Consider the following 72,089-nt stretch of genomic DNA (forward strand, 5'->3'; position numbering starts at 1 on the left):
TTGTTTCGATTTTTACTATATTTATATATACATATAATTGAGTATTATATCACTATATTGAACAGTTATTAAAGTAGGTATGGGTGTTTTATAAGTAAGTTTATTGAAACTCTTGTTATATGTAACAATGTATGTAAGATAAGATAAGATAAGATAAGATAATCCTTTATTACTCCCTCAATGGGGAAACTCACATGTTAGCAGCAGTACACACACACACACACACACATGCAGGGAAGGGGGTAAAAAAGTAAAAAGTAAAAAATATATATAAGTACAAGATATAGACAGTATATAAATTGTGGTGGAAATAAAAAATAGTGCGAAGGAAAAAAAAAAAGTAAGATTCAGGGGTAGGACTGGATAAGTGTTTACTTCAAACCTACTCCGTTTGGAACATGTTGGTGGATCTATGATCCGTGATATATATATATATATATATATATATATATATATATATATATACAGTATATATATTTGTATTCTGTTTTTTGTACTCTTTTTTTAACATGTATGTTCGAAATAAAATCTTCACATCAAAAAAAATCAAATCAAAATCAGTTGAGCTTGTGTAATTTTACATTGCAAAAATGAAAGTGCATTGCTAGAGCAATGTCGTTGCGTCTGAGCGTTCCATATCCTTTTAGGATAAGTGGCTGCGCCTCGATATCAAGATTGATGCAACAAGTAAGCATCAACTTTAGGAATAAGGCCGTCTCTGTCCACAAGGCTCCATCATTTCCCCTCTGAGAGCAATCTCACGTCCCTCCTCAGTCTCCCCGTGTCCTCCTTTATTCTGATCATACCATCTCATGATGATGACTAAATTATGATGAGATTTGAGGATGTGCAGGGCTTTCATCTCTCTCTCAGAGCGTTGTTGAATACTGCACCCCCTAAACACACTCTAGCCGGCACCCTGACCCCCCAAACACACACGGCACAATAGACGACGTCCACCACCACTCACGCGGACTATTGAAAAGAAGAGTGGCTGCTTGGTCGCCATGGAAACGTCTGTGTGTGTGTTCAGGAAATGTTTCTCTCTCACTGAGATTAGACAGAGACAGAGAAAAACACAATGGCTAATGTTTTACATGCAAATCAATTGCTTTCCACTGTAGTACGCTGCAACATTATCATCTTTATATAAATGAAACTGTTAATATGAGGAGAAGATAGATAGATAGATACAGATATGTAAATGTGGGAGAAAAGGTGCTTCTTAATTCGGCTAGATCAGGGGTCGGCAACCCAAAATGTTTTAGAGCCATATTGGACCAAAAACACAAAAACTAATATGTCTGGAGCCGCAAAAAATGAAAAGTCTTGTATAAGCCTTAGAATGGAGGAGGCAGGAGATACCACGTCTCTCCAGTGTTAGCGTCGCTCCATTGGCTACCTGTAAAATTCTGAATCCAATTTATAATTTTATTACTTGCGTATAAAGCCCAAAACGGCTCAGCTCCGCGATATTTGCAAGACCTGATAGTACCTTATGTTCCTGGCAGAGTTCTCCGCTCTCAGAGTGCAAGTTTAGTCGTAGTTCCTAGAGTATCTAAATGTAGATTTGGAGGACGGGCGTTCAGGCACCATTACTTTGGAACCAACTTCCAATCTGAGTTAAGGAGGCTGACACCACCTCCACCTTTAAAACTAAACTTAAAACCTTTCTGCTTAAGGTTTTTCTCCCACTAGGGGAGTTTTTACCTTACATTGTTTATGTAATAATTGCTCGGGGGATTATATTTATATTTATAATTATATTTTTGTTTATGTTCATGTTCTGGATCTCTGTCTCTTGTCTAGAGACAACATCTGTTGTATTAGATGCAATATAAATAAAATTGAATTGAAATTGAATTGAATGAAGACAACACATGCTGCATGTTTCTATATTAGTTAGAACTGGGGGAAGATTTATTTTTTTCACTATGCACTTCGAGAAAAAAGTTGAAATTTCGAGAAAAAAGTTGAAATGTGTAGATTAATATTGAAGTACAATCTTGAGAAAAAAGTCTAAATGCCAAGAAAAAAGTCGAAATGTTGAGAAAAGAGTCGAAATGACGAGATTAAAAAGGAAACGAAAAAGAAAGAAAAAAGTTAAAAAAAAGAAGAAAAAAAGGACAAAAACGAGAAAAAAAGGAAAAAAAAGAAGAAAAAAAGGAAAAAAAAGGTCAAACATTTTTGAAAAAGATCCAGAAGCCACAAAGGCGGCGCTAAAGAGCCGCATGCGGCTCTAGAGCCGCGGGTTGCCGACCCCTGGGCTAGTATCACATTGAGAGGCTGTATTCAGGGCCGCCGCAAGGGGTGTACGAACCGTGCGTCCGCACGGGGCCTCGCGCCCCAAGGGGCCTCGCGCTATGGGCCGTTTTTTTTTTTTTTTTTCAATTTTTTTTTTTTTTCAAAAATTTTTTTTTTTTCGTTTTTGTTTTTCGTTTTTTCCCTTATAAATATCAACAGACACGTTCCATTACATACCTAAATGTGTACTAGTCTGTGCATATCAATAAATATGTGCAATGATGCGCGTGTCTGTTGTTCAATACAACTGATCAGACCAAGCGCAGACACAAGCTGCTCTGATCCAGACGGTGGAGTTGGAACAAACAGATGATGATGAGGCAGGGGAAGGTATCCAGTATTTTGCTAATTGGAGAGTTAAAATTGCACATATAGACACTCAATCCGGCCCGAAAAACCCAAAAATTTTGCGTGAGGGCCCCCCCCGCCATTTCGCACAGAGCCTCGCAAATCTCCCAGGCGGCTCTGGCTGTATTGATTATAATGCTTTCATTGTTTCAATGTAGCTGACCATAGTCTGTTTTTCAGTTGCATTAAAAAAAAACCCCACCAGAAAAACAATCCGACATATATCATTTAATTTCACCAGATAGGATGCATAACATCAAGCTTCTGAGCTTCTGAGTTTTTCTGCTTAACGGTTCATCGCCAGTGAAATCAGCAAAACTATGTTTTTTGTTATCTTGAGTGATTTAAGCTGCTTCTCTAACGAGGAAGAGCCGCTTCAAATCATCTCCATCATAGCAAAGATGTCAGATAATGGAAGAAATCAGCAAATGTGGAAAAACAAGTCTAAATTGTGGCTTAACCATATTTTTACTTTTGTTTTGACTTAAGTTGATTTAAGGTTGCTAATCTTTTGCAAGCGTTTACGTGACATTTCAGCAGTTTGTTTTTCTATCTTTCAATCTGTTTGTGTTGCATTTGAAGTTCTTTGACGATGACTTTTTTCTCCCCATTTCTCAGTTTCTCTCAGAATCCTTGATCTTGTGCCGACACTGAGTCAACAATTAACACTATTTCATCAGAACTGTCTCGCCTGATCGTTTTTTGATTACATTTTAGTTTGCATTACTGACTAGAAAGCCTCTGAGAAGAAAAATTATGTAGGCTATATATGGTCACCAATAAAGATAGAATAAGTTTCTTTTCAGAAAAGTTCCTCTCTTTCGTTCCTCTTCTTTTTTTTTTTTTTAAATGTATTCAGCACAGTATAAAAAACAGAACAAATAACATACAAACGTAAAAGAGAGATTGGTAATGTGCTAGGCTGAGGCAAAAAGCCCAACGAGGCGTCTACCTGTAAAATACAGCAAAAGATTGTACAAAGATGTGCAGAATACATGATTGCAGTCTAAAAACAAAAACAAATAAACAGCAGTATGAATAGAATACATGGATCTACATGATTTAAGGAAAAAATAACAAATCTAGAAATATCATTAGGTAATCTGATCAATTAAATGTGTCCTGAGCTGATGTTTAAAATAATTGAATGAAGTTATTTCATAACTGGAATAACTGTTATAGTACCAGTAGTACCAGTAGTACCAGTTGTAGTACCAGTTATTGCTGTATAACTGTTCCATAACTGGTCTCCTGCATCTGATGGAGAACTGACACAAACCAGTACGGAACTTCAGGAGATTTAAATGATCAATCTGTCTTGTATTAAAATGGTGCATATCACTATTGAACTGAAACAAATCTTTACATGGCAAAGAAAATGAAAATTCTTTTCATTTATAATCATTTAATGAAAAAAGGTTAAAAAAAAATTGGATTCCAACTCAATGTGGGGCTGTGTAGTAGGTGTCTTTTCAAAGGAGGCTGTATCTAAATTTAAAAAAATAACTGTGTTATCACTTTCCTGTGATAGAGCAATGGCTTCAATGCGTAGTTTAGGTGATGACCGAGAGGACAAGATCACGGATACAAGTGGCCGAGATGAGTTTCCTCCGCAGGCTGGACGCTCCCTTAGAGATAGTGAGGAGTTCAGTCACTTGGTTCTCCCAAGGAGAGAAGCTGCTGTCACGTATTTGATTGTGTATCTAAATGAAGAAGACAACAACACTAAAGATGTAGAACCTGGAGGAGATGATAGATGTGCTGCTGGATCTGTGGCTTGTGTTTGATATTAAGTTAAAAAATGAGAGTGAGAGAAGATTCAAGCGGCGACGCTTTTTAATTTTTTATAGTTTGTCTCGGCGCTGCTGAAAGGTCAGCTGGAGCCGTGAGCAGCTATGAAGAGACAGAGCTCCTGGTAGATCTGGTCGTTCCTTATCTCCGTCTAGATCTTTTTAATTCTCTCCTCAGCACCAGGTTTATGAACATCTGACCCTCAGAGTTGGATCATGAAACAGACTTTTGCTGCCATTGCTGGTTGAATAAAATGAACCAGAATCCGTCAGAGTCTCTTTCTCTGATTTCCTCCTCCTGACTCAGACGTCTGACTCCAACCCCCCGACCAATCGGTGGTCTGTAGTGTGATGATGTCAGATACAGCCGACTCAGCAGCTTAGAACCTCAGCAGAATAGATACAGAAAAGTATCTACAAAACGCTAGACCCCTAGTGGAGAAGAACCAAACTGAGGAGAGTCAGGCTGAGTAAGTGAGCCTGGTCTCCCCATCAGTCCCCAGGAGAAAAGGGCCTTCATCTCCACCGGTACAGAATGGACCGGGCCAATGGCAGCAGGGCAGGGGACGGACTTTATGCGATAAATCCCACAGGATTGGCCAACAACCAGTATAAAACCACCCAGACGGCTGCAGAATCGCTGATATTACATTGATACGACATTGACGAATGTAGTGGTCTGGAAGTCTCCTGATGACACCGATCTGGTCGTCACTCTGCCTACGTTCTGTTGACTGTCCGATCGTATCCACAGGCCGACTTTTCTCCATGTGTTGGTACTTAGATCCAGAGGAAGCAGAATGTGGAAGAGGACACATGGATGGCGGACCGGGCCAGACGGGCCGAGCAGCTCTCATCTCCACGAACAGTTGGTCAAAACCAGGGGTCAAAACACAAACTGTTGAAAGAGCCATATTGGACCAAAAACACAAAAAACTACATCAGATAAAAGCCAGTAAATTAGAATATTTTGAAAAAAGGTGTAACTACATTATATGTACTGTATTCATTGCACACAGACTGATGCATTCAAATGTTTATTTCATTTAATTTTGATGATTAAAAGTGGCAACAAATGAAAATCCAAAATTCTGTCCGTCACAAAATTAGAATATTGTGTAAGGGTTACATTTTGAAGACACTTGACCTGGTGCCACAAACTAATCAGCTGATTAACTCAAAACACCTGCAAAGGGCTTTAAATGGTCTCTCAGTCCAGTTCTGAAGCCTACACAAACATGGGGAAGACTTCAGAGTTGACAGCTGTCCAAAAGGCGACCATCGACACATTGCACAAGGAGGGCAAGACACAAAAGGTTATTGCTGAAGAGGCTGGCTGTTCTCAGAGCCCTGTGTCCAAACACATTAATGGAGAGGCAAAGGGAAGGAAAAACTGGTCCCTGGTCAAGATTGTGAAAAAAAGCCCATTCAAAAATGTGGGGGAGATTCACAAGGAGTGGACGGCTGCTGGAGTCAGTGCTTCAAGATCCACCACCAAGAGATGCTTGAAAGACACGGGTTTCAACTGCTGCATACCTCGTGTCAAGCCACTGTTGACCAAGAAACGGCGCAAAAGCGTCTCACCTGGGCTAAGGAAAAAAAGAGCTGGACTGCTGCTGAGTGGTCCAAAGTCATGTTTTCTGACGAAAGCAAATTTAGCATTTCCTTTGGAAATGGAGGTCCCAGAGTCTGGAGGAGGACAGGAGAGGCACAGGATCCACGTTGCCTGAAGTCTAGTGTAAAGTTTCCACCATCAGTGAGGGTTTGGGGTGCCATGTCATCTGCTGGTGTCGGTCCACTCTGTTTCCTGAGATCCAGGGTCAACGCAGCAGTCTACCAGCAGGTTTTAGAGCACTTCATGCTTCCTGCTGCAGACCTGCTCTATGGAGATGGAGATTTCAAGTTCCAACAGGACTTGGCGCCTGCACACAGCGCAAAATCTACCCGTGCCTGGTTTACGGACCATGGTATTTCTGTTCTAAATTGGCCAGCCATCTCCCCTGACCTTAGCCCCATAGAAAATCTGTGGGGTATTGTGAAAAGGAAGATGCAGAATGCCAGACCCAAGAACCCAGAAGAGTTGAAGGCCACTATCAGAGCAACCTGGGCTCTCATAACACCTGAGCAGTGCCAGAAACTCATCGACTCCATGCCACGCCGCATTAATGCAGTCATTGAGGCAAAAGGAGCTCCAACCAAGTATTGAGTATTATACATGCTCATATTTTTCATTTTCATACTTTTCAGTTGGCCAACATTTCTAAAAATCCCTTTTTTGTATTTGCCTTATGTAATGTTCTAATTTTGTGACACACGGAATTTTGGATTTTCATTTGTTGCCACTTCAAATCATCACAATTAAATGAAATAAACATTTGAATGCATCAGTCTGTGTGCAATGAATACATATAATGTACAAGTTACACCTTTTGAGTGCAATTACTGAAATAAATCAAGTTTTTCAAAATATTCTAATTTACTGGCTTTTACCTGTACGTCTGGAGCTGCAAAAAATGAAAAGTCTTGTATCAGCCTTAGAATGAAGGCAACACATGCTGCATGTTTCTATATTAGTTAGAACTGGGGGAGATTTATTTTTCATTATGCACTTCGAGAAAAAAGTCGAAATGTCGAGATTAATGTTGAAGTACAATCTTGAGAAAAAAGTCAAAATGTTGAGAAAAAAGTCAAATTCAAGAAAAAAGTCAAAATGTTGAGAAAAAAGTCGAAATGTCGAGATAAATGTTGAAGTACAATTTTGAGAAAAAAGTCAAAATGTTGAGAAAATAGTAAAGGTTGAGAAAAAAAAGTCAAAATGTTGAGAAAAAAGTCAAAATATCGAGATTAAAAAAGGAAGGAAAAAAGAGAAAAAAAAGGAAAAAATGAAAGAAAAAAAGGGGAAAAAACGGTTGAACATTTTTGAAAAAGCTTCAGGAGCCACTAAGGCGGCGCTAAAGAGCTGCATGCGACTCTAGAGCCGCGGGTTTCCGACCGCCGGTCAAAACACATCAGCACACAACTCAACAGAAAACTGCTGCAACAAATCCTCATTATATGATTAGTGTTTATTTAAAATACTGCATTTGCAAATTATTTTTTCTTTCAATTAAAAAGAAGATACAGTTCACAGCTAGAAGCCTACATAGTAAGCAAAAACCAGGGGCGTGTGCATCGTCTCTCCATAGACGCTCTGAGCATCGTATGTGCAGGGCCGGGGCCCCCCGGGGTAAGGACAGGAAAGGTCATCACCCCCAGCTCTTTGAGGCAAGGTCAGGATGCGAGGGCTCAGCAGTGTGGACCCCCCCCCCCACTTTACACCACCATCCATCGTCCCCTACACATTTAATGTCACACCAATCCCACAGGCAGCGCTCCCGTTCCTGGTGCTTAAACAACAGTTGAATGATGGTTTATTTTAGAGATGCACCGAATGTTCGGCCAAAAATAGCAAAAAAAACTTTCAGTGTTCTGTGGAATAAGTGGGGAAAAAACCGAACAATTAATTAATGATACAAGAATGGCTGTTTGCACTGCAAAAACTCAAATCTTACCAGGAATATCTGTCTTATTTCTAGTTAAAATGTCTCTAAAAAAATCTCATTACACTTAAAACAAGTCATTACCAGAAAAATAACTTGTTATTTGACAATTTTCACCTGTTTCAAGTAAATTTTCACTTGAAATAAGTAGAAAGATCTGCCAGTGGGACAAGATTTATCTTCTCATTACAAGCAAAAAAATCTTGTTCCACTGGCAGATTTTTCTACTTATTTTAAGTGAAAATCAACTTGAAACAGGTGAAAATTGTTGTTTTTTCCAGTGATGACTCTTGTTTTAAGTGTAATGAGATTTTTTTGACTAGAAATTAGACATTTTAACTAGAAATAAGTCAAATATTCTTGATTTTTTGCAGTTTGCAATCAATGCCTAGGACAATTATTAATTTGTTGTGGGTTTATCCACTACTTTTGCACTTTTTTTTTTTTTTTTTACAATGCACTTTAATGCATTCAATGCATTTTTTTTTGTTTTAAGGCCTGTGTTACAATTTTTCAGCAGTCAGTTATAGGCTTAAGCTAAAACATGGCCAAATAATTTATTTTGCTAATTTATTTATTTTAAGTTATTGTGCTTTGTTGGTATAATGTCTGCTGAAATATTTAAAAACATGCTGGGAAGTTAAAAAATGTTCAGTTGTTCATGTTCAATAAATATTTCTACCTTGGAATTTTGTAAAAGATTTGTTTTCTTTGAAAAGCATGTCTAAAGCACATTTATTTGATTTATGCAATGTTGAAAAAATTGGCAAAATAAATGAAAAACTGCTGAGCACCATGTTCGGTTTGTTATCCGGTATTCGGCCAAGTGTTTATTATTATCGGTTTTGGCCACAAACTTTAATTTCGGTGCATCACTAGTTTATTTACTCCAACCAACTGCTGTGTTCTAGTATTTATCCTTAAATACCTAATTGTAGGACACATGCTGTGTGCTCCGTCCAGAACCGTAGAAAATCAAACTAAATCAGACATTACTGGTGTTGATGGTGAAGAAACATGATTTACGCCCTCAAAAGGAACCTTTGGTATTCAGACTAATTCAGACACAACATTGTTTTACTTTCATTCCAATTAAAATAAACAGAACAGGAGGATAAGACTGGTGATGTCTCGTACTGTTAAACTGAAGCCCTGGAAAAGACCAAACCAACATTAGACTGAGGGGTTTTGTGTGGAAACAGGAAGACACTCGCTCCTCTGAGATACTACCGTTTAATGTAAATACTCTTGATCATTCAGAATTAGTTTTTATTTTAAGATTTAATTCCTCTTTCCACAGGAAAACTAAGGTTTATAGTTTACAACTTGTATCCACTTCTAGAGAGTGGCGTGTCTGCTGTTGTCTGTGTTGGTCACATGTTGTACATCATTATTACTACAGGAAAACTGAAGCTTAAACTACACTTACTCTTTGTAACTGAGTCTAAATCGTCTCTAGAGTGAAATATTATTTTATTATTATTATTATTATTATTATATAGACGTAAAACAGAGGCCGAATCAACATGCGGAACAAGATCCACTCTGACGATTCCTAAAAAGGGGAAAAAAGTCACTTTATCTGCCAGTTTCATGTTTTTTAGCCATAAAACCAAACGTTCCCCGTGAACACATGCACAGACTTAACCAAGCTCACGTTTTGCTCTCCAACGTAATGGTGTAACGTAAAGAGGCCGAGTCCATCTTCAGTAAAACAATGTTGGTTTGGATCTTTTTTACGCTCGGGCCAAAGAAAAAGAACACAAACACCACCAACCTTGTTCCGGGCTAGAGGGGCTCATTTAAACATGTATTACAGTTCAAAGTCTATCCCACATTCATTAATTTCTTCCCTATTTAACACTTTTTTCTTGAAAGTAAAAGGACAAGTAAGAAATAAATAAGTGATGTGTAAAAACGACAGTTGCGTGCTGTATTTCAGCTGTCAGCCCAGTGTGAGAGCCGACCGTGACGGAGCTGCAGCGTTATAGAAATAACCCAGGGAGCGGGTCGGAGCTGCCGGGACTTCTGAGTGTCTGTCCGGGGCTGGCCGTGGGCTAGCGGGCCTGCAGAGGTCAGAGGTCGCCGGGCCGGCCTAGGAGAGCACTGCGTTGGAGCGTCGTATACCGATGAGGTTGTCTGCGCTGAGGGATCGTCTCATGGCTGCTCGACTCAGCTCCTTGTATCTGTCTTCACACAGTCTGGAAATGGCCTGAAAACAAGGAGCAGAAACTGAGAAGCTGCTTTTAAAATCCTCAACCTGTCAAAGGGCCAATCCCAATGTTCACCCTACTTTCTACCACTAGCCCTAAAAATTAAGCCACAGACTTTAGGGCCCTTGTAATGTTCCCTAGGGATTGGGACACCACTTGCTACGTCACTGCGTGGTTTACGTTCGGGTACGTAAGCGACTGCGTAGTTACGTTTGCACAAACGTCACACCATATCAGGAAGCCCAGAGCTAAAAGCTGTTTTAATTTCAGCTGTAGCGCTGCTAATATGCCACTTTATTAAGTTTTAATATGTTTTCAGGCGTAAAAGTAACCGTTAAGATCCCCAACCTGGGCTCAGTTTATCCAAATAACGCCTGTTAAGAAATTTGATCCGATGTTTTCAGAGATGAGAAGAGGTTCGGGAGCGGCTCGGGAGCTGATTTATGATTTATGGTTCCGCGTTAAACCGATGCGTAACCTACGCTGTAGGCTCTGCATTGGTGTAACGCGGAACCTTAAATCAGCCTTTATTCTGGCGAGATCTAAAGATACAACTCAACAACGACCAAGCGAGTGATTATATACATTCACTGAGTGAATATTATGAAAGTAAAATATATATTTCTGGCTAGAAATGTAATCAAAACGTATTTTTATGCAGAAACCAACTCAAAATATTGATTTTATTCACTAAAAATTAAAAATGTCCGCCATGTTTTTTTGTTTGATTCAGTCTGCAAATAATGACATAAGCATTCTGGGAAATTTTCTCTGGCCCTCGGTCGCGAAGTCAGTATCTGAAATCCCTCGTTGTGAAGGGTTAGATTCAGACTCCTTACAGCCTGTCCTAACTGCATGCAAGCGTCCGACTATCGCGTCGCACTGTGTGGCATCTCTGTCCACACTGAAAGCGTTAAAATGGGCCCCCCATGTTCTTTTGACTGACAGCTGAAACTCGCTTTTTAAAAGGCTGATTTATGGTTCCGCGTTACACCAACGCAGAGCCTACGCCGTAGGGTATGCGGCGACACGCACCGAACTGTGCGCGTCGCCGCATACCCTACGGCGTAGGCTAAGCCGTTGATTTCACGCGGAACCATAAATCAGCCTTTATTCACCGCACCACCCGCCCGTGCGCTCCTGAAAGAAACTCCTAAAAGAGTAAAGAGACAAGTAAAAGATGGGTGATTACTTGTAATTTTCCTACGTTTGTACTTTCTAAACAGAAAACAAGCTTGATATTGTTATATTTAAATGTTCTTCTATTTTCTTCCTGTCGCTCGTGTTGAAAGCCGGTTGAAAGCGCTGCAGGAAACAGTCATGATGAGGAACGGTTGATCCAGTTAGTTGAAATGAGAAGTTATCTCTATGATTCCTCCTCATTTCACTACAAAAACCTCAATAAAGTGGCAGAAAGAAATATTATCCTATTATTATATATTATCTTATTATTATATCTTATTATCTTATCAGAAACTTCCAGCTCTCTGTCCATCTCTCTCCAGCAGCGGCCACTTTATTATATTATATTATATTATATCCTCTGAGGCGTGACGCGGCAGCTTACCTCCAGTTTCTGTGCTCGTTGGTTGTTGAGCGGCTCCAGAGGGAAACTGATGTTGTTGTCGTCAGCCAGCTGCCGCAGGTCAAAGTAGTACTTGGCGTAAACGCTGGCCGGCACGTTGATGTTGAACTGCAGGAGTTCCAGGAAGTGGCGCTCCATCTCATTCCTGCGGTGCAGGGAGACACGGGGGCATTATTCCCTTCACTTCCTACCAACTACTCTCCTGAACAAGAGCCCAGTTTAAGTCCTACAACCTTGGTACCAAAAATACAAGTAAAGACGTGGATTATTGTTTAAAGGGGACCTATTATGAAAAACAGGTTTTTTCTTGCTTTAACATATATAAAGTGGTCTCCCCTCAACCTGCCAACTCAGAGAAGGAGGAAAGCAACCAAATTCTGAGCGATTTACACAGGATGGTTTGATTTGGAAAGGAATTGCTGCAATAAATTGGCTTAGAATGGCCTATTTTACTGTCAAATCAAATCAAAATAAATTTGATTTAGGCATGCTTTTCAAAGAAAAAAATCTTTTACAAAATTACAAGGTAGAACATATTTATTGAAGATAAAAAACTGAACATGTTTTAATTTCCCAGCATTATGTTGTTTTGGTTCCACCTCCTGGTGAATGTTAGGTCAAATCTTATGTGGTTACTTTTTGGTTGGCCAACGATTTATGTTTGTGGTGCAACCGGTACGGGAGCGGCCAGTCTATTTCCTTATATTACAACCTACAACGCCGTTATTAATTTTTCGGTTTTTTCCCCACTTATTCCACCGAACACCGAAAGTGTTTTTTTGCCATTTTCGGGGTAATAATTTGGGTTACCGAACAATCGTGCATCACTGCTGCTAAACAGTCCCCTCACAAACAGTGTCCAGCGGCGCTACGTTCCGCTCGCGGCGCGGCAGAACGTGGCGCGGCTTTCCCAACGTTGTGTACGTTACTGTACATACTCACCGGTACTACGGTATATGAAACATTCATATCATAAGAAAAATAAACACCGGTATTCGGTATGAACCGGTATACCGCCCAGCACTACGTGAAACCACGCCCACAACTAACTCCACCGGCCGGAGCTTCCTCCATTTTTCCGTAGCGGTGTATCGCGTCATTCAAGCAGCCAATCAGCACAGAGCCTCATTATCATAGCCCCGCCCACTCAGAATCCTGCATAGATAATGAGGTTAGAGAATGGGAAGATAAAGACATGGATCAGAGACTGAATTTCTAATTTATTTAGCAAAAACAATCAAAAGCTTGTTTTTAAGACATTCAAGGCCTGTTTAAAATAGGTATTAGATGCCATAATAAGTCTCCTTTAAATAAGCAGACCAAACTTAACAACAAAATTGATGAATGAATATGGTTTGACTTTCGTCACAACTAATCCTAGAATTGAAAAGTTTCAAGGTAAACTATGTTTTGCTTCAGACAACACATCATTCCACTCCCTCTGTAATCAACAACCTCGGCTCAGAAAACACAACTAAGTTAAGGTTCAAGGTTCAACGTTCACTTCATTGTCATTCCAAAAGTCCAAGTACAAGCGGAATGAAATTTCTTTGCCACTGGCTCAAAGCAAGCAATAAAAACAATTAAAACACTATCTAAACACTAAAAGATAAGGACACTGGGATAAAAACTAAAACGCTGCGTACTCAAAAGTGCATAAGGATATACAGAGTTCAAAGTACTTGGTGCAGGACTGTAGACAGTCGTTGTCCAGGGTAGACAGGGAACGGGTTCTGGTTGTTTAAAAGTCTTAAGGTGGATTCACACTGGAAGCATCAAAAATTGCCTGACCCGGGTCGGAGCGGATTTGGTCATATTGTTTAAACTGTGTTTTGTGAGTAATAAGCACGGTTTTTAATTATTTTTCGTTGGATCAATGTAGCAAATAAAATGGTTGGGACAGTTACGTGTTTCACATGAGCAGTTCAGGTAAAAACGGCAGTCAAACCAGCAAATATGTCAGTTTGCTGGATGCTGGATATTAATTCCTGATAGAATAAGTTTGTTAGTGCACAGCTCTGCTCATGTGTGCATGTGGATGAGTGTACGTTTGTGTGAACATGAAAGTACAATCTGCATTGAGGCTTCTCACTTCGGGAAACTTGTGAGTTAAGAACTTGTGGATTTGCTCTGGTGCAACAAAGAAGTTGACACGAGCCAACTGAATAAACGGTTGGTGCAAGAAGTCTGCAGGTGGAGGAGAAAAAAACCTGGTTTCCAAACTTCTACACGTTATTTGTTGGGGAAAGATCATACGGAAGAGTATTAGGGCCATGCAGGAGAAAAATATTTGGGAGGGGAAGATTTTTTTTTTATTGTGCACTTCGAGAAAAAAGTCAAAATGTCGAGAAAAAAGTTGAAATGTTGAGATTAATGTTGAAATATAATTTCAAGAATTAAGTCGAAATTTCGTGAATAAAGTCGAAATTTTCTCCTTTTTTCTCAACATTTCGAATTTTTTCTCGAAATTGTACTTTAACATTAATCTCGAAATCTTGACTTTTTTCTCGACATTTTGACTTTTTTCTTGACATTTTCCCTTTTTTCTCTCGACATTTTCACTTTTTTCTTGACATTGTACTTCAACAATAATCTCGACATTTCAACTTTTTCCTCGACATTTCAACTTTTTTCTCGAAGTGCATAATGAAAAAAAAAATCTTCCTCCCCTAAAATATTATTTTTATTGTCCTCCTGCCTGGCCCTAATACTCTTCCGTAGGATCAAGATTAAATGTTCCATCTAAGAAAAGAAGCCGGTAGGTAATCAGACCCGTATCTCGGTGCACTCTCAGCTGGAGCTTCATCTTCCAAACTACAACCTCCATCCTTCCACATCATCACAGTCGGGACAAAAATATAAATAAATAACATCTAATGGAGGCGGTTGCCACGGAAACAGCATCCGGGATGCTTTGTTGGTCAGCAGAGGTGATGAGAGTGAGTACGAGTGTGTGATGTCTGGTCTCCCAGGGCAACTAATGGAGCGGGCGAGAGCCGGGGCTATTATGTAGAAGCAGTGAGAGCACTTGAGACCCCCCCATCCCTCTCTTCCTCCCCCTCTACTCCTCTCTCCACTCCTCTCTCCATCCCTCAGCCCGGACCTGAACCCGCTCACAAAGGCACTTCAGTGGCTACAATGAAACCAGAGCGAGCAGAGCAGAGGTCAGACGTATATGAGAGGAGAGAGTGAGTCAGAGGAGGATGGGGGCTCTCAGACGGGGAGACATGCATCATACCGAATCATGAAAAACAAGACAGCACTCTCGCCCTCCTCTACGCGCAGACATGGGGAGAACAATTGTAGAAAATAAAGCCGGGGTCCTCCAAGTGCAGCCACGGGCCTCTTCAGCGGCCTGCATCAGTACAGCAGAGATGCTGCTGCCGCTTCATCCACTCCATCTCTTCTTTGTCTGGTCTAGGTGCATCTTATAATCCTTTCATTAGGGGACGAGCCCGCAGGGTCAGAGACACTTCACGTCTATGTAGCGCACGGAAAATCAGAAACTGACAAGCCATGGGTTTATAAACGGATGTGCAACGACCACGTGTTTTGATTTCACAGAATTGATTCAATAGACAAAATTTGATCTCAGAATTTCTCTTTGTAGATGTAGATGTAGAAGTACTCCACCATCTGTGACTACATTTACATGCAGTCAAAACTGGGGTTAAGGTCAATATTCCGGTAACGGAAACATTGGGAATAATGTGTTTCCATGTGTGAGCAAACAGGGTTATCCCTGTTCACATGGTAATTAATCATTCAGGATATCTGGATCAAACCAGCGACGCACAGAGAACATCATGACGCAATTCCCGTCATTTCTGCTTCTTCTTCCTGTATCCAAATCCAAAACAACAACAATAACAGCAGCACGGTGGATAATCAACAGCCCAGTAGAAGTTGCCTTCTTTTGCGCTTTGGTGCTGGTTCTGATCTGGTCTGGTGTTCGTACAAATGCTGCTTCACACAACTTTTAGCTCACCTTCTTGTAAATCTTCTATCCCGGTACTTTCTACCGTCTACAAATGCAGAAATGTTCATATCCTTCATTACATTTATGAAGTGATTAGTCTCCTCCTGGTCTTGGTTTCTCCGTGTTTATAAGAACTTCCTGGACTCAAAAGACCAGGATTCCTTGTGAACAGAGCATGTGCAGAAAACAAATTCATGTTCCGTTTGATGGGGATATTCTGTTTGGTGTTTACATGACCCAATATTCAGGTTAGAAAAGGAGTAACCCAGGGGTCGTAATGGGGCTTTTAAAAACCGGAATGTGAGCAAATTCCAGTTATTGGTGTTTACATGTCCGTGTGCAACCGGGTTATTGCTAATATTCCGGTTAGAAAAGGGTTATTGATGCATGGAAACGTAGTCTGTGTTCCTAATCAGACACACACAAGTCAGAGTTCAAGCAGCCGATAAAGTCGTCTGCAGCGAGCCTCGTGCACGCCCTCCGCTGACACAGACCACACTGGTCCCACAAACCTAGACATGGAGGTCCAGCATCTCTACAGGAGAGTCACGCCTCCCACACCCACAATAAGATGTTCCTCCAGGCGCTCCATGACGTCAGCGGTGCAGCCATCACATCCTGCTCACACTGATGATGACCGGTACTGTTTAAACTCTGATTTAGTTATCATGGTAACAATCTCACTGCAAAAACTCAAAATCTTAACAAGAATATTTGTCTTATTTCTAGTTAAAATGTCTCATTTTTAGTCGAAAAATCTCATTACACTTAAAACAAGAGTCATCACTGGAAAAAACAACAATTTTCAACTTATTTGACAATTTTCACCTGTTTCAAGCAGATTTTCATTTGAAATAAGTAGAAAAAATTCAGCCAATGTAACAAGATTTATCTTCTCATTACAAGCAAAAAAAAACTTTTTCTACTTATTTTAAGTGAAAATTTACTTGAAACAGGTGAAAATTGTCAAATAAGTTATTTTTCTGGTAATAACTCTTGTTTTAAATGTAATGAGAGTTTTTGACTAAAAATGAAACATTTTAACTAGAAATAAGACAAATATTCTTGTTAAGATTTTGAGTTTTTGCAGTGCTGGACCTAACCTTCTTGCTTGCAAGCCTCCTCCTTTCCCGCCTGACTCCAGCAGGTCAGTTTTATTTTTCTCATTCATTTGCTGAGGTTTATTCGATAACAAAATCCTGTCCTTGATTCAAATACATCAACGTTCTTAAATCAACGACTTTGACGACGAGTTCAAGTTAAAGCCCTCCTGATCTCACTCCAATAATACTCTGGTGATCGGGGCATCTGCATTTAAACATTACTATGAATGACTAAAGTGCTGCGTCTTTAACTGTATAAAGCTTTACACACGCAGCGCTTAACATTTACCCACCTGTGGTTATTTGTGTAAAGTTCCTAAAGAGCTGAAGTGACTGAGGCGCTGCTAGAATGAGATGGTACTTTGTGTCCATCTGCTGGAAGAAGACGGATATTTACCAGTACTTCATCATTTCCTCGTGCTTGTTTTAAGAGTTCCCTCATCGGGGAAATGAGCTGAATTTCTAGCTCCGCCGGATAAAAAAGGCTTTTGCTATTAAGAATTAAATTAAAAACAGCTAGACTGGTTTATGTATTTTTGTATGTATTTAACACCTACATAATTCTTAATTCAGGGTTCACACAAAAGTGGAAAACAAAGCAATTTCAGGGAAACAAAACAAATATAATTGTATTGAGTGAGCTGTTAAACTAAACTGTTGGAAGTCACTAACGCTCCTCTAGAACGACACCATGTCTTTTCTGAAGCTGGAAAACATCAGATACTTAGTGAGAGGTAGCTCTAACAAATGTTATAATAAGTGGCTTCCCTTCCTTACATTCTTCCTCTCTCTCCAGTCCCTGCCCCGGATTGACGGATCCCCCTCTCTCCTTCTCTCTCTTTCTTCTTCCTTTTTAGTTATTTGTTTACTTTTTATTTGTTTTTTATTCATCTATTTATTTAATTTATACTATTTAGGTTTAATACGTAATTATTACTTAAAATAATTTTCTGTTATTTATTCATCATTATTAATATTATTTTTGTTGAATTGTGTAATGTTTTGTCCTTAAATCCAGAAAAACATCCTAGGGTAGACTCTATATCTTTTTCTCATTCCATAGAGATGATTGATTGATAGATTGTAGATTACCATACATAAGTAATATGATACTTAATGTAAATGTGTCATTGATTCCTGTTCTACTGTGCCTTACCCCCTAATACAAATATTTAAAAATAAAAATAAACTGTTGGATCCAGCCCACAGACCTGAGGTCAGTGTGAGGACAGTCAGATCCCAGCACTTCCATCAGCTGGAAAATCAGGCAGTTCATTCATTCTAGAAAACTAGTTTAGGCTCCGTTTCCACGTAGCAAAAACGGTGGTGTTTTCATGCGTTTTGGCCGTTCGTTTACACGAAAACGAAGCTCAAAGTCTCCAAAAACCATCATTTCTGAAAACTCCGGCCAAAGTGGAGATTTTCAAAAACTCTGTCTTCACGTTTGCTTGTAAACGGAGAGAAACGGACATTTATTCTTCAGAACGTCACATTATGAGACAGAAACGTCACCAGCGTCATGAGTGACACCTGTGTTTACAATTTGTTTGTAACCGTCAATATTTTCTTGTATTTTACCTGTTTTATATTCTAACGTTTTGTTTGTTTGTTTGTTTTATTAAGATCCCCATTGGAAGTAACTGGAAGTTACTCGTGTCATTTGTTGATGTTTTTTTCCAGGATTCTGATTGGCTAGCATGACTTTATCTTCTCGTTACACTGCCCCCTGCAGGTTTGGCTGCTCATAGCACCTTAACAGATATTTATGCAGGTTCCTGGAAATGATAATATTTTTCAAAACGTAGAGGGGGAAATATCCGTTTTTGTAAATACCCGGTTATGTGGAAACGTGGCCTTAAGCCTGAATTATGGTTCTGCGTCAAACCAACGCACACGCCGTCACCGTGACGCCGTCGTGAACCTTCGGATTTCTCCGTCACTCCATTTCTCTGCGGTGCAGTACCCCCCGCGACCGCTAGTTAGCGATCTTTTCCTGAATGGTTTATCCGACTCTTTCCGGTCACAGTGAATCAAAGAGATAAGGACAACTATTGTGCAAAAAAACAAAACAAACAAAAAAAAAAAAAATAACACATACATGAAGAAAAGAGCGCTGAAAGTTCACGACTGCTTCAAACCAGAAACAGGAAATGCGTTGCTACCAAGCGAACCAATCACAGCCCTCTCGTCTGCGTGTGGTCTTTTCGGGAGGTGACGTCAGTGACGGCGTCAGTTTTGACGCCGAACCATAACTCAAGCTTTAGTTTAGTGCTTTGAAGAGAGAAAAACAACTCACATGTCCTCCACAGCAATGTCCTTCAGGATCTGACAGTAGTCGACGTTCCAGACGGCCTGGTCGTCCCAGACCTTGGAGGCCAGCAGGATGGCTCCCAGAACGATGCGTTTCCAGTTGGCTGGGCAGATGTCCAGCTCAGCGTAGGTCAGCAGACGCTCCAGGTACACCTGAGGAACAACGGGATGTTTTACACTTTTACTTGCTTTTTATTATTATTATTATTATTATTATTATTATTAGTATTATTATTATTATTATTATTATTATTATTCGGAATAACATGAGCATTACAGCAGCATAACATACCGTATTTTGACGACCATACAGCGAACCGTGTGGAAAGGCGCACCCTCAGTTTTTTGTGTCATTTCTGTATTTAAAACACACACATACGGCGCACCGACCAAAAAGGCGCCATCTACACACGGAGCGCCGCCTTACAACAACAAACGCACATGGCGCGCCGCCTCACAACAACACAAACACACACACAAGTGTGCATATTTAAAAATAGAGCGGGAGCAAAACTCGTTTTATTGTGCTTTATTTAAGTTATTACAATCGTTATTGCATTCATCAAACGAAGTCTTTCGATCGAAGTCTTTATCCTCTGTTTCTGCATTAAACAGGTGCGCTAAATCAAATATGCAACAGTTGTCAGGACTCGCGTCGGGCTTCATCCGAGCCTGATCGCGCTGAGACCGGGAGAACTGATCAGCGCTGCGACGGGCACGAGCCCGCAGCTCTCTGGCCGCACTGCAGCCGAGTCCGTGCCGTGCGGCCCCTCAGAAATGATGCCGGCTTTTGCGAAAGCTCGAACAACAGTCCAACCCAGTAGACACATCAGCCCACGCATCTACAATCCTTCAACAGTAAAAGCCGCGTCTCCTTCTCGGTAGAGAGCCCGAATCTCCCTGTCCGCTCCAGGTGTCCCCCCACAGAGCCGCCGCCGGGCAATTCACGGGCAATTCACGCGCCACCCCTACCCCCTTTAACTTTAACTCATGGTGGTCTCTACTACGTCCGCTTTACAATAATACAATGGGCGCATTGCGTCATTGGGCGCGCAGTACATTTAAAAAAAAATTTAAAAAAATATGCGCCTAATGGTTGCAAAAATACGGTAAGCACACCGACATTACATCTCTACTGCGGTCCATTTTTCTTTTTCTTGCAAACAGAAAAAAAGAACAAAAACATAAATTTGCTGTGTTTCCATTAAGATCAAGAGAAAAAAAAAACTTTATATAAAAGACAAATGTGTAAATGAAATACATCTCAAACAAAAGCAGGGCGTGTAAAGGGAAATAGAGAATTGCTTCAAATTTGGATTGTTGCAGCCTCATAGAGAACGTTATCCTCTCCGTTACAAAGATATCGTAAATTATGTCGTACCAATCATCTAATGAAGGAACATCTGGCTTAAGCATCTTCTTGGTAACAGCTTTCCACACAGCTACACTTAGCAAACCAAACAGGTATCTTGATTAAAAGCAACATCTGACCCAAAAATCATCACCACATTGGAATTCACAGTATTTTATCCAAACATCCTGAGAGGCAACGGTTGTTTCCCTGTCCCATTTTAACTTAACATACTTAGTATTTACTGTTTTAGCCTCTTAAAGACCCCCGTAAAGTCTAGAGATGACTTTAAGCCCTGAATCACCACTGTAAGCACGCATAAATACTTTTAATAAGCTATTATCAATTGATTTCTGGCCTTTTGCCATAATATTGTTTAAGTGATGACGCACCTGAAGAAATCTTAAAAAAAAAAAAAAAAAAAAAAAAAAATATTTAAACCATATTTAAACTTCAACTTTCATGTCAAATTCAGCCTGAAAAAATCCTTAGAAGTTCCTGATATAATATCAGAAAAATCCCCCTATTACAAATAAGAACAGCGTAAAATGTTTTTTTCTCCGGGTGAAAGGGAGACATGAAGATGGTAAAGCTACTTTTATTTCCTATCACTGAGAAAGTAATCAGAACTAAAAACCATAACAGAAGTCTAACAATAAATGAATTGCTAATACTGAGACGATTGAAACGATTATTTAGCAAACCAAGTCTGTTGGTTTATTATTGTTACTGTATAAAGGGATTCCTATTTGATGTAACTGGGGCGACATATTGGTTTAGAATTTTAAATTATTTCTTTAAATTAAAACAAATAAAATAATATCCCCCTCATTTCCTGCCCATACATTCAGTTGTCCAGTATTGTTGTTTAGTTGGAGAGTGAGTCCGTTTGTGGGGGTTTACTGCCCTCTGGTGGCCTGATGAAGCAACACCATTAATCCAACAACAAGATGACGGCAAACAGGGCAGCACGGTGGCTTAGTGGTTAGCACTGTTGCCTCACAGAAGGTTCCCGGTTTGACTCCCTGGCCCAGTGGGATCTTTCTATCTTTCCGGTTACTCCGGCTTCCTCCCACAGTCCAAAAACATGCATGCTAGGTTAATGGATGATTCTAAATGGCCCGTAGGTGTGAGTGTGCCTGGTTGTTTCTGTATATCAATTGGCGCTTTTCCACCAGCACCTACTCATCTCAACTCGGCCTGGTTTCTTTTCCACTACAATTCAACACCTGGAGCAGAAGTTGGATGTTGGAGAGAAGCTGCTGTGATGTATTTGATTGTGTATCTAAATGGAGAAGACAACAACACTAAAGATGTAGAACCTGGAGGAGATGATAGATGTGCTGCTGGATCTGTGACTTGTGTTTGATATCAAGTTAAAAATGAGAGTGAGAGAAACTTCAAGCAGCAACGCTTTTTAATTTTTGTTAGTTTGTCTCTGTGCTGCTGAACAGTCAGCTGGAGCCGTGAGCAGCTATGAAGAGACAGAGTTCCTGGTAGATCTGGTCGTTCCTTATCTCCGTCTAGATCTTTTTAATTCTCTCCTCAGCACCAGGTTTATGAACATCTGACCCTCAGAGTTGGATCACCAAACAGACTTTTGCTGCCATTGCTGGTTGAATAAAATGAACCAGAATCCGTCAGAGTCTCTTTCTCTGATTTCCTCCTCCTGACTCAGACGTCTGACTCCAACCCCCCGACCAATCGGTGGTCTGTAGTGTGATGATGTCAGATACAGCCGACTCAGCAGCTTAGAACCTCGGCAGAATAGTTACAGAAAAGTATCTAGTCTGCACGTTAGACCCCTAGTGGAAAAGAACCAAACCCAGTGGAGGAGAGTCGAGCTGAGTAGGTGCTATATACTGTACCTATATATGGATAACAGCACTTCATTCAAACAACTGGTGACATATAAAGACAATGGTGTGACTGTTTGCAGGGTAGGTTGATCTATTTCAGGCATTAGGAGGACAGCTGGAGCTGCTCCATCCTAGACACGGCTCCATGAATCCACTCACCAGTGTGACGATGGCACATTCTGCAGTGAGTTGAGCAGCACTGAAGAGCGTTCTGACGAAGCGGTAGATCAGCTTGTGTTCTGGGTCTACGTATGCGTAGTCGTCTGGCACCGGCTCTCTCTGGACAGAGAAAACACAAGCATGGAGAAATCATCTTCTAGGAGACAGTTTACATGCAGTCTGTAGACGGCTCTGCACTTTTTTTGCTTGTAATGAGAAGATAAATCTTGTCCCACTGGCAGATTTTTCTACTTATTTCAAGTGAAAATTTAGTTGAAACAGGTGAAAATTGTCAAATAAGTTATTTTTCTGGTAATGACTCTTGTTTTAAGTGTAATGACATTTTTTGACTAAAAATGAGACATTCTAACTAGAAATAAGACAAATATTCTTGGTAAGATTTTGAGTTTTTGCAGTGTACTAGGGCTGGGGATCGATTCAAATGTCAGGAATCGATTCGATTACAATTCTTAAGATTCATTATCGATTATCACCATTTGATTCGATCCGATATTGATTTGGCTTAGTGTTATTAAAAATGTTTTTTGAGCTGTTGCCTGAATCATATGACTGTAAAATAACTAGTGAAATAATAATTTCCCAATAATTATTGTGAAATAACTAAGAAATAAATAACTCAAATAGGCCTTTCAATATCCATTCAAAGTGCAAAAAAAAGAAAGAAATTGCAACAGTTCATGCAAATAAACAAATCATTTTAGCTTGTGTAATTTATTCTGTCACCATACACAGCTTGCCATGAAGCACCAGGCATTTTTCAGATATTTCATGACAAACTGTGTCTGATAACAGAAGAAACCAAACAAAGGGAGGGGGCAGAGAAGCGTGCAGTGTCCTCAGCTTTTAGTGTCCCCTCTTGGAACATTTTCTCTAAAGAAAAGTTCATTTAGTTCAGGAGTTTTCAAAACCAGCACTTTGTTAACGCTGCCGTTACTCTTGGACGCCATGTTCATTGTTTGACACCACGCGCATGTGTGAATTAAATGATGTGACTACTGGGATTAAAGTGTAATTATGAGGAATTTTTTTTTTTTTTAAATCGATCTTTAGACATACAAATCGATATTTAGGAATTAATATGAGAATCGATTTAGAATCGGAAAATCAATTTTTCCAACACAGGCCTAACTGTTACAGCGATTCATCTGCATTCTTGTGCTTACTTCTGTCACTCCGTTGGTTTGATTCTTCTTTATTAGAGTTTTTTGATTCCTATGTTGTCTGTTTAACCGATGCTTGTGGCAGGACTGGATTCAGGAAACGTGGTCAACATACTCACTGATAAGGGGTGCAACTTCTCATCAAAGATGTCCAGTGATCGGTCAGAGTCCCTACAGGTCAGAGCAATCCATACGTCAATATCCATCAGCATTTTTGTTTTAGACACGGATTTGGAGAAAAACTAAAAGTGAACACAAGATAATCCCATTCAAAGTTCCAGCTTACCTGTTCTTGATGTGGTAGTATATTGCTAAAGTGACACTGGAGAGAGAAAATGTCAAAGTCTCGGGTTAGTTTTTCCATCAGGGGAAGATCAGTGTGATGTGTTTCAACTAAAATATTTGAACGCAACACTTGAACAACACAAGAGGGAATAGTTGTATCGTCGCAAATGAGATGTTTCTGTGCGTTGAGGATTGTAGCACCCTATAATGTAATAATTTCCTGAAAATGTAATAAAATTTGCACTTAACTCAATAGAAAATGTAATAAAACCCAATAATGTAATAAAATATCCTGACGGATATTGTAATAACATTCTTACCGATAATGTAATATCTTATTACATTATTGGGAATTTATCACATGCTACTCAAAGTCTGCAATTTAACCCAATAGTCAATTTGGTGTTTCAAATCCAGTGTATAAAACATTATTAGATACTTAAACCACAAAATGTAGAATTCTGGACTGAAAATGAACATATATATTACATTATTTGTCAAGTATTACATTATCAGTTTTGGAGAAAAAAAAACCCCACCTGAAAATGTAATAAATTCCCAATAATGTAATAAGGTATTACATTATTGGTAAAAATGTTATTACAATATCAGTCAGGATATTTTATTACCGTACATTATTGGTGAAGTTATTACATTATTGGGTTTATGACATCTTCGATTGAGTTAAGTGCAAATTGTATTACATTTTCAGGCGTTATTACATTTTCAGTTAATGATTACATTGTAGGAGCTACAGGGATGTTGAAATGTTACCATTTGATTGTGCTTTTGAGGTTTGGCTGGCTGACGGTGCTGTCGTCTATGAAGATGGTGGAACAGGAGCTGTACTTCTTAGACAGCAGACCAGGAGAAACCTGGGAAGTAAATCACACACATGACACGCTGTGATGGCTGTGCATTTCTACACACATCTAAAACTAGAGCTGCACTGATCGATCAGTTTAGTTTAGTTTAGTTTATTTTGCACATAAAACAGAACAGTAAAAACAAAGGTCAAATGAAGCATTGTGCAGGAGAGGTGGAAGCCAAAAAGGCTTATGAAAATGCCCCCCCTTTATAAAACAAACATAAACAACAATAACAACAGCAAAAGCAAAAACACAATATAGAAATACATAATATAAAACAGAAAAAGACAATTTAACATGAAAAAGAAAAATACTGAATTATTGAAAGATGGGGAAAAATGAAGAAGATTTAGGATAATTGCATGAAAAAAAAGAAAATATAATTTAACAACTCGAGAAGTGTTTCTGATCTCAACTAAAAAAAGATTTTTTGAAGTGTTTTTTGAACAAAGCCAGTGAAGATATTGATTTTAGTGATGTAGGTAAATTGTTCCATAGGGATGATCCTCTGTATTTTAAAGTGTGTTGATTGTGTGAAGTCATAACGGCATAAAGAAGGTAAAAGTCCTTTGAGTGTCGTGTCTGAAATGAATGGATGTCTGAGGAAAACTTGAAAACATTCTGGAAGCTGAGAGGCAGGTCATGAGATGAATATACATACTTATACATAAACACACAGGTTTGATAGATGTTCACATCGATCAGCAACCGATTGGGATCAGCCGATAGTGCTCCTATGGGTTTTGATCAGAGTTCTCAGAATAATAGTTCAAAGCCGATCTGATGACGTTTACAACACCAAACCCCCACCGGCGCGTGCGTTCCCACATCTCAGACCCGGGTCTGCTGACGGGGCGTGGCCGTCTCTACAAAACATCAACATGAAAACGGCCTCGCCGGTACGGGAGTTTAACAATGTCCCAATAGGACAACAATTTAACACATTTGCAGTTTGCAAGCTGTGTGCAAGATCCCCGAGGTGGAACGCTACAAGAGAATTTCAACACAACCAAGCTGATAAGACATTTGAACATTTCTCACATCCAGGAGTATATTGAGTTCAAAGTTGGCTGCTGCTAAGGCAGAGAAAGAACAGGAGGTGCAACAATGCTGCTAACTCCGCTGTAACAGAGACCTAGAAACGACTGCAGCAACAGCAAGAAAAATAAAGAACTACATCGTAAGGTAATGGATTCATAAGCCTTGATCATCAGCCACTTTCTGTTGTAGAAGAGACATTAGGTTTAAACATGTCGTTGGCTGCTTGGATCCGCGGTGTAGTCGTAACTATTTCACTGATGAATGTCCGCCGGAGTTATACCAGACTAGAATCTCCCATCTCACCCCGGAACTGTTGCCTTCAGGTAGACGTTTCAGGACACTGAAATCATGCACAAACACACTCAAGAACAGTTTCTATGCCAGAGCCATAACTACCGTATTTTCGCGACCATAAGGCGCACATAAAATTCTTTTTTTTTTTTTTTTTAAATGTGCCGCGCGCCGTATGAAACGGTGCGCCGTTTCTATTACCTGTATTACGGTAATGTAAGGTGGACGGCCACCATGAGAACGGTAAAGGGAGAAGGGGGCGTGTGAAGCACCCGTGAGTTGCGGACGTGATAGAGACCATCCTCAGACGTTAAAGGGGGAAGGGGGGTGTGTGAAGCACAGAGCGGGTGGAAGGAGCGTTTCAACGGCCACCATTCAACTGAAAGCAGTAGCGCTGGCGGAAGAAATGAAAATTTAACATTTTCATGGAGGTCCGTCTTGGTGCTTTCGCTTCATGAAATGGTGCCAGCGCAGCAGCAGCGCCCGGCGGATTATATGGAAAAGATGGAGAGCTTCCACTCATTCTGCAGCCGACACACCCCCGACATGGACGAGGTGCCGCTCACGTTCCACATCCCGGAATCACACGGTGGAGTTAACGGGGACCAGCGCGGGGGAGCGGAATCCTGCAGTACCTGCCATAGAACCAGCAATACCTGCCAAATGTGAATACTGTATGTTGTCTTCCTGTTTGTGTCCTTTTAGAGATTATTTATTTTTATAGTTGTTGTTTTTTAATATATATATTTTTTAAACCATGCACCTTAAAGAAGATGCATCCAATTTCGTTGTACCTGTACAAATGACAATAAAGACATTATATTCTAATCAGTTACATCATAATCCTCACGCAGGACGATAGTCGTGTCAGTCGCTTCACCAGTGACATGAGTTCTAGTGTGAAGAGTTTTGCTTCGCTCAGAAGAGTTTCCTCACACGCGGCGGATGCAATCGCTAAAGCTTTCACAAAGCTTAATGATTCATTTTTTTATTTTAAGATTGAATTCCTTTTTCCTCAGGAAAACTAAGGTTTATAGTTAACAACTTGTATCAACTCTAAGACAGTGACACGTCTGCTGTTGTCTGTGTTGCTGCACATGTTGTGTTGTTCACATAATTATTACTACAAGAAAGCTTAAGCTAGTAAGCTACACTTACTCTTTGTAAGAGAGTCCAAGTCGTCTCTAATTAAATTCAACCTCTCATTAAATAAAGGTTCTGTGCTTTACCACTATTTTTAATTGAGATGGATGCGGGGATGTCTTTATTTAAGGTGGATTATTCTGCACGACCTTCTCCACCTTCACTCTTATGCTAGAGAGCTGAGCTCGTCTGTCCAACATTTTCCACATCTGAAGCTTTCATTTTTGATGAAAACTAAAACATGTAACTGGAACATTTAAAGGGATTGTGACATGAAAAACACATTTTTCTTGATTTTTTGTGTTTAGTTGGGTGTCTTGACATCAATTACACCCAAAAAAAAACAACTTTTAACATTCAGTGTATTGTGTGCTTTCTGGGAATTGGGTGGAGGAGCGGGGCAATGATTGACAGGAAAGGGGGAAAAGGAAGCGTTTTTCACAGGCAAAAAATACCGTCATAAAAAAAGCCAGGAATGGAGTACTGGAGTGAAGTTTTTCTTGTTACACCCTTTTAGACACATTTGAGGGATATTGGCCAAGACTTTTAATAGTGTTAAAAGCATGTTAAAAATTATGTCACAATACCTTTAAGTGCTACAATTATGCACATAAAATGTATAAATAAATAAAAATCATAACTGTAAATGCACACACTAGACTTACTACCTTCAAAAATCAGATTTAGTCACAGTTAAGTCTGAACTTCATCAGGTGACTAAAGTCAAAATAGTTAAGTATATTTTTATACAGTTTTAGAAAAAAAACACTTACATGACTGATGTGGTTTATGTGGTTGCTTTTCCTTTTGTCTCGCACTGCAGAAGAAGAAATGTGTTAAAGAGGCAAGGAAAGCTTATTTGTATAGTAAGTTTCAGCAACAAGGAAATTCAAGGTGCTTTACAAAATAAAATCATGAAAAGTAAAGAAGAAAAAAAAAGATTAATAGTTACAGTGCAAAGGCATATAGGGAACTTAAGCTGGAGTTACAGTGTAGGAACTAGCTTAGGTCTGAGCAAAAAGCAAAAAATAAAGTTTGGATCAATCACAGGATTAAAACATTCAGCGTCACAAAAACACTTCTGTAAAATGTTCAGAATGTTCGGCTTAAATTTAAAAACCAAATGCAAAAACTCAAAATCTTAACAAGAATATTTGTCTTATTTCTAGTTAAAATGTCTCATTTTTTGTCAAATAATCTCATTACACTTAAAACCAGAGCCATTACCAGAAAATAACTTGTTATTTGACAATTTTCACCTGTTTCAAGTAAATTTTCACTTAAAATAAGTAGAAATATCTGGATCTAGATTTATCTTCTCATTACAAGCAAAGAAATCTTGTTCCACTGGCAGATTTTTCTACTTATTTTAAGTGAAAATTAATAAGTTATTTTTCTGGTAATGAGTCTTGTTTTAAGTGTAATGAGATTTTTTTGACTAAAAATGAGACATTTTAACTAGAAATAAGACAAATATTCTTGTTAAGATTTTGAGTTTTTGCAGTGAATGTGCTGAAGATGAAAAGTGTAAAGCATCAAGTTTACAGAAAATCCCAGTGGAACTGGGATTGTGGTTGGTTGCTGCATCACTTGATCTCGGTTTTTAACGGTTTATGGTGCAGCCGTTAGATCTGGGATGGAAAGTTTAGCCTTGGCCTGAACAGACTGTGCAGACTGAAATCTAAAAGATTAGTTCTGACGTTAACAACGCTTGGTCTACCAGAATCGGAAGGATGAATCATCATTCATGCCAGAAAATCCTTATACTTGCTTTTTCTTTCGACTTTTTTCTTGACAATTCAACTTTATTCACAAAATTTTGACTTTTTTCTCGACATTTCGACTTTTTTCTAGAAATTGTATTTTAACACTAATCTCAACATTTCGACTTTTTTCTCGACATTTCAACTTTATTCCCGAAATTTGGACTTTTTCCTCGACATTTCGACTTTTTTTCGACTTGTGTGTGTGTGTGTGTGTGTTGTCCTCGTCTCTCACCGTCGGTCTGGGACTTGCTGAGGAAGATGGTGCTGGCTCGGGCGTGGTCTGAGGGGTTGGACTCCAGGGCCAGCTCTGAAAACACACAGAGTTAAGGAGTGAACATGAAATGCTGCTAGATGTGCCGTTTTCATTTCTGGACAAAGATCAAAATCAAGAGTAAACACACTGATGAGAGAACTTTCTGATTTCCAGCATCAACAATGACATATCTGTTTATAAATTAATCTGACAAGAAAATTCCAAGAGACAAGCAGGAAGTGAAGCTTGTTAGAGATCTGGCAGAAAAATCATCAGGAAAGATTGTCAAGTTCTTCATGGTCTCCGTTTTCATTTTCCATAAAGAGCACAATTTTAAAATCAATTATTTACGCACTTATTGGTGGTTGACAGTAGGCCTGTGTTGGGGAAAAAAAAAAATGGATTCTCCAATTCTAAATCGATTCTCATATGAATTCCTAAAAATCCTTGTGTATGTCTAAAGATCGTTTTTTTATTTCTCCATTTTCACCCAGTGAACTTTAATCCCAGTAATGGGGTCATTTAATTCCAGCATGCGCGTGGTGTGAAACTATCCAACAATGAGCACGGTGTTTAATACCAGTGTGATGACTGTTGCTGCTCAGAAAGTCCCTAAGGGATTGCTTTACTGGGAAATAAAAGTTTAGACCCGTGAACTAAACACAGATGACTTCTGTCACATTTTAACTGCCTTTATTCCAGTATAAAATCCAAAGATGTCTGCATGGCTACACGGTCACAAACGGTGTGCTCATCCCGGTCTCAATCACCTGCAACCAATCTCACCTGCACCGTGAGCAGCAAACAATCAATAATCAAACATATATAATGCTGCAACAACTAGTATGAATATGCTGCATAACTACAGTCATGTAGTTCAGGTACAGCTCACATTTTTAATAACACTAACCCACATCAATATCGGATTGAATCGTTATAAATCGGTTCTGAATCTTGTGAATCTGAATCAATTCTTGACATTTGAAGGATCCCTAGCTCTAGTTGACAGGCATCCAAACTTTACCCACGTATTAACCTTTACAGATCCAACCTGCTTCACTACAAGCAAATAAAGCTGTTACGGTTATGTTACTTATGGCGCTTTTCCACTAGTTCCTACTCAGCTCCACTCTCCTCCACTCGGTTTGGTTCTTCTCCACTAGGGGTCTAACTTGCCGAGTAGATACTTTTCTGAAACTATTCTGCCGAGGTTCTAATGGCATTTTTCCACTAGTACCTACTCGTCACGCCTCAACTCGGTACGCCTCGTCACGCCTCCACTCGCCTTGTCCTCGTTTGATTTTCAGCACCTGGAGCAGAAGTAGGAGGTTGGAGTGAAGCTGCTGTGACTAGGGGTGGGCAAAAATATCGATATGGCAATATATCGCGATACTTTTCCAGCTGATTCAATATCGATATTCAAAATTTGAATACGTTTTTTTTCTTAAATATTTTTTATCCCCGATTTTTTTCCCATCATATCACCCAGTGCTCCTACCTAAGTGACAGTCCTGGGCATTGCCACTCTCTACCAACCCTGGGAGGGCCCTGCACTGAGCTCAGGTTTTATTTCACGTTTTATTTCATTTTATAATTTATTTTTTATATAACACAATTGCCTGTCCTTAAAAAATGAAAAATAATGGACAGAGGTTTATTTATTTATGGATTTATATCTATACTGACTGATCACTGTGCCTGTCCTTGGTTTTAGTTCCATCTTTCTTGTGTTTATTATCATTTCCCACATAATTAAAGCAACCTCATACTAAATTTAATGTTAATTTCATATGATGTAAATAATATGAAAAACATATACAAATATGTTGTAACTTTAGCTTGTATAGTTATAATAAAACATTGTTTTGACTCAGTTTGTCCCATGAATTGTCACTATAATCTGATGAACGTGCAACTCAGATTTTAAGATCCATCACTATCATCTGATGTACAAATATACAACTTGGATTTTAAGATGTGTAATGCATTTTTACATTTTTCGGTGAACTATGTAGAATATAATAATCGGGATATCGCATAATCGGGATATCGCAATGTGTATCGCAATGTGTATCGTATCATGGCTCAAGTATCGTGATGCGTATCGTATCGTGAGGTCCTTCCCAATACCCACCCCTAGCTGTGACGTATTTGATTGTGTATCTAAACGGAGAAGACAACAACACTAAAGATGTAGAACCTGGAGGAGATGATAGATGTGCTGCTGGATCTGTGGCTTGTGTTTGATATCAAGTTAAAGGAGATCTATTATAAAAAACAGGTTTTTTCTTGCTTTAACATATATAAAGAGGTCTCCCCTCAGCCTGCCAACACAGAGAAGTAGGAAAGCAACCAGATTCGGCAGTGTCTGTACAGCCGCCCGGATGATCCTCCAGTGTGATGTGGATCTACGAGCCAATAAGATTCTGCTCCTGTTGTTACGTAACCAAAATGTGATTTACAAAGTTTGGCCTCCGATGCGTGAAACCACGCCCACAACTAACTCTGGCCGGAACAACAACTAACTCCGCCGGCCCAAGCTTCCTCCATTTTTCCGTAGCGGCATTCAGGCAGCCAATCAGCACAGAGCCTCATTATCATAGCCCCGCCCACTCAGAATCCTGCATAGATAGTGAGGTTAGAGAATGGGAAGATAAAGACATGGTTTAGAGGCTGAATTTCTAATTTCTAATTTCTAATTAAGACATTCAAGGCCTGTTTAAAATAGGTATTAGATGCCATAATAGGTCCCCTTTAAAAAATGAGAGTGAGAGAAGCTTCAAGCAGTGATGTTTTTTGTTAGTTTGTCTCTGCGCTGCTGAAAAGTCAGCTGGAGCCGTGAGCAGCTATGAAGAGACAGAGTTCCTGGTAGATCTGGTCGTTCCTTATCTCCGTCTAGATCTTTTTAATTCTCTCCTCAGCACCAGGTTTATGAACATCTGACCCTCAGAGTTGGATCATGAAACAGACTTTTGCTGCCATTGCTGGTTGAAAAAAATCGGCGCGAGTCGTTCTCGCGCTGATTCCCGCTTCCTGACTCAGACGTCTGACTCCAACCCCCCGACCAATCGGTGGCCTGTAGTGTGATGATGTCAGATACAGCCGACTCAGCAGCTTAGAACCTCGGCAGAATAGTTACAGAAAAGTACCTACTCTGCACGCCTCCACCCGCCTCGGCCCGTAGTGGAGAAGGGCGAGACGGGGGCGTGGCGAGTAGAAGCGCGCTTAGTAGGTACTAGTGGAAAAGTGCCATAAGTGGCTGAGTCGGCTGTATCTGACATCATCACACTACAGGCCACTGATTGGTCGGGGGGTTGGAGTCAGACGTCTGAGTCAGGAGGAGGAAATCAGCGACTCGCGGCTTCTTCATTTTATTCAATGGCCTGGAGAGAATTAAAAAGGATCTAGACGGAGATAAGGAACGACCAGATCCACCAGGAGCTCTGTCTCTTCATAGCTGCTCACGGCTCCAGCTGACTTTTCAGCAGCAGAGACAAACTAACAAAAAAAAAATAGCGTCAATCAAATACGTCACAGCAGCTTCGCTCCAATCCCGCCTACTTCTGATCTGGGTGTCTAAAAAACAAACGAGAGTAGGTACTAGTGTAAAAGTGCCATTACGTAACTGAACAGACACAGTTATCAGCCCAAGTGTTTCCACACACACTACAGATGAACCTAAATAGTTAACCCCACTGAAAGAGCATGACTTTAAGTATCCTTTCCTCGAATCCATGCGAGCAGCACATTACATAAAAGACAGGGGATTAGGGGAGGGAGGCGTTTGTGGAGGACGGACAGTGAGGAGTCCATGAAGGACTGGACGGATTAGGAGCGTCCCCCGACCGACAGCTGCTGCTCCGGATCCTTACAGGACCGGCCACGGGGACATGAGTGGAATGAACGTGGCATGAGAGGGAATCAATGGAGAGGAGTGGCACAAGGACGGACACTGCAAGAGTGAGCTTCGGACTAAACACACAGAAATATTTCAGATGCTTTCCTGCTCAGGACTTCTCCTAGTATTAGTTTCAGCCTGCTTAGAGAAACAGAGAAATGGATAGATAAGCAGCTGGCCTTTCCCTCTGCTGGAACATTCATTTGCACTTCTGTTTTTTTAATGGCGGTAACTCTAAAGTAATGCTCATGTTACCAGCCCAAATTTAAATTTAAGCTAGTCTGATCTAGGCCTGTGTTGAAAAAATTAAAATTGATTCTCGGATTCTAAATCGATTCTCATATTAATTCCTAAAAATCGATTTGTATGTCTAAAGATTTTCATTATTACATTTTCACTCGGTGAACTTTAATCCCAGTAGTCACTTCATTTAATTCACACATGCGCTGTTGAACTGTTGCAATTTCTTTCTATTTTTTGCACCTTGGATATTGAAAGGCATATTTGAGTTATTTATTTCTTAGTTATTTATTTCATACAAATAACTTTTGGTATTTTTTTTGTTTATGCCCAAAAAAGGAATGTTTTGTTGGATACGAGAAAAACTACTGCCATGTTTTTGCCTTTGAATATGTTTAAAAGTATGAAAACATGAATGTTTTCAGTTATAATTGGATAAATTGTCTATATTTCATTGCTTTATATACTTTCTTGGGGTTACATTTGCATAAAATGCTAAAAACCAAATTCTCAAAAATTAGAACAGAAAAACTGAAAATGGAAAAAATAAAAGCGATTCCATCCGTCTCTGTTTCCTCCCTGGATCTGTTTGATAATTCTGACCCACATGATGTTTCTGTTTGCAGTTCTATCAGCATTCTGGGAGCTGATTGGTCCTTACAGCATCATTAGCTGCAATACTTGCTGTTGAATCTCAATATAATACTAGTATTAATATGTTGCAGAACTACAGTCATATCATTCATGCAACAGCTCAAAAAACAGTTTTAATAACACTAACCCAAATCAATATCGGAATCAAATCAAATCCTGATAATTGATTCTGAATCTTAAAGCAGCACAATGTAACTTTCAGCTTTTGTTGAGTTTAGCGGCTCTTTTGGACAAAAGCGGTAGTGCTTTACCAGAAAGAACACTACATTTCCCATGAGCACCAGCGCGTACTGCCGGAAAACTCCTGTCCCCGTCGCTGCATTTGTTTTGATAGTGAATAAACTACTTTTCTGTTTCACCAAGTGAACAGACGGAACGCAAAAAAAGATGTTAAACTGCTGGAAAGGAACTGGAATTTACCGGGATACCTTAAACAAGGAAGCCAGGGAGCGGTATATGGAGAAAATAATAATTATTAACGGTTTGGATCCATATGAAATCCCTATCAAAGAGTGGAGCTCCGATGAGGATTTACTGCCGCAGTTCTGCACAACCACCGTCTTAGGCTACTTTGTTTAGGAGTGTTTGGCAGCTGCTTTGGTAAATGTTTGACGAACAATGAAGTTGATGTACCATCAAAATGACTCTGGAAATATTAGATTAAGGTGGAAAAGTTACACAGTGCTGCTTTAAGAATCAGCATGGAATCGATTCTTGACATTTGAATCGATCCCCAGCCCTAGTCTGATGGAAACCCAATCTTTCTTACTGACCGCGTTCACATCATATATTGCAAGTTATTATATTCCATCCACGCATCCTTATTGATGTTTCCTAATTGTTGCTATGGTAACCTACAACCAAAGAACATGTGAACAAACCAAAATGGAGAAGAATGAACGGGATGTGCTACGGTGGCAAAGCCATGATGCATCTTGCTTCCATCATCGTTATGAATAAACATCAAATTGAACATTTCGATGTTCTTCATTTCAATCTCCCAATATGCTTTTCTTCACCCATGACAGTGGATTGACGGTGCAAACTCTCAGCAAGTCACAAGAGAGTAGCGGAGGCGGAGGTGGTTGTTGCTTTACTTCAGGCAGCTGTCTCTGGCACCATGTCAGTGCAGCAACATGCAGGTCCAGACTACAGCACAGCAACGGAATCCCCGACACCTCATTACTCTCATAGTCCTGGACGTCAGCAAGCACGACACTCAGGGTGAAATGCATCTACACAAATCCAACTGGAATCACCATTGACTATGTTTACATGCATCAATAACCCTTTTCTAACCGGAATATTAGCAATAACCCCTTTCAATAACCAGAATTTGCTCATATTCCGGTTTTTAAAAACCTGAATATGAGTCCTGGGTTACTCCTTTTCTAACCGAATATTGGGTCATGTAAACACCAAACAGAATATCCCCATCAAACGGAACAGGAATTTGTTTTCTGCACATGCTCTGTTCACAAGGAATCCTGGTCTTTTGAGTCCAGGAAGTTCTTATAAACACGGAGAAACCAAGACCAGGAGGAGACTAATCACTTCATAAATGTAATGACGGACATTTCTGCATTTGTAGACGGTAGAAAGTACCGGGATAGCCAGATTTACAAAAAGGTGAGTGAAAAGTTGGGTGAAGCAGCATTTGTAGGAACGCCAGACCAGATCAAGCTCCGCTGGAAGACGCTGGAAAAGGAGAACTACAGGGACAAGAAACAAAACCACTTCTACTGGGCTGTTCATTATCCACCGTGCTGCTGTTGTTGTTGTTATTTTAGATTTGGATACAGGAAGAAGAAGCGGAAATGAGGGGAATTGCGTCATGACGTTCTCCGTGCGTCGCTGGTTTGATCCAGATATCCCAAATGATTAATTACCATGTAAACAGGGATAACCCTGTTTGCTCACGCATGGAAACACATTATTCCCAATGTTTCCGGAATGTTGCCCTAACCCCAATTTTGACTGCTTGTAAACATAGTATTTGAGAACACCAATCTATATTTAAAAAAAATAAAAAATAAAACAAAATATTTTGTCTCATGTTGTTTTTCAGCATTGTATAACGTACAAAACTCCTCCCTTTTCCAGTATAAATATGACTGGATTGATGACCACCGGGTGCATTTCTCTCCTACCTATGTGGTTTGAGAAAAGTGTAAAACCTCCGGCTGGAAAACATTGTGCATGACATAATAAAAGCTTGCATTGACTTTGATTTTGTTCCCTGGTTTTCTTATGGTGCTCCAGATAAAGGAACACGAGGATGTTTCAATCATCTGCAAACACACACATTTTGTAATCCTAAAGGCCCAGTCCCAATCCCCCCCTAGTCCTACTTTTCAGTCCTACCCCTAAATGTTGTGCGTTCCCGTGAGGGTAGTGGTGTCCCAATTCATCTTTGCTAGTGGACATAACGAGGGCTAGTGTGTATGAATCTAGCCCTTCACAGTGAGGGATTTCAGATACTGACTCACTGACCGAGGGCCTGAAAAATTTCCCAGAATGCTTTACGTTTAAGTGCCTGGGGTGAAGGAAGTCTGGGCATCCCTGCTGAGGCTGCTGCCCCCGCGACCCGGGAACGGATAAGCGGAAGAAGATAAAATCAATATTTTGAGTTAGTTTCTGCATAAAAATGCATTTGATTAGATTTCTAGCGAAAAAGATATATTTTACTTTCATAATATTCACTCAGTGAATGTACATAATCGTTGTATCTTCAGATCTCGCCAGAATAAAGGCTGATTTATGGTTCCGCGTTACACCAACGCAGAGCGTACGGCGTAAGTTACGCGTCGTTTTAACGCGGAACCATAAATCGCCGGCGGCTCTTCTCATCCCGAAAACATCAGATCAAATTTCTTAACAAGCGTTATTTGGATAAACTGAGCCCAGGTTGGGGATCTTAACGGTTACTTTTACGCCTGAAAAAATATTAAAACTTAATAAAGTGGCATATTAACAGCGCTACAGCGGAAATTAAAACAGCTTTTATCTCTGGGCTTCCTGATATGGTGTGACGTTTGTGCAAACGTAACTACAGGGCTCCAGACTAACTTTTTTCACTAGGAGCACAGTAGCCCCTAACTGAAAATTTTTAGGGGCACAATCAGAAATTTTAGGAGCGCACATCGTTTATCGACACGCTAACCACATTTTTACATTTCTACTACATTTCAGTGTATTAGTAATACGTATTTCATAAAAGATTAATGAATTACCACAATGTGCTGTTTCAAATGCAGTGTTACATTTTATTGTGCACTTTTAAAGATGCCGCAACATAAAGTAAACTGACAGCACCATTGCTGTCATTATATATAAAAAAAACATACATTCACATGATAAAAAAGTGCTTGGTAACAAAGTGCTTAGTAACCTTTCAGCCATGAATTTAACTGTTAAACACAGTACTTAACAAATGTACAAATATTGGGGGTACTGGCCAATAACATTTCCTTACTGTCTTTACTAAAACCCTGAACTTACACCAGTCGACCAAATTCACTGCCTTCACTCAAATAACTAAGGATCTTACCAAGAAATATTCTTATTTCTAACCTAAAAATGCCATTACACCTGATAACACACATCACTTAAAAGGTTAGGTGTTTTTCCCACGTGTTAAAATTTAACTTTCATTTGTGTCAAACAAATTTTAAGTTCTAGTTAAGTTTTAAGTTAGAGTTTTGGCAGTGTTCAAAATAAAATGATGAGACCTGCTGTATTGGAGAACATTTTCTTTTAGTTAAAACTGTAGCGGGGACAGATGTTTAGAGGAACCTATGTATGTACCGGGTGAAGGCTGATTTATGGTTCCGCGTTACAACGACGCAGAGCCTACGCCGTAGACTGCGGCGTAGGCTCTGCGTCGATTTAAGGCAGAACCATAAATCAGGCGGGGAACATATCGGAGAACAACCAGAAGAATATAGAGTGGATTAAAAATAAAAGTTAAGCACTGAGCTACATGTGTCATGGGCCATTGCAGACTCATTGCCTGAGCATGATGTTACTAAAACCAAACATACCCGCCATCTCTTTCTTCTAACTTTATGTGCGCGCCGCGGCGGCAGCGAGTTGTGTCGCATTAAATGTGGTCCGGGCGTAATACCTGCTTTGAGCTGGTGAAATTAAACGAAAAAAATAAATAAATAAATAGATCCCCCGACTCATTCCCTTTCACACTCATTGGCCTGCAAATATGCGGGTTCATTGACGCACCCCTTCCACGTTTAACGTGTTAAAAAAAAAAAAAAAAAAAAAAAACACTGGCAAATTTACTGGTCGCACGTGTGCGACTGGACATGAAATTCAGTCGCACATACTCAAATTTTGGTCGCAAAATGCGAGCATTTGGTCGCAGTCTGGAGCCCTGAACTACGCAGTCGCTTACGTACCCGAACGTAAACCACGCAGTGAAGTAGCAAGTGGTGACCCAATCCCTAGGGAACATTACAAGGGCCCTAAAGTCTGTGGCCTCATTTTTAGGGCTAGTGGTAGAAAGTAGGGGTGTATTGGGATTGGCCCAAAAAGAGCAGAGTATGTAGCGCGGCCTCACCCTCCGGGACCTCGCGGTCGCTGATGTGCTGCAGGTAGGGCGCGCTGGTGTCGTCGCTCCCCTCCGTGCTGCTCTGCAGCTCCTCCAGCCGCGCGGCCGGCTGCCGTGACGGCAGCTTGGGGCTGGACTCGGGGGAGACGCAGCAGGACACCGTGTTCCCCATCCCCGGGCCGGAACTTCACACTGACGCAGACAAAGTCCGAGCAGCGCACAGGTCTGCGGCTAGCGGCTGATAATAGAGGAACAAAAATGAGAAGGGGGAGTTCAATCAGAAGGAGTGCTTGTTTTCTAACCAGCACAACCAAAAAGCAAGTTATACAATCCCTTGTCTTGTCACATCTTGATTATTGCCCAGCAATCTGGTGAAATGTCTCTAAACAAGAACTAAAAATCTAGTTTACCCAAAATAGAGCTGTGAGATTAGTTCTGCATCGTACGGAAGAGTATTAGGGCCATGCAGGAGAAAAAATGTTTGAGAGGGGAAGATTTTTTTTTATTGTGCACTTCGAGAAAAAAGTTGAAATGTCGAGAATAAAGTCGAAATTTTGAGAATAAAGTTGAAATACAATTTCGAGAAATATAGTCGAAATGTCGAGATTAATTTTGAAATAGAATTTCAAGAATAAAGTCGAAATTTCGTGAATAAAGTCAGGACTTCGAGAATAAAGTTGAAATACATTTAGACTTTTTCTCAAAATTGTACTTCAACATAATGCTCGACATTTCAACTTTTTTCTCGACATTTCGACTGTTGTCAGTTAACTGTAATCTGTTAGGAGTTATGAATGTTTGATTTTCTTTATACGTTTTTGGTTTCATTTCAAATGAGTGTGCTGAGTGAGGTTATCATTACTATATTGATATATGTTTTATTTTTGTTTGTATTTTATGTCTGTTATATTTTAATTTATCATTCTTTGTCATGTAGCATAATAGATCTGGTTATCTTTTTCCTTTGGTAGATGTGTGAATGTATATATTATATTTGTGTATTTTTTAATTGACCCCAGGAAGAATAATCGCTGCTGAGACAGTGACTAATGGGGACCTACAATAGATAAATATATAAATAAATCTGCGGCTAGCTAAAGTCAGCTTCTTCCCGTCTACTCAACATCTGGAACAACTGTCCTGTAAATATCAAATCACGTCTTACACCAGGGGTTTTCAATTCCAGTCCTCAGGCCCCCCTGCCCTGCATGTTTGAGACGCTGCGCTGCTTCAGCACACCGTGATACAAGGAGCTGTGTCATCAGCAGACCTTGATGACAAGCTAATGAGGACCATTAATTAGAATCAGGTGTGTTCATGCAAGGCAACATCTAAAACACAAGGGGCAGGCAGGCCCGAGGACCGGAATTGAAAACCCCTGTCTTACACTATTCAGCCTTAAAAGACTTTATAAAAATTACGTACTTTCTCGTTATGGTATGGAAAATTAAGTTTGCCAACTTCTGTATTGCTATATTTTGGGTTTGAGCAATGCACTTTTTATTTTTGCTATGATGGGAAAATTAAGTTTGTTTTTGGGATTTTTGAGCTATGCGCTATTTTTTATTTTTGCTATGATGGGAATTTTTTTTTATTTTTGGGTTTTGAGCTCTGTGCCTTTCTTTATTTTGCTATGAAAGGATATTTGAGTTTACTGATTATTCATTTCAAAGTCTTGAGCTTTGCTCTTTTGTATTTGCTGTAATCAATGTAAGGTACCAGTAAAAAGGGGAGGTATATACAGAGGTGGGTAGTAATGAGTTACATTTACTCCGTTACATTTACTTGAGTAGGTTTTGGGAAATTTTGTACTTTTAGGAGTTAGACTTTTTGAATCACTATACTTTGTACTTTTACTTGAGTAGATTTGTGAAGAAGAAACTGTTCCTCTTCCTCCGCTACATTAGGCTACGTTGAGCTGTTACTTTTCTTTTATCCCTTTTATCCGCGTACGCGTCAATCTCATGACATCACTGAGTGATTCTTTGGGAAAAATGTTTGTTTTTGCATGTTTTGTCACATTTACACAGACTCAAACACACACAGAGTTTCTATGAGTTCATGTTTGTTCTAGTTCTGCCTGGTTAAAAAAGAAAAGTACAAAGGCTGGAAATTTTGTGCTACTTGTGCTTAATTTATTTATTTAAGATTATTTTAATTTAAGCTATTTTTTATTCATTTTAATTTATTTTATTGATTTAATTTGCCTGAAGATGATTATTTTGTACTTTTGTCTGTTTGAATGGTTGTGTTAAAAAAATAAATCAGACGTTACTCAACAGTTACTCAGTACTTGAGTAGTTTTTTTCACCAAGTACTTTTTTACTTTTACTCAAGTCATTATTTGAATGACTACATTCTCGATTAATTTCAAATCAACTGAAATATTGCAAGCCTTGTATTTTAATATTGCTGATTATGGTTTACAGTTTAAGATTAAGATTCCCAGAATATTCAAATTTTTTGAGATAGGATATTTGAGTTTTCTTAAACTGTAAGCCATGATCAGCAATATTAAAATAATAAAAGGCTTGCAATATTTCAGTTGATTTGTAATGAATCCAGAATGTATGGCATTTTTGCATTACAGAAAATAAAGGACTTTATCACAATATTTTAATTTTCTGAGACAGTCCTGTATAAGCCTTTTCGGTTACAAATACCAAAATAAATAATAATTCATTCATTCATTACCGGCCGGTGGTCAACAGGACATCCATGTGAGGACCAGCAGGGACAGACCAGCAGGTTTCCAGGCTCTTCTGCTGGGAAACTCCACACTCTTGTAGTGAAACCAGTTATTTAAACCCTGAGATCCTCCACCAGCAGCAACTACTTATCTGCTCCCAACTTTCTATACTCCACAGAAAATCAACTTTTTTCTTATGATGTAAACAGAACTGTCCATGCAAAACGCAGTTGCCAATACTCCAAAAGAACAAAGCCTAAAAAAATACATGTTATGCCACTTTTCAAAACAATCCCATAGACGCCTGCCGGTCCTGGCGCTCGACTCCTCCGTGTGTTGGTAAATCTAGCCCGAGGCTTCTGCTGCGGCCTCCAGCGGACATCCAGAATAAAACCCCTCAAAAAGACCGGACTGTGGGGCGGAACATTTACAATGAAGGTCAGGTCACTTAGCGTCCCTCCATATTTCCCATTAAGTTCACAAATTGTGGTTGCTCGTCTCGTCTCGCCTCCTCCCTAGCAGACTGGCACCGCAGGCGCAGTCCACCGCCATCTGTTGCCGGAGCTCATAGACATGTATCCGTATCCGCCCCATGGAGCTGCTGCGATACGGCAACGCCGCCGCCATATTGGATGTGGCAAGACTGCGCTGTAAACTCATACAAGTAAATTGACTTATTTTCATAAAGCGCCTTTCTACAAAGAAATGTACGTTTTACGTCTAATTTATTCATTCACACACGCACTATTATACTTGGGAAACAGTTAGGCACCAAATATAATATATTTAATTTTCTCAGATGGCAAAAATAAGAACTTTATTGATCCCACATAGGAGTAATTCATGTTATATCAGCTATAGAGAACAAGGTAGTGCCGAAAAACAATATATATCCCCCTAACAAAAATAGAGAAACATTTTTTCATCAACAAAACAAATTAAAACATTTTCAAATAAAATAACACATTTGAACCATTTTTCAGACAATAAATAACATTTGAACCATTTTTCAGACAATAAAATAACTGAAAAAATCTAAAAAAAAAATGTCTCGAATATGTTATTTTGTTACTTGAAAAATGTAAAATATGCTTTGTTGATGAGAAAATATGTTTCTCTATTTTTCTTATTTTTGTGAAAAGGGATATATATTGTTTTTCGGCACTACCCTGTTCTCTATAGCTGATATAACATGAATTACTCCTATGTGGGATCAATAAAGTTCTTATTTTTGCCATCTGAGAAAATTAAATATATTATATTTGGTGCCTAACTGTTTCCCAACTATATTAGTGCGTGTGTGAATGAATAAATGAGACGTAAAACGTAAATTTCTTTGTATAAAGGCGCTTTATGAAAATAAGTCCGTTTACTTGTATTAGTTTACAGCGCAGTCTTGCCACCTCCAATATGGCGGCGACGTTGACGTATCCCAGCAGCTCCATGGGGCGTCTACGTTGCCTATGCCGGAGCTCACCAGCTGCACGGAGGCGTGATAACCCCGCCCACTCACAATATTCTTCACTCCCATTGGCTAATAAGTCAAAATACAGTGAAATAGTGCGCATCCATTGGTCAAATTAGCTGCCAGTCAAAACTGATTTCACTCTATTTTTGTGTAGTCACCGGTCCACACCCTTTTTTGACAGTGAAAACTGAAACTCATCCGCTATTGCGCTGCGTAGCAGTCAATCAAAGCAGTTCCGCTCATTGATCGAAACATCTGGGAATAAACCGATTTTAACACCAAACTTAAAGTAAATAGCTAAAGAAAAATGTTTCAGTACTGACCAGCTTATAACATAAAAATGTACACAGACAAACAGCATTACATGCTGGCATAGTAAAAATATACTTGAAACATTCAAATAGTAATACTAATACATAATGATTATCCTTGCCAATAATTATTACTTATTTATTTTCTATAATCTACTGGGGATACTCCTATTTTTGAACAATATAACTTAACCTTTTAAACTGTTTGCAAAAATATTAGTTGAAAATATGGTAAATATGAGCCAAAATCAAAACTAAATAACTTGTAACCCTTCACAATAAATATCCACGTTAATAACTGACTGTTGACTAGTGACAAGAATTTAAATGGCATACAATATTTAAGAGCAGTTTATTTTGACACTGTAAGTGTTTACAAAAGAGAGATGTAATTACAGCATTTGGAAACAATGGGCTGGTATTGTAGGAAAAATATTATTACATCACAAAGTTGCACAAACAATTGACAAATTGACAGTGAAAGGTTATTACTCAATCCTTGTCAGCACCAGCACTTTTGTGAATCACAAGGGGTGAAACACCTTCTCTCAGTAACTCAACGCCACCACGATCTACAGATTTTAACTAATACAGAGCCCCGGAAATCATTTCAAAGCAGATCGCACTTATTTCTACATAGTGAAATATGTCCCGATATGCAGTTTGGTCTGTCTGGCTTCTTCCATTTCATGAAATGCGTTACAAAAATATCATGTAAGAAGTTTTGTCTCCAAATAATTGTATCCAAATCACACTGTCACAGAACATCAAATAGAGACGTACAGTTTTACCAGATCCTAATTTAGTTGCAACCACTACGGTTCCTGCACAGCTCACATTTCTAGGAACTACAGGACTGTCTCAGAAAATTAGAATATTGTGATAAAGTTCTACATTTTCTGTAATGCAATTAAAAAAACAAAAATGTCATACATTCTGGATTCATTACAAATCAACTGAAATATTGCAAGCCTTTTATTATTTTAATATTGCTGATTATGGCTTACAGTTTAAGATTAAGATTCCCAGAATATTCTAATTTTTTGAGATAGGATATTTGAGTTTTCTTAAACTGTAAGCCATGATCAGCAATATTAAAATAATAAAAGACTTGCAATATTTCAGTTGATTTATAATGAATCCAGAATGTATGATATTTTTGCATTACAGAAAATAAGGAAAGCTTCTTGGCCTTTTCTCTTATTCCATTATTGTCACATGACTAATGCTGTATACTTTGTCGTGATGTGGAAATTGAGCAAATCCAAGTGTTCATGAAGACCCAGATCCATGTCAAAGCTCTGGAGAAGTCCGTAAATAGCCCAGACCATTTCCACAGGCCGGATAAAAGTTAAAAGGAAACAATTACAACTCAAAAACACTGCTGTGTATCAAGCTTGATGTGAACTGAAGAAAAAAAGACTATTTTCCACACCAAACTTAGTGGCCCCATCATTGACGACTGCTTCACAGATATGTACCTACTGTACCACAGGAACCAATGTGAATAATACAAAATAGGATGTAGCTCTGTAGTAAAATAAATGTAGTTTAAAAAGGCTCCAATAGAAAGGGCAATTGTGCTTCCATTCAGTTACTCTGAAGGTTTAAAAAAAAATGCCAGATACATAAAAGATGAGAATATATTAAAAGTTCAGAGCATTAACACTTTTCAATGAGTGATATTATGAAACTGTTCCACACGTTTACCCTGCTGCTCTCAGTAAACTCACTCTGCTCCACAAACAAGCACCATTGATCCTAAACCAGGGTCGGCAACCCAACATGTTTTAGAGCCATATTGGACCAAAAACACAAAAAACTAATATGTCTGGAGCCGCAAACAATGAAAAGTCTTGTATAAGCCTTAGAATGAAGACAACACATGCTGCATGTTTCTATATTAGTTAGAACTGGGGGAAGATTTTTTTTCATTATGCACTTCGAGAAAAAAGTCGAAATGTCGAGAAAAAAGTCGAAATGTCAAGAAAAAAGTCGAAATGTCGAGATCAATGTTGAAGTATAATCTTGAGAAAAAAAGTCGGAATGTCGAGAAAAAAGTCAAAATGTTGAGAAAAAAGTCAAAATGTCGAGATTAATGTTGAAGTACAATCTTGAGAAAAAAGTCAAAATGTTGAGAAAAAAGTCGAAATGTCAAGAAAAGTTGAAATGTTGAGAAAAAAGTCAAAATGTCGAGAAAAAAGTTAAAATGTCGAGATTAATGTTGAAGTACAATCTTGAAAAAAAGTTGAAATGTCGAGAAAAAAGTTGAAATGTCGAGATTAATGTTGAAGTACAATCTCGAGAAAAAAGTCGAAATGTCGAGAAAAAAGTCAAAATTTCGAGAAAGAAAGAAAAGAAGAAAAAAGGGAAAAAAGAAGAAAAAAAGAAAAAAAAAGAAAAAAAAAAGGAAAAAAAAAAAGGTCAAACATTTTTGGAAAAAGCTCCAGGAGCCACTAGGGCGGCTCTAGAGCCGCGGGTTGCCGACCCCTGTCCTAAACAGAGAACAACACTCCTAAATGAAGGCCTGTCTCCAACACTAGCTGCCATGACACGGGTAGGCCTGCTGGGTGACGTGAATATACACATACATTTTTTTTAATTACACTTATGTATGTTACAAATATGCAAAGTTGGTTTCATACAAGGTTTCATAAGAACATTTTTCATATCAAATAAAAAGAAATATAATGAGGTCTACACATGCTGTAGAGTCTATGTACAGTAATATAAAATATAAACAGACAAATACATACACATTTCCTCTCTACGAACAGTCCCACAAAAGTGATCTCTTTTCAACCGGACGTACTTTAAACCTTCATAGGTTATTATTGTACCCATGGGATTGTATCTTATTGTAGTTTTAAAAAAGAAACCAAACCTGCTACATAAAAAAGACTCAGTAATCTGTTAACAATCCAAATTTAAAATGATCACACATTGCAAAAGAAAAAAAAAAATAGGAAAGGACTGAAAACTGTTAATGTCATGGAAAAATAATCTTGATCACGCAGGTTATATGTGATAAACTATGGAAGCGTAATGCTGCTACGGCAGAAAAAGACAAAAATATCAGTATCATGTTGTAACGTGAAAAGTTTATTGTTGGAACAACAAACATTTCACATTATAACGTGATATTTTTCACGTTATTACAATATACAAACTTATCACATTATAACGTGATAATTTATTGTTAGAACAGTATACTATTTATAACGTTATATTTTTCACATTATTACAATATAAAAACTTATCACATTATAACGTGATACGTTTGTACGACGGAGTATTAGGGCCAAACTAAGACAAAAAAAAATGGAAATTACGAGAATAAAGTCATAATATTACGAGAATAAAGTCGTAATATTAAATATATTATAAACATATAAATATAACTTCACAAGATGCTCAATATTCCTCATTTTAACACAGGGAGAAGAAGCTCTTCCTGTTAGAGTTCTCATAAATTATATTCTCATAATATTACGACTTTATTCTCATAAATTACGACTTTATTCTCATAAATTACGACTTTATTCTCGTAATATTACGACTTTATTCTCATAATATTACGACTTTATTCTCATAAATTACGACTTTATTCTCGTAATATTACGACTTTATTCTCATAAATTATGACTTTATTCTCATAAATTACGACTTTATTCTCGTAATATTACGACTTTATTCTCATAAATTATGACTTTATTCTCATAAATTACGACTTTATTCTCGTAATATTACGACTTTATTCTCATAAATTACGACTTTATTCTCATAAATTACGACTTTATTCTCGTAATATTACGACTTTATTCTCATAAATTATGACTTTATTCTCGTAATATTACGACTTTATTCTATTACGACTTTATTCTCGCAACATTATGACTTTTTACTCGTAATTTTACGACTTTATTCTCATTATTATTATTATCATTTATTGGCCCTAATACTCCGTCGTACGTTTGTATATTGTAATAACATGAAATGTTTATGGCAGCACTACGCTTCCGTAATAAACTGATGAGATGATGCTTGATCCTAAATGTACAACCTGGGTTAGTTTTATCTCTCCAGGCTTGGCCCTGGTCTGGAAGGCAGAGTTTTACTCCCTCAGTCGTGCTGATAACGGGATCGCAGCACGTACAGTCAGTGGTGTGTTACCAGCAACGCTGCCGTCAAGAAAACATCCAAATATCCTTTGAAAAAACGACTTTTGTGCAGAATGGAAGTAGACTTTTTAAATTTGAACTATTAGGTAGTTCTACAAACTATAGTTTTATTATTATTTTTCATTAAACAGATGAGGTATAAAAGTTATTCATTTATTTTCACTATCAAATCATTTGGTTTGGATAAATATTGCCTTGGTTGCGACACAGCGTGATGAAGGAAAGGAAGGAAAACAATACGAGTGAATATATGGCAAGCCGTTTTAATATTTAACAGCTAGACTGGATATGTGTTGCAGATATCTGCAGTTCAATTATTCCTAGTCAAAAAGAGCATTTCAGATATCTACAATTACATTCTTCCTGTCCACAATTGTCATTTCAGATTTCCACAATGTCATTCTGCCGAGGACAAATGACGTTACTTTTGCCAGTCGTGTGTGTGGGGTTTCTAATTACAGATATCTACAATTCAGTTGCAGATATCTGCAATGTGAATGACGGATATCTGCAACTGAATTATGACCAGCTGTAATTCCAGTTTCAGATGTCTACAATTCAATTCTGACTACTCTTAATTCCAACTCAACATATCTTTAATTCCCCTCCATTCAAGATATCTACATCGTCCTTTTTAGAAATCTTAAATTAAGTTTTGACTAATCAGAACAAAGTTATAGATATCTTGAACTGGAATTATGACTAGTCAGAATGACGTTTGAGATATCCTTAACCTTCATTCTGCCTAGTCAAAACTGAATTACAGACACAAATTATATAATTATATAATATAATTATTATTAGTATCTACAATCGTCACTTAGGATGTGTGATGAGTCAAATGAGGTTTTCAGTGACGTCATTGCTGGTATCTGTAATTCAGTTTGGACTAGGTGAAACTGAATTACAGATATCTCTAATTGTAGTTTTGACTAGTCAAAATGACGTTGTAGATATCTTGAATGACAATTCGGACTAGTCACAATGTAATTATGACTATAGTCAAAATGCAGTTGTAGATATCTGCAATGTTAATTCCGGATAGTTAAATTTAGCCATTAAATGTTAAAAACGGTTTGCCATAGTGAATAAACGAGTGGGACGTCTCTCTTAACCAACGCGCATGCAGAATCCAGCCCCTTCACTGCAAAAACTCTAAATCTAACAAGAACATTTGTCTTATTTCTAGTTAAAATGTCTCATTTTTAGTCAAAAAAAAATCTCATTACACTTAAAACAAGACTCATCACTGGGAAAAACAACAATTTTCACCTGTTTCAAGTAGATTTTCACTTAAAATAAGTAGAAAAATCTGCCAGTGCAACAAGATTTTTTTGCTTGTAATGAGAAGATAAATCTTGTTCCACTGGCAGATTTTACTACTTATTTTAAGTGAAAATTTACTTGAAAAAGGTGAAAATTGTCAAATAAGTTATTTTTCTGGTAATGACACTTGTTTTAAGTGTAATGAGATTTTTTGACTAAAAATTAGACATTTTAACTAGAAATAAGACAAATATTCCTGGTAAGATTTGGAGTTTTTGCAGTGTTTCCTACATGACTGGCAGTATGTAGCATCTTTAAAAACATTTACTGTAGAAAAGTAACTAGTTTTCGCCCATATAGTTGTGACCTTTTGTAGACTAGTTCACACCATGAGTTTTCCTGCTCTAGAGGTCTTAATTGTTGCACCAATTGTAAAGTATTTCCAGATAGTACTGAGAAATGTACCATAAATTGTACCAAATGTATATCAGGCAAACATCCAAAATCAAAACAATTATTTTCATATCAAAAGTAAATCGTGTTCTTTTTCAATCGGAGTCTTTAGCCTACGGTGGCCGAGACCCGCCATTGCTGAAAATAAAAGAAACGCTGCAAATAAAATAAACGCTTTGCAAATAAAATAAACGCTGCTGCAAATAAAATAAACGCCGCTGCAAATAAAAAAAACGACGCAAATAAAAAAGCCCCAACGGAAGTGAATTACCGGGGACTGTTTTTGCCGATGCACCGGTGTTTTTATGTGAGAGAACAAGGAGACGAAGAGGACGTAAGTGAAAAGGAAGATATAAGAAGAGCGAGGAATAAGAAGAACAACGAACGAGAAAATAAGTGAAAAGGTTAGAGTTCAACGTCGCTACGTGTAATTTGTAATGTGCAACACCGGTGCATCGGCAAAAATAGTCCCCGGTAATTCACTTCCGTTGTGGCTTTTTTATTTGCGTCGTTTTTTTATTTTATTTGCAGCGGGGTTTCTTTATATTTGCAGTGTTTATTTTATTTGCAGCGGCGCTTGTTTCTGTCTGCAGCGTTACTTTTATTTTCAGCAATGGCGGGTCTCGGCCACCGTATCAGCCGCATGTCTGGAAAATTCCAGCATGGCTCCAGAAAACATCCAGCGGGTGTCTGTTCAATCTCAGATCAGGTTGAAAGTTTAGTCCGGTCTAAGCGTGTTGTAAACCAGAGCACAGGGTGTATTAAGGTGCAGGTAACCACAGCAACCAACGGGGAGGCCTCCATGAAACATTATTGCTTACATAGTAAACACAATCACTTTACTGGGGTTTTATGAGGCCAACAAATGACGAAAATCTTTACGACACGCAAACCTTGTGCAGCCCAACTCCTGATAAATGTCAATGAATGTGAATCACCAGACGGGCTTGAACTGGCTACAACAACAAAAAGAAAGCCATGTCTGTTCTTGTTGATGTTGAAAGCAGATCTAAGGATTACACCTCCCTGACATCACTAGACCTAAGTCAATGTCAACAATAAGGACCGGTATTTGCTTCGTTCCACCAACGGATGAGGGCGTTAACCAAAGCCATGATGAGAAGTTGAAAGCTTGCAGACACAAATGTGTGGAATAACACGACCTCTGTAATATTCTGGACCAATTCAATAATGTCAGTTTACAGAATGTTGCTGTAAAACACTGACTACGTTTCCATGCATCAATAACCCTTTTCTAACCGGAATATTAGCAATAACCCGGGTTTGCACGGCCATGTAAACACCAATAACCCCTTTGAATAACCCCAATTTGCTCATATTCAGGTTTTTAAAAACCCCAATTTGACCCCTGGGTTCCTCCTTTTAAAACCTGAATATTGGGTCATGTAAACACCTAACGGAATATCCCCATCAAACGGAACAGGAATGTGTTTTCTGCACATGTTCTGTTCACAAGGAATCCTGGTCTTTTGAGTCCAGGAAGTTCTTATAAACACGGAGAAACCAAGACCAGGAGGATTGTAGCACCCTATAATGTCATAATTTCCTGAAAATGTAATAAAATTTGCACTTAACTCAATCGAAAATGTAATAAAACCCAATAATGTAATAACTTCACCAATAATGTAATAAAATATCCTGACTGATATTGTAATAACATTCTTACCGATAATGTAATACCTTATTACATTATTGGGAATTTATTACATTTTCAGGTGGGTCTTTTTTTTTTCCAAAACTGATAATGTAATACTTGACAAATAATATAATATATATGTTCATTTTCAGTCCAGAGTTCTACATTTTGTGTTTTAAGTATCTAATAATGTTTTATACACTGGATTTGAAACACCAGAATGATTATTGGGTTAAATTGCAGACTTTGAGTAACATGTAATAAATTCCCAATAATGTAATAAGGTATTACATTATTGGTAAGAATGTTATTACAATATCAGTCAGGATATATTATTACATTATTGGTGAAGTTATTACATTATTGGGTTTTATTACATTTTCGATTGAGTTAAGTGTAAATTTTATTACATTTTCAGGAAATTATTACATTATAGGAAATTATTACATTATAGGGTGCTACAAGGAGACTAATTACGTCATAAATGTAATGAAGGATATGAACATTTCTGCATTTGTAGACGGTAGAAAGTACCGGGATAGAAGATTTACAAGAAGGTGAGAGAAAAGTTGCACGAAGCAGGATTTGTAGGAACACCAGACCAGATCAAGCTCTGCTGGAAGACGCTGAAAAGGGAGAACTACAGGGACAAGAAACAAAACCACTTCTACTGGGCTGTTGATTATCCTCCGTGCTGCTGTTGTTGTTGTTGTTTTGGATTTGGATACAGGAAGAAGAAGCAGAAATGACGGGAATTGCGTCATGACGTTGTCCTGCGTCGCTGGTTTGATCCAGATAAATGATTAATCACCATGTAAACAGGGAAAACTACGGAAGAGTATTAGGGCCATGCAGGAGAAAAAATATTTGAGAGGAGGAAGATAAAAAAGTCAAAATTTCGTGAATAAAGTCGAAATGTCGAGATTAATGTTGAAATAAAATTTTGAGAAAAAAGTTGAAATTTCGAGAATAAAGTAGAAATTTCGAGAATAAAGTCAAAATTTCAAGATTAATGTTGAAATACAATTTCAAGAAAAAAGTTGAAATTTCATGAATAAAGTTGCAATTTCGAGAATAAAGTCGGGATTTCGTGAATAAAGTCGACATTTTGTGAATAAAGTCAAAATTTTGCCTTTTTCTCAACATTTCAAATTTATTCGCTGAATTTTTTCTTGACATTTCGACTTTATTTCTCGACATTGACTTTTCTCTCGAAGTAAAATATTATTTTTATTTTTCTCCTGCCTGGCCCTAATACTCTTCCGTAGATAACCCTGTTTGTTCACGCATGGAAACAGATTATTCCTAATGTTTCAGTAACCGGAATATTGACCTTAACCCAGATTTTGACTGCATGTAAACGTAGTCAGTGAGTCCTATTTTACAGGAATATTACTATTGGTTTAGACTACCAAGTCTTAGTTGGCACTTTCTAATGGTTACCCTTAATTCTGAATGACAACAAAATACTTGTATATGTGTGTGTGTCTGTTTTCAATTGACTCTCATCTTGTAATTTATCGAGAGAGCCGGCAGAAGAAAAGGTAACATAAGCAGAACCGCCCTGGGTAACCTGGGAAGCCCGGAAGGCCAGGCAGGCAGAATCAAACAGTCTTTAAAAGTATTTAAAGGAAACAGAGATGCTACTTGGCCCAGCTCTGTTGTTGGGCAGAGCAACTACTCCGATTTATGGCAATAAAGGTCTTTAAGGGCTTTCAGTTCCTCAATTAGCGTCTTGTTTTGGTTCTCCAAGACGGCCACTCTGTTCTCCAGACACTTAACGTACTCCTTCTTCTTCCTGCGACATTCCCGCGCTGCCTCTCTGTGGGAAGGAAGACACAGTTTTGTTTACGGTGGTTGGCTTTTTGAGGGGAAGGGTTTGGAAGAGACATTGTGTCAGTTGCTGCAGTTGCAGGGGTCGGCAACCCAAAATGTTTTAGAAAAACACAAAAAACAAATATGTCTGGAGCCTCAAAAAATGAAAAGTCTTGTATCAGCCTTGGAATGAAGGCAACACATGCTGCATGTTTCTATATTAGTTATAACTGGGGAAAGATTTTTTTTTTTCATTATGCACTTTGAGAGAAAAGTCGAAATGTCGAGAAAAAAGTCAAAATCTTGAGAAAAAAGTCAAAATGTTTAGGAAATAGTCAAAATGTCAAGATTAAAAAGGAAAGGAAAAAGGAAGAAAAAAGAAGGAAAAAAGGACAAAAAGAAAAAAAAAGAAGAAAAAAAGGAAGAAAAAAAAGTTGAAATGTCAAGATTAATGTTGAAGTACAATCTCGAGAAAAAAGTCAAAATTTCGAGAAAAAAGTCGAAATGTCGAGATTAAAAAGGAAAGGAAAAAGAAAGAAAAAAGAAAGAAAAAAAAAGAAGAAAAAAAGGTCAACATTTTTTTAAAAAGCTCCAGGAGCCACTAGGGCGGTGCTAAAGAGCCACATGCGCCTCTAGAGCCGCGGGTTGCCGACCCCTGAGCTAGGATTTATTTTAATTTTTAATAAAATATCTTGAGTATTCCCTTTAAAAATGAATTTGTACATGCTAAACTTCCATTTCCTCCTCTCTTCATACCTGTTCTTCATGAGGCGCACCTCCCTCTTCCTGGTGACCTCTACTGTGGCCCCCTGGGTGGGGAGGGCGGGGGACGAGGCCATGACCACCCCGGGGGCCATGCTGCTGGCCGGGGCTGCTCGGATCTGGTACGCCTGCACGTCACCAGAGGCAGCTAGGGACAAAGTCGGCATTGGATTTAGGATAATCCCAGTAAATGTTTTATTAACTTGTTTCCTGAAAAATACCATTCTGTATGACCTGGATTTGGTTGCAAATAATGGCACTTTTCCACTAGTACCTACTCAGCCCGGCTCGCCTCCACTCAGTTTGGTTCTTTCCCACTAGGGGTCTAACGTGCAGAGTAGATACTTTTCTGTAAGTATTCTGCCGAGGTTCTAAGCTGCTGAGTCGGCTGTATCTGACATCATCACACTACAGGCCACCGATTGGTCGGGGGGTTGGAGTCAGACGTCGAAACATTTTCTTAAACTTGTAGATAGAACTGCACATTTTTAGGTCGTTGTCACAACTATTCCATATTTCTCTTGCCTTAATTGATGTCCATCTCTTTTTAATATTAGTTCTTGCTGTCGTCGTCTCAAACATGAGTTTCCCCCTCAGATCATAGCGGTTTCTTCAATTTGGAACAAATCCTGAATGCAGTTTGGAAGCAGTTTCTGCTGGGCTTTAAAGGCAAATAAAACAGTTTTCTGCGAGTATTATATTTAATAAAGAGGTTATTTGTTGGTTCATAATAGTCAGATCTATTAATTATCCTTAAAGGGAAAGTTTGGTTTTTTACAACCTGGACCTTATTTCTGACATTTTTTATGGTCGTATACTCACCCAGAAAAGTTTGGTGTCATTTGGAGTCCTTCTGAAGATATTAGGAGTTACCCGGACGGGTACAGCTAGACTTTGCTAACGTGACTGCTAGTAAGTACACCATGCCTCGCTGGTGCATATTTCCTCAATGTTCGCACAAAATGACCGTTTGGACGACATACAGCTTCCACAGGCTTCCTTTACGAAACCGGGATGCGCGCACAGAGATGACGTCATGAGTTCAGAGGTCTTGTTTACAAACTGATTTATTTGTTACACACACAGCCCCGGATGTAGACAACAGGTCCTGGAAGCAGATCTAGTGATTCATAAAAGAAATGAACGAGTTTCGCGGCAATCATGTGTTATTTAGACGCTGCATCGTCTGTGTCCCGCTGTGCCCCGTTCACTACCGTTATATGGAGAAGCGGCTCGCACAAAACTCCTAATATCTTCCGACTCCAAATGACACCAAACTTTTCTGGGTGAGTATACGACCATAAAAAATGCCAGAAATAAGGTCCAGGTTGTAAAAAACCAAACTTTCCCTTTAAGGCTCTTTTCTGTAATGAGAAAATAGGGTTTGTATTTGTTTTATAGGTGTTACCCCAAACCTCCACACAATAAGTCATGTATGGAACTATGAGTGAGTTATACATCAAAAACTGTGCTATTTGACTGAAGATATAATTTGTTTTACTTAATATTGCTAGGGTTTTAGACATTTTTGATTTTACACTATTTATATGTGATTTCCAGCTAAGTTTATCATCAATTATTACCCCCAGGAACTTATTTTCGTAAATACGTCACAGCAGCTTCTCTCCAACCTCCTACTTGTGATCTGGGTGTTGAAAAGAAACAAGGGCACGGTGAGTGGAGTCGGGCTGAGTAGGTACTAGTGGAAAAGCGCCATAATATTAAACAATTCTGATGAAGAAGTGAACTCCCCCCGTACCTTGGACCACCACCTGGTTACTGGGGACCAGTATCTGCTGTCCGTCACTGGTCTGGGCGTACTGGAGGATGGTGGGGCCGGGCTGGGCCGCCGCGGCGTTGGTCATGGTCAGAGTCTGCAGGCCCTGGACCCCGTCCGTGCCGTTATTGGCCAGCTGGATGGCCCCACCCTGAGTGATGGCAACTATGAAATTGATGAAAAAGATGAAAGAGGAGACATAGAAAATAACAGGGAAATAATTAAAATTGACTAGCGTAAGGCACTTAAAATACTTGAATTCTCTCAAAAATCGTTGCGCCCTACAATCAGGTGCGCCTTATTTATGAATTTTGTTGTGTTTACAGACCTCGAACCAGTTTTAGTTTTTTTCTGCTTAACAGAAACATGGTTACAGGATGAAGAGTATGTTAGTTTGAATGAATCAACTCCGCCCGGCTACTTTAATCATCACATTCCTAGAAACACAGGCCGGGGCGGAGGAGTCGCAGCAATTTATAACTCCAGTCTCCAAACAAAAATTGAACCTAAGTGCAATCATAATACGTTTGAAAGCCTCACGCTTAGTCTGAAATTTCCGAGCTGGAAATCAGAGAAGCCAGTTGTGTTAGTGGTAGTGTATCGGCCCCCTGCTGGCGCTTATCTAGAGTTTTTGTCTGAATTTTCAGATTTCCTTTCTGGATTATTGATCAGTACAGATAAATTCATCATAGTGGGTGATTTTAATATTCATATGGATGTTGAAAGCGATAATCTTAAATTAGCTTTCAATTCTCTTCTAGAATCAATGGGTATCTCACAAAAAGTGGACGGGCCGACGCATTGTTTTGGTCATACTCTCGATCTCGTTCTCACCTACGGTGTTGAAACTGATGGTCTGTTGGTGTCACCTGTTAACTCCCTTTTATCCGACCATTATTTAATAACGTTGGAATTGAATGTTGTTGATGTTGAAGTGCAGGGCAGGAGGTATTATTTTAGCAGATGTTTGTCTGATGAAGCTATTGCTAAATTTAAGGAGACCATTGCTCGTCTTGCGACAGTGGAAAATAGTGAAGCCTCTACTGAAGCAATAGAGGCCAGTGACCTGGGTTCTACCTCTGATGTTGATGTTGATTTTCTTGTTAGTAACACTGCTGATCTGTTGCACTCAGCTTTAGATGAAGTTGCTCCTTTGAAAAGGAGGGTTTCTAGCCACAGGAGCTTAACTCCCTGGTACAGGCCTTATGAGCCTGGTCCTGCTCAAGGTTTCTTCCTCCTAAAGGGGAGTTTTTCTTGCCACTGTTTGGCTTAAGGCTTTTCTCCCACTAAGGGAGTTTTTACCTGCCATTGTTTATATAATAATTGCTCGGGGGTTTATATTTATGTTTATGTTTATGTTTGTTTATGTTTATGTTCATGTTCTGGATCTCTGGAAAGCGTCTAGAGACAACATCTGTTGTATTAGACGCTATATAAATAAAATTGAATTGAATTGAATTTTATGTGGTACACTGCATCAAAAATCTGTCAAATGTTTTAGTGACTTTGAAGCGACGAAGCCGCTCCGCTTGATCGATGGTCGGACCGTTCAGACACGTTAAAGTCGGTCCTTGGTTGGATTTCATTTCATTTATTTATTTATTTAAGAGTGATTTGTGTTTGTAGCCAAATTATTTTATATAGGCAGGTTTTTCCTCCATATGGAGTGTTTTGTGTTTCTTTTTATGAGTTATTTTTCCCTCCTCTTGGAGTGTTTATTGTTCTCTCTATAGTCAGAGTAGAGTGTCTAGTTTTGTTTATAGGCCTTTGTTTGTCACTCAGTCCGAGGTCTCCGGTGAATTCAATAAAAGCCTTTGTTATCTAATATCTCTGCATCTGAGTCCTGCTTTGAGTCTCGGCCTGACATTGTCTTCTTGCGCATGTATACTTGGATTTCTCTGAACCTCCAGTTTAGTCCTTGGCTAGATTGTTGCCCATAGCTTGATTTAGATGTGCATGTAACCACGCTGAATGCCAGTAATATCACAAATACAATGAATTGCCTTGGAGTTGACAGTCTGCTTTGCACAAACACTGCATTCAGCTTAAATTTTTCACATTCTAGTCTCCTCCTGTCACTTCAGGTGTGCCCCAGGGCTCTGTCGTGGGGCCCCTCCTTTTCATCATCTACCTCCTTTGTTTGAGACTGTTCTTTTCTACCTCACTAAAGTTGCATTGTCTAATTCTAACTTGTTTTATATCTTGTATATTATGGTTTTACTTATGGCACATTATGTCAGTCTACGGTATTTGATTTTATTCTTTGTTTCTAACTCATGTACGGTGCCCTGCAGCGTCAGGCATCACTTACTGTACTGTCCGCTGCTGGTCTGGTAGATGGGTGTGGGGACGGTAACCGTGGTGATGGCGGTGGCTGCGGCAGACGAGTCCTCCTCAGCCTTTTCCTCCTCGATGCGGGCGACAGCAGGCGCATCAGATGAAAGGTCATTTAGGATTTTCCTGTTAGGACAGACAACTGCGAGATTAAAAAAAGAGATAATCTTTGCAATTTAGTACTGAGATTGTTTAAAACTGGTCAATGGCTCTTTTTGGTACAAATTGTTAAGATATTCTGGGTTGATTGGATGCTGGCATGACTTGCTGCCGCTCCTGTTGATGTTGATGATACCGCATTAGTCAGCCAAGTCAAGTCGCCTAATGATACAGTCAAACTCAAACAACTCCATTGTCAACTTCGGTCTGCTTAACTCACAAGCAACAGTAATCTCATTCAGGATCTCCCCACCAACCGTAAGCTTGACTTTTTTTGTGGAAAGTCCCGCCTGCGTCAAGTTTTCAACTCATTTGAATGTACCATGTTTAAGCTGCCTGCTCCCAGGCAGCTTTGGATTTCACTAACACACAAATTTCCCAACACACAGAAAAGGACATACTCTGGATTTAATCTGCTGCTCCGGTCTCACTTTCTCTAAAAGTTTCTCTAAAAATGGGGCTTGTACATTAGCTTTCATGAAACTGTCATCTTTGGATAAAAATCTACATCCGTAATTGTGTTTAAGGGTGCTTTAACACCTGCCCCGTTTGGAGCAGTTGTTCCGAAACAGGGAGTGTTTCCCCCTAAAGATCGGTTGGTTTGGTACATGTGAACACAGCAATCGCGCTCGTTTGCGGGACAAAACAAGCGAGCCGAGATCTTAAGAGAGGTGGTCTCGGCTCGCTTCCATTCCAGAGCTGGAGCGGTTTGTTTGCAGTGAGAACATAATCCACACAGCAACCCACACAACTCACTCATAAGCTGCTTTCACATAGAGCGCGGTTTGCGCCGCGCCCACCGCCGGGTAGGGCGCAGAGTCGGCGCAGCCTCCACCACCTTCTCTCCTATTGGACACAACTTCCTCTCTTCTCTCCTATTTGACGTGCCGAGATGTCGTCACAGCGCGGCACAGTGAAATTAAAAAATTTTCAATTCGGGCAGGCAGGTGCGGCGCAAACACCGCGGCAGGCGCTCTCGCGCGCGCCGCCGAGCTCGGGGGCAGAGCGGTCCACTTTTGCGCCGCGGTAGCACATACACAATGAATGAGATCGCCGGCGGTGGTCTGCGCTTTGCGCTATCCATGTGAAAGGGGTTATAACTTATCACTTAGGTGTAAATAATGCAAGGAAGCGCACATTTTACTTTGACTGAAAACGTTTTACTCGTAACACAGAACGAGGTCACATACATGTTTTCAATATATCAAGTTGATCCGTTCATGCCCCGACAGAGCGGGGGAACAGCAGAGCTGTCAAAGCTGACAGCCTGCATGCAGCGCCGGGTGAGGTGCCGGGCGAGGCGCAAAGTGGGGCGCATGTTTTTGCGCAGAGCGAAGCGACCGTTGTACAGAGCGAGATGGCAGAGTCTAGAAGTCAGGCTCTGTTGAAGGGGCTGACTGGACAGACTGCCACCAGGATGGCTGAGTCTGTGTTGGATGGAGAAGAGGATAGTGTAATGGAGGAGGATTTGTTTAAACTTGCTGCAAAGAGGAAAACAACAGAATCCGCAGTTGACAGTGAAAATGTTAACAGAATGTCTAAAAAAGACTCAGTGTTCCCCCTCTGAGTTAGAGGAAAACACACAGGACACACTCAGCTCACATTCGCACCTTTCTTTCGTTTGCAAACTCTCCTTCGCAATAGTTCGCTTTCGGGAAATTTGTTTACCGCCAAAGAAGAAAAGTGAGGGGGCACAGTGACTGAAGTAAGCGGGCACTGCCCCCTGGTGCCCGCCCATAGCGCCGACACTGAAGTGCACATATCTGTTATTTATCATTGGTAATTCATGGAGTCAAAAAGTGTCTGATTCTATTGACTAACTACTTACTAAGTTTATGATTTAGCTGTTTAGTAACTGAATTGTCACATATATTACCTGTACGATGGACGTCGTGACAAAATCTCTCTGCGTTTCTGAGAGTCAATCACGCTGTCTACAGACTCTTGAGAATCTTCACTTTCTGCGATGGTTGAAATCTGGAATAAAACAAACAAAAAAAAAACATATAAAAAAAGAAAGTAATACGTTAAACTTGAGTCAGTGCATGTGTGTGTTTCTCACCTGTACAGTCTGGACCTGTGGGGACTGGATGACTGAAGGCTGTGCTGCCTGGATGACGCCGTGGACTTGAACCGTCTGTCCGTTAGGGAGCTGTACCAGCGTTACGGTAGGGCCCGTTGCTAAGTTAGTGTGCTAAGAGGCAGATGCATGTGTTATTTCCTATCAGACATCATGGACTGATTATGTTTATGGCACTTTTCCACTAGTACCTACTCAGCGCGCTTCTACTCGCCCACGTCTTGCGCTTCTCCACTACGGGCCGAGGCGGGCCGAGGCGTGCAGAGTAGATACTTTTTCTGTATCTATTCTGCCGAGGTTCTAAGCTGCTGAGTCGGCTGTATCTGACATCATCACACTACAAGCCACCGATTGGTCGGGGGGTTGGAGTCAGACGTTTGAATCAGGAAGTGGGGATCAGCGCGAGAACGACTCGCAGCGATTTTATTCAAGCAATGCAAGGCAATGGCAGCGCAAACGTGTTTGGTGATCCAACTCTGAGGGTCAGATGTTCATAAACCTGGTGCTGAGGAGAGAATTAAAAAGGGATCTAGACGGAGATAAGGAACGACTAGGCCTGGGACGATAATAAATAAATCAATTAATCGCACGATAAATGAAAATGGACTCGATAATGTTTCCGGCCTCGATAAATGGCCATATGCACGCATATTTGTTTTCCTCGTCTCCGGCCTCCAAACACACTGGATGACAAGAGGGCTCACTCTGTGAATCGGTCTTAGCACCTGGGCGCGTTTGTTCCTTAGCGGAAAAAAATGAACGGAGTGAACCATCTTGTCAATCATTCAGACTCTTTGTATCTGTGGGGGGAGGCGGAGCCTCGGGTTGAATCCCCCGAGTTGAATCCCCCGGGCAGACTTTCTTTTCCTCCGCTTAGTAATATGCTTAAATTCAGCGGGTTGTCTCGTCTGATCTGAGGTTGTAGGCGAAAAAAAAAGGAGAGCGCGGGTGGAGAGGAGAGGGGCGGTGGCCGTCTCTCTCCCTCCAGCCCGCGGCTCAGTGCTCGGGCGATTGCCGGGCGCGCCGGCGCGGCGAGGGGAAGAGCTGGATCTGCTGTTTGGGGGGGATGGCGGTTTCTGCGTCGCGACCGGGCGTCGCGACCGGGCGTCCCGACGGTCTGCACTTGGGGGCACGAAGGCTCCAACCCCCCGTTTGCTTGTTTTATTTGTTTTGCATATTTAAAAGTTCTCCAATGTCAAATAAAGGTTTAATTATTACATTTGAAAGGGTGTACTTGCATTATTATGATATATTAACATTACATAAGTGCTTATTTTGGTCTCGACAATGTCGACAATAATATCCTTTATCGTCAATAATTTGTGGGACAATATATCGTCCAGCAAAATTTGTTATCGTCCCAGGCCTAGGAACGACCAGATCTACCAGGAGCTCTGTCTCTTCATAGCCGCTCGCAGCTCTCAGTTGATTTCTCATCAGAGCCAAGACAAACAAACAAAGAAAAAACGTTGCCGCTTGAAGCTTCTTTCACTCTCATTTTTTAACTTGATATCAAACACAAGCCACAGACCCAGCAGCACATCTATCATCTCCTCCAGGTTCTACATCTTTAGTGTTGTTGTCTTCTTCCTTTAGATACACAATCAAATACGTCACAGCAGCTTCGTTCCAACCCGCCCATTTCTCATCCGGGTGTCTAAAAACAAACGAGGACGACCGAGTCGAGGCGTGCTGAGTAGGTACTAGTGGAAAAGTGCCATTAGTTTTTTTTGTCAAACTGCACCACGTGCAGCAGTAATATGTTGTTACCTGTGCCAGAGTAGCGATTTGTGCAGGGGTGATCTGATGGCTCTCTGCGTCAGTCACAGCAGCGTCTGCCTGCTGAGCCTCCGTTGCCGACTCCATCTTCATTGGCTTAACTGATGATATGGTTTCAACTCCTATGACTAGAAAACAAGAAAAAGTAAAAAAAAAAAAAAAAGTAACCTAAACTAAAACGCAGAGACTACAGAAGCCACCATTATAGTGGTACGTGAACCCCTTAGAATGAACTTGCTTTCTGTGTTAATCCATCCATTATCTACACCTGCTTTATCCTTTGCAGGGTCACGGGGGTCTGCTGGAGCCTATCCCAACTAATTTTTTTCAGGTTAGAGGCACGGGTTAGTCCATCACAGGGCCACATATAAACACACAACCAGACCCACTCACACTCACACCTACGGGCCATTTAGAATCACCCATTAACCTACTATGCATGTTTCTGGACTGTGGGAGGAAGCCGGAGTACCCGGAGGGAACCCAAGCAAGTAGGGCTGGGCGATTTTGGACAAAAATAAAATCCAGATTTTTTTCTCTGAAAACCCGATTTTCGATTTCGATTTTTTTGGTAAAACTACAAAAGACAATGGAATAAATTGTTTCAAATATTTTATCTTTATTTTTAAAGAAAAATAGCAAACAAATTTCCCTATTGGGAATGAAGTGCAATTGAAAGATACTGTAAATCCTCCTTGAGTTTAGTCAAGTGACAACATTTACAATGTTCTTGACCAAACAAAGATGACTAGACGAGCTCTGTCTGTAATGCAGCCAGCTGCAAAAAAGGAAAATCAATTTTCCGATTTTCCTTTTTTTAACATCGATTGTGATTAATAAATCCGATTTAGATTTAAAATCGATTAATCGCACAGCCCTACAAGCAAGCACGGGGAGAACATGCAAACTCCACACAGAAAGACCCTGCCGGGCCTGGGAGGGAGTCGTACCGGGAACCTTCTTGCTGTGACACACAGCTGTATCCATGTCTGTGTGTAACGTGGCTGGCGATTCAATGATCTTCAAGTCTTCCCAGCACACGGTTGACTGGACACGGGAGGATAAGAGCGAGGATCACTCACAGAGTGATCTGATCTTCACTTGAATCACAATGTTGAACACTTTTTCCTCCAGCATTCTGAATGTTTAATGGGTGTGTGTGTTCAACAAAGATGCAACAAATTATGTTGTTTCCACAATAAGGCTAAGGACACTGGTTTGACCATTGATTGGGTCCTGGGTGCAGATTCAGATCACATTTTATGAAGGAACTATCCAGGAAACCAGTTTACTGCAAGGGGTTCACATACTTTACTCTTTCGAACTGCATTTAACAACCCACAATGTGATAGTGTGTTAAAATTATATTACAAAGTCAATAAAGTAAGTCAAGGCTGATGTTTGGGTCTTCTTCCACACATGGGTGGTATTCAGTAGGTATCTGCTGATATGCAGTCTGCAGGATCTGTACATCCTAGTTATATCCTAGTGGGTCCTGTCAAAGGAAAAAAGGGCTAAGTGCATTTTGTGGAGTCATAAAAAGCTGGATATGTTGGGATACTTTATAAATTATTATCCTGAGAAGTGTGAGCTCCAAAACTCAACTGCTCAACATTAAAACAAAAATTGCAAGTATAATCTCCAAATGTATTTTGGGTAGGGATGGGAATCGAGAACCGGTTCCCAGTGTTTCAATTCCTTGGAATGGTTTGCCTTTTTTGCAAACGATTCCCTTATCGATTCCAGTGGGCGCGAATGACGTCACCACGCACGTTGCCTAGTTACGCAACGTGCGCATTCGTGCCCAGCAGGAAAACATGGCGACAAAGTGGCATAAACGCTCGAAAGTTTGGTTACATTTTACCAAAAAGGATGACAACAGGGTGACAATACTTGCAATGTGGACATTTCAACAAAGGGAGGAAACTGTTAGGGCTCGGCTGGCTGGTACTTTCCTCCGCAACCCGGTCGCGCTGGGAGCGCGGAGTCGGCGCAGCGTGTGGCCAGAAGAGCCGCGCAAGAAATAAAAATAAAACAAAACAGAAGAACTGCAACAACAATAATAAAACGGGGGAAAAAAACAAAAAACAAACAGCAAAAACAAAACACAGCAGAAGCTAAACAAATCATGACTACCCCAACCATGGATGTATTATATAACTGGATACTGTGCCAAAAATGGCCACCCATTCATTTCAATGCATTCTGCTCAGCCAGCGCATCCGCCGAAAAGATCTCGGACTTCCTGGTTTACTTCCGTGTACACGGGCCCATAGAGCATGCGCAGTTGAGTCACCTCCCATGATGCTCTGGGCCCTCCCATCATGCCCCGGGGCAATGAGAACGAGTATTAATATAATATGTATTAATATAATATATTGATTCATGTATATTATTACATGTATAGCATCACATATATGATTAATGTATTAATATAATATAATTACATAATATATATTAATATAATACATCCGTGGAATGCACGGACACGGCTGTGACGTCATCAGTGATGTCACGCCCAGAAAGAGACTTTTCTTTGACTTTTCTGGCCGTTATAAAACATTTTTGACGGATATAAAGTCCATGACTTAAAAATATAGAATACAAAGATTAGTAATTGCCGGTGATTACAGCTGGAGGTTCCTGTGAACAGTTTTAGAGGCTTCTCTTTTACTATTGCGGTCTATGGGAAAAAAGCTTTCTGGGCCCCATGGGATTTTTTGTTGCAGTACCGCGGCTGGACACTGGAAAAAATTGGCGTGCCTGCTGAGCGCGAGACTGGGGGGGTGACCCTAACCCGTCCCCTTATTACCCAGGAATCCCAGTATCTCTAAAGGCCCTGACACACCAAGCCGATAATCGGCCGTCGGGCCGTCGGTGAGCGTCGGTGCTCCTCTGTCGGCCTAGTTTCCCTGGTGTGTCCCGCACGTCGCCACAGGTCGGCCGCCCGTCGGGAGCTTTTCAGCCGATTCGTCATGTTGAATCGGCGTCGGCGGGTCGGTTAAACAGCTCACTCTGTGATTGGCTGTTCCCATAATTTCCCAGAATGCTTTTCGTCGTCATTTGCGGACTGAATAAAAAAAAAAAACATGGCGGACATTTCTTATGAATAAAATCAATATTTTATTCGCATAAAAATGCGTTTTGATTACATTTGTAGCGAGAAATAAATATTTTACTTTCATATTATTCACTCAGTGAATGTATATAATCACTCGCTTGTCTTTTTCAAACCGCGCCAGAATAAAGGCTGATTTATGGTTCTGCGTTACACCAACGCAGAGCCTACGGCGTAGGTTACACAGCGACGCGCGCCGTACCCTACGCCGTACCCTACGCCGTACCCTACGGCGTAGGGTACGGCGTACCCTACGCCGTAGGCTCTGCGTCGATTTAACGCGGAACCATAAATCAGCTCCTGAGCCGGCAGGCAGAAAATCCCGACATTTTCGGAGCAAATTTCTTAACAGGCGTAGCTACAACTGTTAGATTTCATCTATTAAACCAACATTTATCTTCCTAAATGATTTATTTCAGCCAGCCATTTATTTTAATTCTTTACAGAGCTGCAGGTGGTTGTGTCGTCTGTTTAGTATTGCACTTGTGTCTTCTCAATAAAGCTTTGAAAAAAAAAGCGCTGTCCTCCTCCTTGAGCCCCTGAATACAGACTACCGCTGCCTGCTGGTATGGAGGGGAATTACCTCTCACGCATGCGCAGAACGTATGTGCTAGTTCGCCGTCGGGTGTCGTATTTGCAGTGTGTCTAGTGAGCCCGACACAGACCGACACAGCCCGACACAGGCGACGCGAGCCGACACAGCAGTCGGCAGAGAGCGGGCGACGTCGGGTTGGTGTGTCAGCACCTTTAGAACCATCAACATTAATAAATCCAATGACACATAATACTAATTTCCTCCATCATTCACCATGATATCCACAGAAAGTATATGTATCCACTAGAGGATAAACAAAGAGTACTCATAATGTATATATAATGTATATACAGAGTATTCTAAATATACAAGCGAAATAAAAAAAACACCTAGAACCATAAGCAAAAGACAGTTGACGAAGGATGGTTATAATAATGCACTGATTTTCTTCAGTAAATTCGACCAACAAATAATATTTTGTGCTTTGGCATAATGTAAACGTGCTGTGGCTCCAACTGTACAATATCCCAGAATGAAGAGAGCCACTCCCTTACAGATCTATAAGCCTGGTTGTGACACATTAGTGGTGTGTGGTGTGCAGAGCTGGGTATTAACGAGTTACATTTACTCCGTTACATTTACTTGAGTAGGTTTTGGGAAATTTTGTACTTTTAGGAGTAGTTTTGAATCTTTGTACTTTTACTTGAGTAGATTTGTGAAGAAGAAACTGTTCCTCTTACTCCGCTACATTAGGCTACGTTGAGCTGTTACTTTTCTTTTATCCCTTTTATCCGCATACGCGTCAATCTCATGACATCACTGGGTGATTCTTTGGGAAGAATTTTTGTTTTTGCATGTTTTGTCACATTTACACAGACTCAAACACACACAGAGTTTCTATGAGTTCATGTTTGTTCTAGTTCTGCCTGGTTAAAAAAGAAAAGTACAAAGGCTGGAAATTTTGTGCTACTTGTGCTTAATTTATTTTTTTATTCTGTTATTTTATTTATTTTATTATTTATTAAAGCACTTGCATTTACTTTAAGATTATTTTAATTTAAGCTATTTTTTATTCATTTTAATTTATTTTATTATTTTATTGATTTAATTCACCTGAAGATGATTATTTTGTACTTTTGTCTGTTTGAATGGTTGTGTTAAAAAAATAAATCAGACGTTACTCAACAGTTACTCAGTACTTGAGTAGTTTTTTCACCAGTACTTTTTTACTTTTACTCAAGTAATTATTTGGATACTTTTTACTTCTACTTGAGTCATATTATTCTGAAGTAACAGTACTTTTACTTGAGTACAATTTTTGGCTACTCTACCTCTCTGTCCCTCACAGACCTGAATCTGCGTCCTGTGTATAAACCTGTTTGTGACACATGTGTGGTGTGTGGTGTGTGATCCGTGGCCAGGGAAAGGCGGAGACGTGTGTGTCACGGAGTGATCCGTGATCTCACTGAACGCAGTTCCGTGATTGGCTTCATTTCTCCCTCTGCTTTTCAAACAGCCCTGATGCTGCGGGTGACAGACAGGCGGGCAGGCGCGCACATGGCCGGGCCCCGCCCCCCCCGGCCCCGGGGGGTCAACCCCCCAAACACGAGACATGTCACCCAAAAACACCAGCTGGAGACTAGGAACCGGTCAGAACAGCCGAATAACTGATACTAATCTGCGAAAGTTGGGGAAATAAATGAAGATGAGTGTGTTTTTACTGCGGCTAACAGCGCACATCTTTCTGCAAAGAGACCATTACTGGGCGGCTTTAACAAATGTAGGTTCTGATAAAGGCGGATTTATGGTTCCGCGTTACACAAACGCAGAGCAAACGGCGTAGGGTACGCGGCGACGCGCACCCCTACGCCATGGGCTACGCCGTCGATTTAACGCAGAACCATAAATCAGCCCCTACATGGCTGTACCAGCACGGGGTTCTCCCCTCCCTCCATCCTGCTACTCGCACCGCGGCGCCATGATCTCTTTGTCTCCTCCGGGCCGAGCCCGCGGAGCCTGCGGCCCCCTCCCGAACCCCGGACCCCCGGCCGGAGCGGCGTCCTTACCGCCTCTCTCTCCCAGTTCTCCCGGGCCTCCCTCCGGAGCTCCGGTGTTCTGACGATTCTCGCTCCCTGCCGGGAAATGCTAGTTGGTGGTTCTGCGCATGCGCACACTCGATTTTCAAAGTTTGATTGGCGCGTCCATCATTTCTTGCACGATGTAAAATTGATAATATGGGATATTGAGTATTTGATCCTTCAAAATACACTACCCGTGACATGAATTGCATTACACTTTGTGAATTATACGATAAAGAGGGGAAAAAACCCACCGGTGTTTTGTCATTTTTTGCTACTTTACCAAAAAATGCCCACTAATGGTTTTCTACCTTTGTAGAGCTACAGTTTTACTGTGTTTTACTCCCGCTCTGCGTTGGTGTAACGCGGAACCATGAATCAGCCTTCAGGGTCCACCTCCGCGCGTCACCGCGGAGCTTGGAGAGGAGGAAGAAGGAGGAGGAGGAGGAGGAGGAGAGATGGGAGGAGGAGGAGGAGGAGGAGGGGGAGGAGAGACGGGGCTGCTGAACCGACCGGAAAGGAACGAAGCAGTAACGAACCAGGCCGGGAAATGCCGAGTAGCAGCGGAGCGGGACGGATTAGTGAATGTAAGCAGGGGCGGTCCTGGACACTTTTGTGCCCTGGGCGAACTGTCCATCAAACCCCCCCACACCCCCACCGGCGCTGCGAAGAAAAAAAAACAACATCTCATTAATGCACAGCCATGTATCTTTATTAAATAAATGAATAAGACAAATACATGAAATGCAGTGTGTATAAAGAAACCCATGTGTAAATTACACTAATCCTTCACAAACTCAAATGTAGGCCTATAAATAATGAAAATTAAAAAAAAAAAAAAATACAATTAGGCTTATTCACATAATCTGAATTGAGTGCTCAGACTGCAGCAGATTTTTTTTTAACCTGGCTCTTTCACCCTTTCACAACAGGTGTAAAGTGGTGAAGTGCAATCTAGAAATTGTATTTCAACATTAATCTCGACATTTCGACTTTTTTCTCGAAGTGCACAATAAAAAAAAAATCTTCCCCTCTCCAATATTGTTTCTCCTGCATGGTGCTAATACTCTTCCGTAGAGATGTAGCTCAGGAAAAGTACACAGTTAGAGAAAAAACAAAGACAAGTTCAAATGGACATGAGTTACACAACACACTCCTCAACTCCTCTCCCTGGCCCTGCCCCTTCTCAACCTTTCCCCGACCCTGCACCTAACCTGGGACTTGCTGATTGGGCCGGAGCTTCGGGAGCTGCATGCTGGCCTGCGGTCCCCACCCCCGATCATCCCGTTGCTTCCACCTGCCTGCTGTGCTGCTGCCGTCCCCGACCCCCAGTCTGGCCCTCGGCAGGAGGGTCCCCCCTTATGATCCAGGTCCTGGTCCAGGTTTCTCCTTATGATCCAGGTCCTGGTCCAGGTTTCTACCCCCTTATGATCCAGGTCCTGGTCCAGGTTTCTTCCTCCTAAAGGGAGTTTTTTATTTGCCACTGTTTGGCTTAAGGTTTTTCTCCCACTAGGGGAGTTTTTACCTGCCATTGTTTATGTAATAATTGCTCGGGGGCAGAGCCGGCTCTAGGCATAGGCGATATAGGCGGTCGCCTAGGGCGCCATCTGCTGGAGGGGGCGCCGCGAGGCGCCCCCTCCAGCAGATGGCGCCTCGAGGGAAAAAAAATAAAAATAAAAAAAATAAAAAATAAAAATAATATACTATGACCAGTCGCCCTCCTTTGTGTGTTCTCTTTTGAAAATAATAAATATTAACAAATGAATAAACAATGACGTTCCTAAAATGTGGTGCTGCAGCTGCTGAATCACATGACGGGTGCGCGCATTGCGCGCGGCGCACCTCAGAGTCAGAGCTGGGCTCAGTCAGGTCACAGACAGGTGATTTTTTTGTTATTTAAGAGATGAAAAGGCCGTCTAAGCCTTCGGGTGGGCAGAACCGAAAGAGAAGAAAAGAAGAGGAGAAGAGGAAGTCGCAATATAAATGTAACATTAGCCTGTAGGCCTAACATTTTTTTTTAATTATGCCGTTTTGTGTGGAGAGACGTTTTATTTGTGGTAGCTCGCTAGCACATAGCAGCTTGCTAGCTTGTTTAATGTGAAATGCGCCCTACACCGGCGCTGTTTATGTTTGTGATGAGTTTTAATTAGTTTTCTACACAGTTATCATCTGTGCCTGCCTGGATGTCCAGTCTGATTTGGTATTTTATTTCAGTTTCATCTAGTTATTATGTTTGGTCGAGTTGAAAATTTACTTTACCATCATCACTAGTATAATAACACCTGTGTGCCCACTGACACAGTTGCTGCTGCTGGTGCATAGTTCTACTGTCTTATCACGTTTGATATTGTGCTGAAAATCAGTAGCCAAGTGATGAAAATGCAAACTGCAGCAGTTTTTTATTATTATAATTATTATTATTATTATTCAATTCAATTCAATTTTATTTATATAGCGTCTAATACAACAGAGTTGTCTCTAGACGCTTTCCAGAGACCCATACCCAGAACATGAACCCCGAGCAATTATTACATAAACAATGGCAGGTAAAAACTCCCCTAGTTGGAGAAAAACCTTAAGCCAAACAGTGGCAAGGAAAAACTTATTACTTGTTTTAATACATTTACTCTGTCTGTCTAGATGCACTCAAAAAATATTTGACACCTCAAACAGCTTCTGGAGAGGGGCCTTCTGATCACACATCCACAGGAACACCACTCTCATGTAAGTGTAAGTTTATCCAATTGTTTGTGGTCTCTGACACACTACTATGCTATTGTTGTTGTTACTGAATGGTACAACCTTGTTAGTAATGACAATAAATATAATTTTTAGTCATTAAAATCAATTGAGATTGACACAACAAACTTAATGCAGTGTTGTGACAGTATGGATGTGCTCTGTTTGAATACAGCTACAAGTCAGGCATCATGCAGCAGCAGCACTACTACGTCAACCATACCACCCACCTCTGCAAGTCAGCATGAAGCAGGTGAGTTCTGTAATTAAATGTTGTAGTCACATCACTGAACAATACAATTGTTATTCCTAATTCATGCTTAAGATGTGTTTTTTGCCCGATGTCTTGTAATTTGTAAATCATTGTGACTTTACTAATACTGAAGGATTAATATTTATATTTGCATGTGCGTTTGATTTTCTTGCAGGTGAAGGGACAAGCGCAGCGTGCAATGTTCCACAGCCTGAGGACACCCCAGGCCCAGCAACACATCCTCAAGTCCATGAAAAATCTCTCAAGGCAGCACCATTGGACCCTGCTGACTGGCCTTCCCTGTCTGATAAGGTGAAGGTGGAATTAGACCACAGAGGGCCATATCAGATGAAATCTGACTTTGAATTCCCAAAAAGAGGAGATGGGAGAAGTTGCCATCACCACTACTTCCATAGACAGTTAATCAATGGAGAGAAGTGTCTAGGCAGGTGTCATTTGATGATACCATAGATGCTTTTGCTGCAAGGAAGTCCAGACGTGTACAGTTTTAGTTTAAGTGAAAGACACTGTGGAAAGAGTTACCTGAAAGTTTGCTGCTGTCAAATTAAACTGTTGTGATTGTTCTTTTGGCTGCTGTCATTCAATACTTGAAAGTTTGCTGTTGTTTTTCAAATTAAACTGTTGTGATTGTTCATTTGGCTGGTGTAATTTAATTGTGTGTGTGTGGAGGCGGGGGGGTGGGCGGGGGCGCCGGGTGGTGGGCGGGGGCGCCGGAGAGCAATCTCGCCTAGGGCACTAAATTAGGTAGAGCCGGCCCTGCTCGGGGGTTTATGTTCTGGGTCTCTGGAAAGCGACTAGAGACAACTTGTGTTGTATTAGACGCTATATAAATAAAATTGAATTGAATTGAATTGAACATCTTTTTATGATCAAAACATAATGTGGGCACATTTTAATCACTGATGTCTTTACTACCTGATTGATCCCAACCTCAGTCACAGCTCTGATGGTACGTACGTGCCTCCGCTGGACACTCCCTCGGTTGACTAGCCTTGGCTCGGGTGTTTCCTGCCTCGGTGACTGAAACGTCACAAATAACCACTGTACACACTAATCTTCGGTATTGTGGAAGAGGATATTATCCATTCAAGCAACAGCATGTGCAGCATGTGAATGCCACACTAAGTGGTACTCTGAGATAAGGGAACCTGCCAGGTACGAAACAATAGTCCACAAGTCCATCAGAGGCATCTTTAACCTTTTTGTGATCCACACAGAACATTACAGGCCACTGCTTTGTGGTCACAAGGATGATGGGCGGTGTTCTGCTATCAGGAACCGTTACCATGGAACCAATTTCCAATCTGGGTTAAGGAGGCTGACACCACCTCCACCTTTAAAACTAAACTAAAACCTTTCTGTTTAGTAAACTTCTAGTTAGTGTTTAGTAAACCTCTAGTTAGTGTTAGTAAACCTCTAGTTATTGTTAATAAACCTCTAGTTAGTGTTAGTAAACTTCTAGTTAGTGTAAACTCTAGTGTGTTAGAGTCAGTAGTCATAGAACAAGACTATAATAGTAAGGGCCAGTCCCAATCCCCCCCTACTCCTACTTTTCAGTCCTACCCCTAAATTTTGTGCGTTCCCGTGAGGGTAGTGGTGTCCCAATTCCTCTTTTCATCTAGGGCTAGTGGACATAACGAGGGCTAGTGTTTATGAATCTAGCCCTTCACAGAGAGGGATTTCAGATGCTGACTCACTGAGGGCGCTGAGGGCCTGAGAAAAATTCCCAGAATGCTTTACGTCATCATTTGCAGACTGAATCAAACAAAAAAAACATGGCGGACATATCTTATTTTTTAGTGAATAAAATCAATATTTTGAGTTAGTTTCTGCATAAAAATGTGTTTTGATTAAATTTTCTAGCTAGAAATATATATTTTACTTTCATA

The 72,089-nt window shown here is 40.1% G+C and overlaps 2 protein-coding genes across 2 annotated transcripts; both read right to left on the reverse strand.

Annotated features, from left to right (window-relative positions):
* Nucleotides 1–7,489: 7,489 nt before the first annotated feature.
* On the reverse strand, nucleotides 7,490–42,001 carry ccnyl1 (cyclin Y-like 1). Its single transcript, XM_061723058.1, has 11 exons — nucleotides 41,420–42,001; nucleotides 38,735–38,963; nucleotides 29,349–29,423; nucleotides 28,124–28,167; nucleotides 24,781–24,881; nucleotides 24,008–24,043; nucleotides 23,841–23,892; nucleotides 22,541–22,660; nucleotides 19,158–19,324; nucleotides 11,762–11,924; nucleotides 7,490–10,193 (listed from the first exon to the last, which is right to left on the reverse strand). Exons 2-11 carry the CDS (start codon nucleotides 38,895–38,897, stop codon nucleotides 10,077–10,079), a joined length of 1,038 nt encoding a protein of 345 aa, XP_061579042.1. The 5' UTR covers nucleotides 38,898–38,963; nucleotides 41,420–42,001; the 3' UTR covers nucleotides 7,490–10,076.
* A 9,771-nt stretch (nucleotides 42,002–51,772) lies between these two features.
* LOC133446322 (cyclic AMP-responsive element-binding protein 1-like) lies at nucleotides 51,773–67,241 on the reverse strand. Its single transcript, XM_061724335.1, has 8 exons — nucleotides 67,176–67,241; nucleotides 61,448–61,584; nucleotides 59,660–59,791; nucleotides 59,474–59,574; nucleotides 57,416–57,564; nucleotides 55,087–55,269; nucleotides 53,322–53,475; nucleotides 51,773–52,572 (listed from the first exon to the last, which is right to left on the reverse strand). The coding sequence occupies exons 2-8, from the start codon at nucleotides 61,547–61,549 to the stop codon at nucleotides 52,428–52,430; spliced, it is 966 nt and encodes a 321-aa protein (XP_061580319.1). The 5' UTR covers nucleotides 61,550–61,584; nucleotides 67,176–67,241; the 3' UTR covers nucleotides 51,773–52,427.
* Between the last annotated feature and the right edge of the window lie 4,848 nt (nucleotides 67,242–72,089).

This window comes from Cololabis saira, chromosome 6, assembly GCF_033807715.1.
Source record: "Cololabis saira isolate AMF1-May2022 chromosome 6, fColSai1.1, whole genome shotgun sequence".
Classification (NCBI taxonomy): Eukaryota; Metazoa; Chordata; class Actinopteri; order Beloniformes; family Belonidae; genus Cololabis; species Cololabis saira.

Coding starts and splice junctions, on each gene's coding strand:
- LOC133446322 (XM_061724335.1), bottom strand. CDS start 61,549: ATGAAGATGGAGTCGGCAACGGAGGCTCAGCAGGCAGACGCTGCTGTG. Junction 59,792..61,447: donor AAATCGCTACTCTGGCACAG/GTAACAACATAT, acceptor TCTGCCTCTTAG/CACACTAACTTAGCAACGGG. Junction 52,573..53,321: donor GTGCGCCTCATGAAGAACAG/GTATGAAGAGAG, acceptor TCCTTCCCACAG/AGAGGCAGCGCGGGAATGTC.
- ccnyl1 (XM_061723058.1), bottom strand. CDS start 38,897: ATGGGGAACACGGTGTCCTGCTGCGTCTCCCCCGAGTCCAGCCCCAAG. Junction 19,325..22,540: donor AATGTGCCATCGTCACACTG/GTGAGTGGATTC, acceptor GTTGTTCCTCAG/GTGTACCTGGAGCGTCTGCT. Junction 11,925..19,157: donor GACATTGCTGTGGAGGACAT/GTGAGTTGTTTT, acceptor CCTGCACCGCAG/GAATGAGATGGAGCGCCACT.